Below are 65,008 nucleotides of genomic sequence, written 5' to 3'. Positions count from 1 at the left end.
GCCTCATACCTATGTGACAGCTTTTACTCTCAATAGGATTTGTTTACTTATTGGTTCTTTTGATATAGTCTTTCAGTGCTCTAATTGGCTGTTTAGTCTGTTTAGTCGAATCTCTCTTCGAACTATATAATGTGTTTTTTGATCTGTTTTGTCATTTGTCCCAGAAAATTGCAAAAAAGAAAATTAAATGAAAGGAAAACTCATTAATCACAAGTCCAGTGCAAAATTACTTGCTGCTGGGATTTTTTCAACAAGCATACGGGTCATTCTCCAGAAAATGTAACTTTTGAACGCAAATATTTTTCAATTTCAAAACCTTTTTTTTTTTTTTTATTTTTTTAAATTCTTACATGAAAGTTTTACCTACTAGAAGTAACCATAGATAATTGTATGTGCGTATGTCCGGGGTAAGCTTCAAAATTACTGGGCGGATTTTAGCCATTTTTTCACCATAGATATCTACATTATCATGAAACAACTTAGGCTTTAATTTATTTCTAAAGAACTGAATTTAAAAAAGTTACGATGGAAAACAGTAAGTGTCATGTAATTTCCCCATTAGAGGATTAAATATATAACCCATTGCTGCAAAATTTCGTTGCCTTACAACAGCAATATTTATGCAATCATTATGAAATTTTTGAATTATGGCTTCTCTGGAGGAAGCATGAAATTTATTGCTTTCTTAGGATTTTTATCTTCATCTATGCCAATAATCGATATCGGGACTAAGTAAAAAGACAATTAATTTGGCAACATTTAGAAAATAGGAAGTGTTTGTTGTCTAAAATTACAGGCCTGCAAAATTCGGGTCATAGAAAAAAGATTGTAAGGTAATGAGTGACTTTTATTCTATTGGGTGCGCTGATTTCAAATATGACTTCCATTTTTCCCAATAATATAAGAGATTTTCACCAATTGGGCTTTAACATATAGGTAGAAAAGCCTATTTTTTCCTATTCTCGGAGAAAGAGTCTTTTCAAAATTTCTGTAAGTTTATTACTTACAAACGAGTTTATGCATCAAACATACAATTGGAAATCAGTTACTAAATATGTCTATTAATTTTATAGAAATAAAAACATAGCAATAATTAATTATCACGATTCAATTATAAAGTTAGGCAATTTTTTGATTTGGCGCTGTTTTTTGCAACCAAAACTACGAAATAATGTTTCTCGGTTTTCACCATGTTACCAAAATTTCGCCATTAAAAGAATCTTTAAAACTTCTGTTAAAATGTAAAATAATCCGCTAACTGAATTAGGCAAATCTATTAAGAGCATACTAGTCGACCCGTGCGGAACTCCGCACTGTACTTCGAATCGTTTCACAAGGTATTTCGCTCTTTAAAAATTTCAAAGAAAGAATATTATGAAAAAAAACCGAAAAAATTAAACGGAAAAAGTAAGCGCAAAAGAGAAGGCATGTAATTTGAAGACATCAGTAACAAAACCTCGTTAAATACAACGTTGTGATAATTTGATCATCGCTCCCCTTTTGGTTGTACGTATTTTCAATGCAAATATAAATATCATTAAAAGTGTGACTGAGTGACACGTGAAAAATCATTAATTTTGCTTGTGAAAAAACAGGTTGTGGCAAATATTGTCCTGCCCATGTGAGCATCTGACGGAAAAAAAAGAAACATTAAAGAGATATTTAGTGGCACGGATTCGAACTGGCGCCATTCTGATGGCCATTACGACGCTCCAACAAACCTAGCAACTGTGCCTTCCTTTTTGAATGCTATTCATTGAAGGAATGCGTAATAAAATATAAAAGAAGAAATATAACAAGATCAAGCGTCTATGTTTTGTCATTAGCCAGCATGATTCGATTTAAAATTATTCGTAAAACATGGAATTTGATTAAAGAATGAGGAAGATCTCACGTAGCAATTGAAACAAACATTCTAGAGAAGTAATAAATTCGGTTGAAAAAATAAGTGTTTTTATTTTTGAATATTCAACAATTTCCCATAGCAGGCTTCTTTAACCTGTACGGCTTAAAAGCCCGCACATGTTTTTCTTTTAATCGAACACTTTAAATTCAAAACCAAAACCAGTTGAAGTGAGTCCGTTTTTTAAGTGAAATTTTTCGAACGTAGACAAAATGTTTTTTTTTTTTCAGCAGAAAGCGGAGGAGTAGAGAATGATTTCTTGCTAATGAAGTTGATAATAATTTTAATGCTTTATATCGTATTCGCGCGAATAAAAAATTAAAGGTTTACTGGGTGAAACTCGTAGTTTTAATTTGGCGTAGTATTTTTTCATTTGTACAAAAGGTCGAACACTGCTATTAGAAACATCTACATTTCAGCATACAATGAAAATGTTTTTCTGCACAAAAAGGATTTCCTTTAGGTAAATTTAATACTTTTTTATGCTTACATTATGCTGAGTGGTCTGGATGTAGTCAAAGCTTAAAAAAAAGGAAGAACACTCTTCGATTAACAGTCAACTTTTCCGAATGATAACTGTAGCCTGCATAGAGTCGGAACACCAAGTAGCATTCCCACTGCATTTATTTTATTACGTTTGTATGCTTTGAGTACATGTAATGCGTAATACTAATATAAATTTAATATTCTTTCGGACAGCCCAAACTTGCCCGAAGTTCAGATAGTTTATAGCCGAACGCTTTACCGAAAAAAACTTATCAATTTAACCGAACATCTAAGTCCAGTGCTTTTAAGCTTTATTAAAATATAAACACACACACAGGCTATTTTTTTTTTTTTTTTTTTTTTTTTGCCGAAAGCGACGTAAAAAATGGAAAACTGCATTAGAACTTAGCTTTTAAAAAATGCATAAGAACTACAGGCAGCATCAAGGTTTTGAAACAGCAATGGGCGCTTTCAAAAACTTGATTTTTTGACCGTTAGTCTATTTTTCTTCATTAACCTGCCTGATAAGTTTTAAAATGAGAAGGAAATAATATATAAGATAAGATATTGAAGAAACATTTTTTTTATTCTTGAAAATTTTTACAATTTGTTACCGCAGGCTGCTTGAACCGTTATGACTTAGATGGCAGCACGTGTTCATCATTTAACAGCACGGTTAAAATACAAAATAAATTGAACTATGCTCTTTTTTAACCGTAGCTTTCCGAATGTAGTAAAAATGTGATAAGCTATTTGTTTTTTTGCAAAAAGAAGAAAAATATATATTTTACCCTTTAAATTGAGGTAGTAATTTTTTTATTTGTACAAAGAGTCAAAAACTCATTAGAAGAATATATATTTCAATATACGATTTATTATTTTTTTCTGAACAAAAAACAATTCTATTGTAGTCTGAAATCTTAAACCTTTTACTTATATTTTCGCTTACATTATGCTTTAATTTTCTTACCAGAGCCAAAGCTTAAAAAGAAAAAAAAAAGAAAAAAACGCACATTTCCAAAGTAATTTAGCACAAAGTCACTTCAAGTTTTCATATCAGCAAGGAGCGTTTCCTTCTCATTTATTCTATTCCTTCATAGTCGTTATTCACTTAATCAAGTGTTCATGTAATGCGCGATATTTCTCTAATTATTTGTTGCAGATTGTCCGGACGTGGGTCCGAACACGCATTCTCCTGGTTACGAAGAGAACGCTCTGCCGATCAAGCTATTCAGCTCTGTCGGTCATAGCGCAAATTAAAGTTATAAGTTTAACCTAAAACCTCATTCTGGTTCTTTAAAACAGGTTTTTCGGCTGAAAAAAACAATTTTTAGACCGTGGGTCTATTTTTCGTCAGTAGCCAGCACCATAAGCTTTAAAATAAGGCGTAAATCAAAGAAATCGATCAAGAATTGAGGAAAATCTGGCGTAGAAACCAAAAACAGGCTACAGAAAGATTATATAAGGATAAACTACCATTAATTTGTCTTTGTGCACAATTTCGGGAAACTTATCGGATGAAAATGTTTAGCATCATTTTATGGTCAACGAAAATATCTCAGTATTTGGCGACAATATCTCATTGACAAAAATAAAATAACAGACAGCTTTACAAAGCAGGGAGGGGGAGCATTAACCAAGAAAACCCAAAACGATTACCGCAAATTTGATAGCATTTTAAATCGCACAAAGAACCCACAATAATGAAAATTTTCCAAAATAACTGAAGCAAGTTTAGTGGGATTCTGGGCGGCTAATTTTTCAAAACCGTTTGTATTTCAGTAGCCATATAGAGAAGGAGATATAGAAACCCCGAAACACGTGTATTTTGTAATCTGTTTATTTGTGCTAAACAACGTTGAATATTTCCTGTTATTCCTCGGCACAGAGCTATTTATTTATTGCTTAGTGATGGTTTCTCTAAGTTATTATTGATCCAGGCAACGCCGGGTATTTTGCTAGTTTTACTCATAAATAAAAAAAAATATAAAATGCCTTGTTCACGGAAATTAAAAAAAAAAAAAAAAAAAAAAAACTAAGTGTTTAATGATCGAGGCCAATTTAATATCAAAATAGTAATTTTGTTAATTGTGCAAACAATCAGCTATTTTAATGATTAGTGGGAATCTAATATTCAGCTCTCTTAAAAAAAGTACGGCTTAATTAGTAGTTATCCTTTTAGTTCAAATGTGTGTTAAAAAGTAGTATTTAGGAAAAAAAAAAAAACTTAACATTTGCACCTACGGGGAAATTCAAGGCAATTCCGAACTGTGAGGCGAATTTGCTTCAAACTTTGTTGGAAAAAGATTTTTGATGAAAAACTTGTATTTAAAATACCTTTTTGATTTGAGCAATTTTCCGTTCAGCTTTGAACAGTTCAAATCCCTTAACATTAGCGCCTACGGGGAAACTAAAAGTCAATGCAGATTCCGTACTTGAAGGCGGATTTACTTCAAACAAATTTTGTTGGAAATAGCTCTTGACGACAAACTCCAGACTCCGACTCCAAGAATTTAGGGGCTCCTGACTCCGACTCCTGTGCCCGACAATTAGTCGGACTCCGAGTCCCCGATTTCGACTCTGACTTCGTAGCTTTGGTAAAAATTTATACACGGAGGACAAATGACTGACTCTGATTCTTGGATATTTGACTCCGACTCCTTTATCCCAAAATGAGATTGACTCCGAATCCTCAGAAATGGTTTTAACTGTGAAATAATTATTGTTAATATGACTTGTTTTTATTTTCACGCTTAAGTTTTAATTTAGGTATTCAGTTTTTGGCAGATAAACTCGAAATCATTTATGTTTGTTTCTACGTAAAGATATGCGCAGACGATTTTTTTTTCTGACAGTGAAAATTATTTCTTAAAGTTGACATTTTATTGTTTTTATTTATTATGGTAAGTGCACAAGTTCATTTAAAAAATATTTTTGGCAACAGGGGAAAAATAAACGATTTTTTTTTTTTGATATGATGTATGTATTTTTGCAAGCTCATTAATTTTAATTATTATTTTTTCGTTTTGAAAGCTGTTAACGAATTTTTTTTAATAGAAAAAAGTGTATTAGCTGCTTTGTTTAAAAGGTGCTGCTATTTATTTGTTCTTTTTATTTTTTAAGATGAGTGAGGAATATTTTATTCCTAGAAATCAGCTTAAAATATTAAAAAAATATGTTTGAAACAATTAGCGATTTTAGCTATTTTTGAGAATATTGATCAGGTACTAGAAAGTAGTATGGATATACGGGAAAGTAGGTTCGTTTACTTTTAGACGGAACTTCTTGTTGATCAATCAAGGAACCCAGTAAAATTTGAATGGCTCCGACAGTTGATCCTTTTATTCTGCTTTTGAATTTATGATTTGTCATACGTGTGTATCGATTATAAAACTATTTCAATGGTGTAGCTATTCAGTAGCACTTAATAACATTCTAAACTGCTGGGCTTCTATTTTTTCTTTTTAGTTTTTGTTTTTACGCAGTCGGGTTCTTTGTTTTTATTTAATAACTTGCTGCATTGCCCAGCTTCGCACGGTCTACTTCGAAAAAAAAGGTCATGTCAAGTGACGCATGTTCAACAATCAGACTTTAGTTAGAGAAAAAAATACTGTAAATTTCCCGTCAAAATAATCATGCTTTAAGAAAGAAAACTGCAAATCAAAAATTCCCGAATAAATTCAACGCAACCCTCAATAAATACAACTAAAATCCTAAAAGAAAGAAGGTAATTCGCTAAATTATAATCAAAAGGATAAATGTTTAATTCAAAACATAAACAAAACTTTCTTTAGTCTCAGCGAAAGAAAAAAATTTGGCAACCTTCTGAACGCTAATTTAAAATGAGATCGCGCAAGCGAGTTTTCCCATATGGAAATAGAGTTCCATTAGGCTTGAAAGTACTTTTTAATTTTTTCCCGGTGATTTTTTTGAAATTCGGAGGAAGTGAATGAACTCTATAGGTGTTTTTTGCGGGCTTTCGACTGGCGTTTAAATTGAAATTATCGGATAATTATTTCATATAGAAAGAGCCATTTAAATTAAAATTCGAACGGTTCGGTTCTTTTTTGCGTTCGAAAACCTCCCTATGGACCTTCTCGGGTGCGCAAGTCAAATTTGGTCGAGATCCGACATAAACTGTGGATTTGTGTAGGGAACATACACACATACACGCACACATATATAAATAAAACAGAGAATATATGTATGTGTGTATGTTTCCTATACAAATCCACAGTTTACGTCGGATCTCGACCAAATTTGGCAGGGAGGTACTTGGGCACCCGAGAAGGAACGTAGGCTCTTTCTACCCGAAATAATTATCCGATCGGTTCGATTTTGGCGCCATTCTAAAGCCAACGAAAAACATTAAAAGAGTTCTTTTATTTTCTTTGAGTTTCAAAAAAAAAAACTCTGAAATTAGCAGGAAAAAATTAAAAAGCACTGCTTTGCCTATTGGAACAGAAATTTTAAATCGGAAAATTATCGTTTGCGCGATCTCATTTTAAATTAGCGTTCAGAAGGTTGCCACTTTTTTCTTCTCGGCTGTGACTAAATCAAATTTTGTTTTCGTTTTCAGGTAAAATTTTCCCTTTTCATTATTTGGCGATATAACTTCGTTATTTTTTTTAAAAGGATTTTAGTTGCGTTTATGGAGGATTGCGTCTAATTTTTCGGGAACTTTTGATTTGCCGTTTTCTTTCTTTGAGAATGATTATTTTGACGGGAAATTTTATAGTATTTTTTTTTCTCTAATTGAAGCCTGATTGTTAAACACGTGTCACTTGACATAACTTTTATTTTCAAGGTAAACCATGCAAAGCCGGGCAATGCAGCTAGTATATAAATATGTATATTCTTTGTTTTATTAATATAGATTATTTTTAATTTACACTTTTAGTTAGTTTTCCATAGCTTGGTAATTATAAGACTGTACATTTCGCAATCTTGTCATTTTATTGAGAGAATTTATATCGTGAGGATTATTAAGTAACTTGCGGTGGTCTAAACTACTGATTATTAGTCACTCTAGGGACCTAACTTGGCTTCAAGCTACATATGCTTGACCTTTAGCAAAAGTGCACGAACTTAAAATTCAACCACAGCTGCATAAACAGCCTGTATAACTCATGATGACGCGAACTCATAAACGTCGTCAGTCAGATCTTTCTCGCAAAGCTAAAAAAGTTCTTCAAGAAAGTACACGTCGGGAAACCCAGTCCCCTGATCATGTGTTTAGTGACACTCCCAAGGTTAAGACATCGATTGACGTAAAAATCATCAAAACTGCCCCAGGCGTTTAGCCTTTACAATGCCACATAGGAACATACATACACAGACTCATAAACAGATTAACCTCTTTGCGTCGCGCACGCGCAGTCGGGTAAAGAGATGTTCCTCTATCACTAACAGTGTAGGCCAATTTTACTGTATAGATCAGTTCTTTGGATTCATTCTGCAAAACCCCCATAATTTAAACAAGGAATAATTAAAACAAAATGCTTAGACATATTGCTGACGCATATTGTTTCAAAAAGAAACGCATGTTGTTTCAAAAAGAAAAGAATATCTGTGTTGACGCATTGTTATTGACGCATATTGTTTCAAAGAGAGAAGAATATCCGTGCAGAACTAAAAACTGACTCTTAGTCCAGGTACATTATCAAAGAGGCAAGAAATTCTACAGGAACCATAACAAACTACTTTTAACAACAAAATTTAAAGGTAATCGTTCTCAGTTGCCGTACAATTTAGTGGTTACAACGCACTGAGTATAAAAAAGAATCCGTGGCAAATCCTCTGTATATGTAATGTGCGTACATTGAAAGTTGTCGTATATGTGTATGTTTTTTTTTTCGTTTTCTTTTTGCCCCCTCCCTATCAAAAAAAAAATGCTTTAGAAAAGGTCGAGGACGCATTGATTTTCAATGTTTTCCTATGACTTTTATTTAATGTTTATTGATACTGAGACTTACAGGGAAAATGCTTCTGGGGCCTGTTCAGAAATTTACGACACCTCATCACTTTATGCAGATGTATTTTCTTCTATAGGGTAACGGCACCAGTAACAGACAAGGGTCCAGTAACAGACAGTCAAAAGTTTGGATTCAAATAATAGGGATTTTAGGCGGGTAAAACTGGTGTCACTGCGATCCATGAATGCGGTACAACCATCTAGTGTTACCAGAGTGAATTTTATGAGCTAGTTGGTATTTACAAGGCAGTGGTGTGAGTTTATGAACAACCTCCACGAGGTCTACCGGTGTTTCATGTTCATTTGGCTTTAATAAGGCTTATAATTTAATAAGGCTTTAGGTCTCTAAATAAAGAACTTTTGCACATTTAGAAGAGAAAAAGAGGAATTCTGTCCATTTTTCTTTTCATTTCCTCATTTTATATGCTACTAGGTATCATAGAATTGTCGGTGTCTGTTACTGAGGCTCGGATCTTCCTTTTGAAATTAAGAAAATATAAAAAAAAAAAAAAAAATAATAATTTGAATTTTTGGCATCTTGAATTCAAATTATGTTTTTCGCAATCACGAGCGTGTGTGTGTGTATGTATGCGCGTGTGTGTTTGTGTAGGCGCATGTGTGTGGGTGCGTGTGTGTGTGTGTGTGTGTGAGTGTATGTATGCATGTGTGTACGTGTTGTGAATGCAGTGCTTGCTGTGCGTGTTGGCGTTCGTGTGTGTGTATGTAGGCATGTGTGTTTGTGTCTGTGTGCAGAGATGAGTGTGTGTAGGTGTGTGTGTGTTGGTGTGTGAGTTTTTAGTGTGTGTATGTGTGTGTGTGTAGGTGTGTGAGTTTTTAGTGTGTGTATGTATGCGTGTGTGTGTGTAGGATATGGACGCAACCTGGAGACGGTTTTCGCAAGAGGAGCAGCATCGTGAGGAGGTCTGTCGCCCTCGCAGCAGCGACCGGCAGTCGGTCGCTGCTGCGAGGGCAGCAGCGACTCCGATGCTGCCCTCGGTGATGCTCCGAGGGCAGCAGCCCTCGGTGATGCTGCAGAGGGTGCTGGTGGGAAAATAAAATCAGCGTAGCATCAAAACAGTCAAATGAGAAAAATTAAGCAATCGTGATTGCTCAAAAAAATAACTCACTAATTCAGAGGATTCAGAAACAGCCAAACATTAGATGAGATGTAGTTCACGAGAGAAAAATAGTTTTAGAAGTCTGAATGTACCAAACGCTCAGAAAATTGAGTTAACCTAACATCGATGCCTTAAGCATGTCTGTTATTGGTGCCGTTACCCTATGCTAATTTTTTATAATTTTATTTATATACTGATTCATTTATTTTTTTTTACAATGATGAATGAGTCTCAGTAACCCTGCAAGAATTGACGAAAGTTATAGTTGTTCCTTGTGCAATTTAACAATGCTTCTTTGCTTTTGATTTATTGAAAAAAGGAAAACATTTAGTTTTAAATAGCAACAAAACTGTGTTTTCAATTACTACAAACATACAGCATGCTTCACGCATTTGCTCCAGTAAATATTTCTATAGAAAACATAAAATGTGAGATGATTCTTAAAGAGATAAAGATGCACTTAAAAAAAATGCATCCTATGTCTCACAGAAAACTGATGGCTCTTCCAGAATCCTGTTTTGATCTTTTTGGAGATTTTGTTGTTTGATGGATTGATTGCTTCGGTAAAGAAAAAAAGTGGGTGATTGATAACTTCCTTTCGTGATCCTCATAGGTAACTGACAGATTTTTTGATGATATCCAGGTTCAGACTTTGGTGACCTGTATTATTTCGAACTGTATTTTTTCAGGACTTTATAGCTTTTGTGAAAGTATTAAATTTGAAGATCTTAGCAGTGAAACTTTTTTTTTTTTGAAGCCCATTAAAATTTTAATCCATTTGAAGATTACCACTTTTGAAAAATATCTAGAGAATTAATGTTTCATTCTCATTATTTACTTCACTTTTATTTCTTCTACTTCAAAAATCTTAATATTTTTCATGGCAGTTTTCATTTTCAGTATAAACTTTGCATTGTTCTCGAAAATAATTTAACCTAAGAAATATCTGCCTTCATTATTTTTTTTATTAATTCAAGCTTTCTTATTCCTACTAGTTTGTGTAAATATTTAAATAGTTTTAAAGCTAAATATTGTAACACTCAAAGTAGCTTGTCTCCTATTCGTCACCTAAACAGTTCTGCATGTTTATAAATAAAGCAACCTTTTAGACCTGAGTGTTTAACTACATTATTTAACTACCTTGCATATAAACTACAGCTATATTAAAGCTAGAACAGGAAAATATATAATTCAGAACACTTAATATTTTATAATATCATTACCAGTTTGGTAAAGGTACGACTATAAGGGTAGTGAACACGGTCTGCATATTTATTTTTAAGCACCTTTCTAGAACTGAATATTTAGCTGCCTCATTTATAAAGCCTGCACGAAAACAACATTAACATATAAGCTAGTATATGAAAAATGAAAAAATCTAATTGAGAGCACATAATTAGAGGTATGACATCGGTGAAAAATCATCAATGATTTAAAATATTAGTCTTAAAAATTTTTTCAAATAAATTTATTTAATAAAACTAACGTACGTTGTCGGATTTTTTTAAAGAGAAATAACATGATTCTTTGAAAATACAATGGGGGTGTTTCCTTCAGTCTAAAGTGAATCGATTGTTTTAGAAATGGCATAAGTCCGACCAATGCAACTTTTCAGGAATCAATAAAAATTGATTATTTTATTCAGAGAGGAACTAAATTCTACCAAATTTTTTATGACTAATCTAGCCACAAGTAGGTTCATTACCTCAACTTAAATTACGTTTCATTTTGTCACTGAAATTATTTTTTTTTAATTTGGATTTTTCTGCAATTAATATCCTGAAAGACTAGTTTACAGTGATGAAAATGTAAATCAGGTGAAACAGATTCGTTTCAATTTGATTTATTATAATAAAAAATAATAATACAAAGTGACAATATTTAGTGAAGTCCGCATTCATAAATTCATTATCATAAGATTATCATCGTGTATTTTCCTCTTTCTCTCGTCTTGTTTTAGTGAAATAACAAAGTCTGGCCTAAAAATATACAAAAACTAACAAAGAGATAAAAAGCAAAAGTTTAACATGCGTATAAAACTATATTCATATTCATCAAATACATCTTCCATGGAAATCTCTTTTTATATCCTTCTCTTGACTAGTTTTGTGTACCAAGTTCGATGTACATATTAGTATGACTATGTTCAAAATTGCACTGAATAATCATCTTGATATTTGTTATTTCTTTCAACAATATGAAAATTTTCCCTTTATACTCAATATTGGCAAAGGTAGTTCAGCCGACAAGCGTTACTTTGCAATATTCTCTTTAAAACCGTCTACAAAATAGCTAGCCTGAAACCATTCCTTTGATGTTCTATCGAATATTTAAGCATCATGAATGTTGATAATTGAAAACATTTGTCGCCCAGTTGAACATTTTTCCAAAATCTCAATTTGGGAAATAAGTCCTCTTAAAAAATGAAGGGCTCCTGTTTAAGCAGTTAGATTTCATTGTTTTCATTAGATTTGATGGTGAATCTTGGTATAATTTCAGGATTTCACTTGTAAGAGATTGGATTTTGCATGGTTATAATCTGTCACATCTGCTGAACATTCGCTTTACTGTCCCAAGAAACGGTCGCAAAGAACAATCGAATTTCCTCTCATAGGAAAGATATCAGCAATCGTGTTAAATTTCTTCAGTGTTATTTATAGAAAAAGTCTCCGGCAGTGTTGTTTTTATTTTGACCAGCGAACATCTCACTGAAAGCATACAGTTTTTTTCGCAGTTCCTAAAGTAATGTTAATAAAACCCCAGCGAAATTAGCGAATTTCATTCGGATTCCGTGATTTCGAATCCTCCCCCCCCCCCCAACCCCCGAACTGACGAACCTACCATTACCGAAATTATGTAAGATCAAAGGAGTAATTTGTTTTTACTTCATTACGCCAAAAAATCTAGTTTTGCTATGATCTTGCCATTGCGTCTTCCTATTTCTTCGCTCGCGTTTAGTGCAGAAAGGGCATAAGTCCGGGACTTACGCTCTTTCTGCCCTAAACGAAAAATGTGATCCCTAAATAAAGTGCTTTGTCGTACAAGTATGCACTTCCCTGCTACACTAGTCGAAGTCTCTACATACAAGCATTCGAAAACCACAGCTCACTCAATTTTGAAAAAAAAAAAAAAGTGACTTATGCACTTTCTGCAATAATCGATTTAAGTACTACTTTTAGTCACTGAAATTGGTAAAACCAGCAAAACTATTTTAAAAAAAATACATAGAGCTAGGAAATATTTTGCTCTTCCAAATTTTAGTTTTGAAGTGATAATTTCTTATGGGAGGGTAAACCGATTTATGACATAATGCGCTTAGCGGCAGAAATCACGTCTGGCATTTCTTTCGTTCGCGCATATGCTCATGGTCGGGGAAATTTTGCCCTGCGAGCTATTATTGGTGGAGTGAAATTTGTCTGTTAAATAAAGTATTCATTTGGCGAATTTTGGCAATAACTTGAAACTTTATTCTAGTAACCCTAGCGACTTGTTAACTTGTAACGTCAGTAGTGAAAAGGAACTCAACGACTGAGCGTCTTTTAAGATTTTTTTTAAGTGTGGAAATAAGTCAATATTTAAAAAAAAAGAGCAACTCACCCCATGTTTTCGGCCATGGTCAATTAGGAAAAAGTGTTTTTGAAAAAAGGAAACAACCCAATTGTGTAAATAAAATACAAATATACAAATTCAATCACGGAAATGCATTATGAATATTTCCCTGAGAATATTTTTAAACACCCTTTTTCTCACAATATTCTCATCAGAAATTCCTCATTCTTATTAATGTTCAAATGTCTTTCTTAAACATGCCCCACATTTCAAAATTCAATTTCAGTCTTTGCTCGCAATGATGATTATTCGTATGAAATAATATATATTTACATATACAAGAAAGAGCATATCTCATTTTTATGCTATTTCACGCTCCCGCGATTTTACATGGACTCGTCATCAAGTTACATGTCTAAACCATTTCCCCGTGTTCTTAAATTCATTCAGAAGAATGACGTATCAGAATTATTTGTTTTGCTCTATTAAGCACGACGTAGCAGAAGACCCCGTTCTAGTGGAAGATTCACAAGCGTTGTTTCTCCAGTAAAGTGATTTCTTTGTTCTTTTAAAATTTTTGTTATTGATTTGAAATGTTTTGATTTGTTTTCAGACAATTTAACAAAAACAGCAGAATAATGACGCAATTTGTTTCACTTTGTTGGTTTTTATGTTTGAAAGCATTAAAAACATTGAGAATCAATATTTTTTTTCTTTTAATATTATCTACATCTCTTTCTTTCTTTACAACTTGTGTCTACGTTTATGTTAGGCTTTTTTTCTGCTACGTTTTTTCTTATATTTTGGTCACTTTCTTTCTCTCTACTTTTGTGAACCTTTGGATCCTCTTAAATCTTTCTACAGTAAAACCTCGTTAAGTAGTCACTCAAGGGACCAAAAATTTTTGACCACTAATGCGGAGTGACTACTTATGTGGAGTGGGAAATTAAGGAAGAAAAAAAAAAGCCGTAGAAATATTCATGAATAGCAGTAGAATGCTGTGACAAAAACAATAGCTTATGTAATCAATGTCTACAAATTAGTGGAAATATTAAAAAGAGGGAAAAATACTAATGATAGTTACTTTGTTTTATTTTCTCTTACTTATACATTACTAAATAACAACAACTTATTTAGTTACAGTACATTAATACAATCCTTCAATGTTGACTCATAAAGTTGTTGCTTACGGAAAAGAAAGATCTTTTCAAAAATACATCAAGCTTTAATTTCTGTGTTTGTAGTTCCTTGAACGGATGTTAAATACTGATTAACTTTCTCCAGGTATTAGATTTTGTATGTCTTGCTGAAAGGAGTTTGATTCATACTCTTGGTACTCGGCAGAGTCACAGCAAGATGCTTTGAACGACCAGAACCAAGGATCGAGATTTCAAGGAAAAATGACTATCAAACCGCTTTTCAACTAAGTCCGACACTATTTTCTAAAATCCGATAAGGAAAAGGAATTTTAGAAAACAATTTTTAAGTGACTAGTTAACCGGGTAAAATTAAATTTGGTGACCAGTAAAGGAGAATCATTTTACATTACTGTGAATGAGACCTTTTCGGGACCAAAGAAAAACGACCACTTTAACGGAGTGACCACTTAACCGGTCGACTACTTATTGAGGTTTCACTGTATTTGGATTGACTCGCCTAGTCCTCTCTACAAAGGTATAGTTTTGTATCTTCTATTATATCCTTTTGTATCTGTTTATATATATTTTTACGAGGAAACAACACAAACAATGAAATAATGAAGAAAAAAAAAACTTAAATAGGTAGTAATCAAAAGATTCAATTGAGATCTTTTTGCTGCAATAATTATTTTCCCCCGTCCCCCCGGTATTGAAATATAAGGTCTTAAAAAGTGCCGGAATTTTATGAAAATTGCCGAGTTTGAAGAAGCATCAAGAAATCGAAAGTAGCGAGCAGTTTTCACCTCCTGCATGTGAGCCGACTTCAGTACATTATAGAAAAGCATTCAGGCTAAGGTGGTAACTCGACCTCGACTCTATACTCTAATACCAAATATAAGATGGGAGAACTATATACACTTACAACAAGGCTTTCTTCAAGTCTGGTGAAGTTTCAACATTAAGCAGGTATAAACATTGTGGAGTCCCCTCGTATACCTTAAAATGTCTCTATTCCCAAACAGAAACAATTCATACCTTCTCTAATATCATATGCAGTCGACTCTCGATAACTCTAGGCCTTATAACTCGAATATTTTTCATCTGGAAGTTTTCATTCAGTCCCAAAACTCTTTAGTGTTTTCAACACAAAGTTGTCTTTATATTTCGAATGTACTTCTTTTAAGTCGAAGGTTTTACGGCAGTTTCGTTTTCATTTATGCATAAAAATGCTGTTAAAAAAAATGTTCTTTCCCTTTAACATATTGCTTTGTCGACAAGCCTACACGAGATGGATAGTTTATATACAAAAGTGCTCCTTAATGCGCATTATTGCGAGATTAGGTGAACTAAGTCGATTGGGCTATCTTTTGCCGTGGGAACGGCTGGAGACAAAAACTTTGATTGTTAGCTAAAATAACTTCGACTTTCGAAGTATCTTAATAACATTTATTCTAGAAAGATATTTTTATGTTGTGTTAATTATTAAAGTTATATAAAATGTAAGCGTTATAGCCTTTCTGTTATGCACAAATGCAGAAAATGAAAATAAACATTATTCTTGCGAAGGCTGGAAAAATAACTTCTGATGATTCGAACTACCACTTACTGGAAGGTTTTTGCTGGTGCTTTGTGAATTCAAGTTATCTGGAATTGATAGTATATGGTTAGGTTGCGTTATATTCCTTACAAAGACCGATTCAGACGCCAGGCACAGTAACAACTCAAGCCAAATATGGGGTGGGACCACGTTACAGGCATCAATAACCAATATAGGGCCTATTTAAGCTTAATGACAAATCATCTATTAAAGAAGGCAAGACGTTAAATACCTTAATAAGTGTAACTTTAGTTTCCTTCTATATTTTGTATTAGAATAAACGTATATTTACACGTATTACGTTTATTAGAATATCTATATTTTGTATTAGATTCACTTACTGTGTTTGGTTTGCGCAGTACGTGAATAATTCCCATACATGAGGGTTCGCAAGTATACAAGGTGTATCAGTACAGCGTTTACAGACTTTCAGGGCAAATAGAGTACTCCTAGATAATGGAAAATCTCATAGCAATGCATGGTCGGAAATGCTTTAATGACGCAATAGTGACGACACAAAGCACAAGAAAGACAGGACAAATAAGAGGAGAAAACAACATGTTTACAATCATAAATGCAGCGAAAATGCTGGTTTTGTCTGGTGTACACGATAAATATCAATACGTAAAGCGAAGTATCAAATGACGGTTCATGCGCACAAACTGTTTTTGTTGCCATGCTCGCTTTGACGTTCGATTTTCAATGCGCCGGAGATGTGAGGCATGCATCACGGCCCAGGGGCGTAATTTCGAACACCTGTTTTGATGATGATCGTTGGCTCCTTAGTGTTGTTTTTTCTTAGTTTTTTGCTGTGTTAAGGATAATAAACATGTTTTCTTCTCTTATTTGTGTCTTGGTTTTTTTTTTTTTTTGGTGATTTGTGTCGTCACTAATACCCCAGGAAAGCGTTTCCGACCATGTATTGCTATGTGATTTTCCATCGTCTATGTGTACTCGATCTGCTCTGAAAGTCTGTAAACGCTGTACTGATACACCATGTATATTTAATATTGCAAAGATTTAGAGCTCATGTTTCAAGAAAATAAACAGGAAACATACGTAGGGAAAATAAATAGTTGACTTTTATTCAACAGAATACATAGTTTTTAAAAGTTTTTCCACGTACAGAGTAACGATTACTGCTTGCTTTTTATTATTGTTTGTTTCCCTTTAGAATCCATCAGGATTTCTTGTTTTACACGTGTATTTGATATATTTTGCAAAAAATGTTCTTTAAATGTTTAGTTTGAGATTTTATTCTTTACTCTGCTAGGAAAAACGGGTGTCCTAAATATATGGTCTGAAATGATTTCAATAGAGCACTAGCGATTACATGTACCGCTGATAAATATCTATCGATGTATTCGCTTCATTTTAATGAAATTTTGATTTAAATCATTTCCTTTCTTACCGGGAAACTGGCGAAACAATTAAAAAATAAATAAATATGTGGCAATCGAAAGATCAAAAAGAAACATAACTTTTAGCCAATCTAAACACTTTATTTATATTTGATAATTATTCCTTCAAAAAGTTGGATAACTATATAAAAAGTTTAGGAGTGTTTCTTCTGTTTTATCCCAACAAATACATTAAAACTACTACGATAAAAGGGGGCAGTATGAAGTAGAAAAAAGTTTTGACCAACGTTGCCCTGAATATCTATACAAATGGGAATAGTAGTTTTGAGCTTCCTAAAAAAATGCATGAAAATATTTTAGATATAAATGTTGAATTCATTTTGAGATTTCTTGTAAATCAAAGCATTTTTTTTTCTTTTTGCGTATTTAAAACTCTGTGAAATGGAAAAACTTTAAAAAATATTTTACTTACAAAATACGTACAGAACAGTTTGAAACTTGATAAACATACACATTTAAAGAAAAGACAGTTTAATAATTTTCAATTTCAATATTTTAAGAAATACATTTAAACATGGTAACATTATCGATATCACTCCAAATTACTTCGCCGTCAGTTTTTTACTAAAAAGCCAAAATTATCAATTGGTATGAACATAACAAATATTTGAAGAAAATGAAGATAAAATTCTAAAACATTTAGTTAATTTTTCTCATCCATTTTAACTCGATATAAACCTACACGTCTTTCTCTACTAGGAATATGCTGCCGTTGGAAGGTAAAGGGCTGTATCTGCAGAAAGGAGTTTTTGAGCTATTTGAAGAAACGTTCTTTGAATTCCATACTAAACATTAAGGAAATGTTTGAATTTGATTTTTTTTGTGCTATATTTTCAGTAAACATCAAATAAGCGAGAGTTACAATAAAGCTTAAGTTCAATAGATGACAAATATGGAAAATGAGAAATTTGCTGACATTGGTCTTAACCTTCCCACTTCAGTATGGATAAGAACAAAAAAAAAAAAAAAAAGAGAAAAGTTGCATACTTTCAATTTTATGAAGCAAGTCCTTGAAGTTCAGAATCACGTGTATGCTCTTTGAATTTCAATTTTAATAATTTATCGCACCAGTTATCGTAGGATAACTCTAGAGCAGCGGTCCGCAACCTAAATTAACTGGCGATCTACTTTTCATTTCGAGCGGACACCAAAATCGACTTTGGGAGGGGGGGTGGGGGGGATGATGCATACACGATAGACTTCACTAAATACAACTTTGAAAAGTTGATACTTCTAATTTAAATTTCTTCTTTAATCTTTAAGCACTTTAAATTCGTAATTCGGAACAAAATATATAATTTATATATTTTTTTAAACTTTATTTTTTTTATTCCAGAACTAAGAATTCCATAACCTTAATTTACAGTTAGGGTTAACTCTTTATCTGGGTCTTTTGCAATCTTTTAAGTTAAACAATACGTAAAATCCTATTCAAACCATTTTCTTACTTTATAAAAATTGTAAAACATTCATAACAAGTTTAACTACTAAATTCATAATGTAGTATTTTTTAAAGATCAAAAGTCAAAAAGATTTTTTATATCTTAATATTAAAACTGTGGTACTTCCAGCATTTCAAAAAAGTTGTGAAAATTTCAACGAACTTATGATTTAAAAGTTGTTTCCTTTTCTTTTTTAGAAAATAGTATTTATTGAAGGTACTATCTAACGAATCACACACACAAACACAAGGTCCTAAATGTTGTCTTGATCAACTGAAATTTGGCTCGAGATCGACTGGTAGATCGGGATGGACCGCTGCTCTAGAGATCAAAGGTACAATAGTAAATATTAAAACCAAAGCTGTATATTAAGAAGTATTATCAGAAACATCTTAATTATATTTTAACTCGCAACCCTATTACAATCACACTAAAATCTCTGGTCGCTATCGAGTTTTTTTTTGTGGAAGCGACTAGTGATTGCAATACCGGTATACCGAATACCGGTATTTAGAGCTACTTTGCAATTTCGTAATACCGGTATTAGCTAGGGTAGAATACCGGTAGTTTCGGTATTAACTAAAAATGATAGTTTTTAATTAAAGAGTTTTCAATTTAACTAATTGGATATCTACTGTTATTTTAAACATAAATTTCTTTTTCGATGATACACAGTACCGTATTCAATCTTTTGAAGTTAAAATTTGGCTTTAAATACATAAATTTATGGAACATCAATGAATAAAAGTAGCAGAAAGATTATAAAATGATATTTTCATCAATAGTTGGTGTCGATGAATCGTACTTTTTTGAGTTCATGCGAACCACGTTTTTAAAATCTCCATTTTTTAGACTTGCCCTCTTGTGAAAATTAATTTTAAATGTAATGAAGTGATGGAATTTAAATGTTATGAACTATTTATTCCAACCAGGGCCGTATAGAAAGGAGGGGTTTCTTAGGGTTCAATCCCATCCCCCCGAAAAGTTCGGTGTGACATTTAAATGTTCGTTTATATTTTAAAATTTCCAAAAAAAATTGTTCCAAAACTCTAATGTCTATGCATATTAATTGCATAAAACGCTTTCATAACAGATAACCCGACGACTTGAACATTAGCACAAATAGCGCATTGCTCCGCATGAAAGTTTTTAAACCCTCCACGAAATTATTTTCTGGTTTCGGCCCTGATTCCAACCATCAAATGCAGCAATTGTTTATGATATTTTTTGCAAAACATTTGTCTCCGACTGTTCTGAATTGTGAGAAAACTTTTTCTTGTTAGTATAACAAACAATCATTTGTTGTCATCGGCATTAGCGTGCTGTCCTTTCTCGCTTTTCAGTTTTAAACTAAGGAAGATAATATTAATAACGCCTTAAACATTTACAAAGAAAAAAAAGGCATACTCAATTGGAACATGTTTTCAGATATTTACATAATTGTAAAGAATTTCGAAAAGAAAACGAAAAAAAAAATAATAAAATAACAAGGTTCAATTTATGGTAAATTTCAAACCAAAGGATTAATAAAAAGCAATTCTGTTCTAACCAAGAGGAAATCGCTGAAGATGATGTTAATACTGGAAAAGAATTGTCGTTCGAAGAACAGTTACAATTAGCTAAAAGTTACAATTAGCGAAGAACAGTTACAATGATGACAAAAAAAAAACTTTCACGTAATACAAAATAAACACCGACAATCTCAGAAAATATTTTTTTTAAAACCAACAAGTTAAAGATCAAATTATTTGAAGATTAAGGACTTTCAGGTAACTACAGAAAGCGTGACGCGCATTTTTAACAGTACCACCGGCCTTCTTGAATTCAGAAAGAATATTTTCAACAGCAAGGAATTTGTTCTCTGAAATGAGTTTCAGACTTAGTGAAAATTAAATAGATGCATTGTGTCTGCGTGTTTTTTTTTCTATTATAAATTTTTTATTATGATATTTGTAACCTTATTTTATATTTGTTTACAATAAGTAAATAAAGCACTTTTGAACAAAATAATACAATTTGGCAACGAAACATTATGTTTTTGAATGTTTCTTGAGAAAGTTCTAATACCGGTATCCCAGTATAACGTTAAAAAAATACCGAATACCTGTATTGCAATCCCTAGAAGCGACGTGTTAATGGTATCGCATATTATTTTGTCTTTTTAAGTCGCTTTTAATGTAACAAACTATTTTCGAGCTGGTTCTGGAGTTCAAGGGTTTCGGTTCCTGATATCTTTTGTCACTGTACCATTCCTTCTCGTATAAGAAGAAAAACTTTGATAGTAAAAGAATTTGAAACAGTATATATCAAAGAGGAACAACAGGAATAAAATGTTTGGAATAACGATGTAACAGCATATCACATCTACTCGCGATTTTAGTATATGTTTTGCAACGAAATGTTTCAAATTCTATCACGATAATAAGATTTAATTGGTAGCTTCTGATAAATATCACAATACTTCTGAATTTCCAAGGCAATTTCTTTAAACGAGAACGAAATTTTAGCTTCTAACGTAAACCGTACCGTATAAGACCGTACAACCCAAGGCATTTAATTCGCCCTTAAAGATCCCTCTAAGACTCCCTAGCTACTTGCTTGAAGAATTAGGATTACATATAGCACGGCAGAAGTGACAGTATTTTACCATGACCTATATTAGGGACCTAGCTTGGGTCACCGAGAGAAAGATAAGTGACCCCAAATATGCCCATACCGTTTTAAACTCATACGCTTTCGCCAGAGGAAGCCATATCGCCAAATCCCTACATAAAAACAAGCATTTGCAATGAACATTCTAGAAATATCTTTAGGAGAATTGGGTTGGCAAACTTCAGTTTTTGTCATCGATTAATTTTTCTGTCACCTTTCATGTTTTCAGAAATTCCTCTATATTAATATTATTCCTCCAGAATCGTTAATAAATTTTAGCGTCCATTTATTGGAAACATTTTAGTGATTTGATATAATTACAATACCCTATCAATGGACATATTCGAATGTTTTGCTACAATTACGAAACGTTATCAGTGGAGGACTGTTTGCGCTAGAATTACGATGTCGGTTGATTACGCGTTTGTCCCTATCAGAAAGGAGTACCTAGAGCAAAGGCTTAAACGTGAATTGAAACCTGCATAACCATGTAATTCCAACATCAAAGTTAACAATTTCAATATTTTCTGTGGATAACTTGCCTTTGTGCAACTCACATTTCAGTTCTTATTCATCTTTTGCTTGAAAACGCTCAATGTAACTTCATTTTAGTGTAACGGCACCAGTGACAGACATGCCTAAGACGTCGTTCTCAGGTTAACTCAATTTTCCGAGCGCTTTTAATGTATTTAAACTTTTAAAACCATTTTTCTCTCATGCAACTATATCTCGTCTAACGTTTGGCTCCTTCTGGATCCTCTGAATTAGTTAATTTTATTTTTATTAGCTCAAATTCGAAAAAAGCTCCGACCACCAGCAACATATTCCGAAAAATCAGATGGATATCAGACATCGATCTAGTGATTCCCAGGAACAGACAGCCTGAAGACATTAAGAGTAATACACCAAATTTCCCTTTTCTCTTCAAAATGTGCAAAAGTTCTCTATTTTTAGAACTTAAGCCTTATTAAATTCTTATGAACATGAAACATCAGCTGACCTCGTGGTAACTTTACATAATCTTCCAGCACATCCTCACAAATACCAGTTGGCTCACAAAATTCACTCTAGTAATTAAATCTAACACTAGATGGTTTCCCCGTGTTCATGGGCCATAGCAACATCAGTTTAACCCGCCTTAAAGGCTTATTATTAACAATCCAAAACTGACTGTCTGTTACTGAACCCTTGTCTGTTACTGGTGACTTTAACCTACCTTTTCGAGATTGCGCATTACGTGTATGGGACGAACATCGTTTTTTTATTACTGAGAAACTATGAATTACTCCTTCAATATGATGTGTTTTTCTGATTGTGGTAGCTGTAGTGATGCCTTTTGAACGAAGTGTAAATGTTACCAAAATGCATGCATCAAATAATATATCCTTTTTTTCCTACCTAATTGTCCTTGTGAAAGATAAGGCTATTAAGGTAAGGGAATAAGGCTATTTAGCCTTTTGCAGATCTAGTTTGATCCCCCGATATGTCAACCAGTCTTTCATGTGCCACCATTAAGTCGCCGATGTCAATGGCACAGATAATTTGAGTTCCCCACCAGATGGAGGCATCTGGGCTCTCTTCGATGCAAAAGAGCACTAGGAATTTAATTTTTCCTATTGCATTCAAGGTTAAAAAAACAAAGACCTTTAACACGCCGCATTATGATTCGACAGGGACGCTGACGATTTTCTGCGTCTCGAAAAGCCACAGACTGACAACTGATGATCAGAACTCGTGAAACCCGATGCAGGAGGTCAGCGCCTTACCAAGCCTTCCAACCGATGTCAATTAAAATATAATAACGACGATAAGCTGTCAACGAGTTTAATGCCTGAAGTGACTGTCATCGTAAGAATATTTATCTAATTCACACTAATAATCCCAATCTTTGTATGAATTATAAACATAATTTAAAAACTTCATCCTTTAATTTAGTTTTCTCAAAAAAATCAACAAGTGTCTGGAGTGACATCGATTTTCTTGTGCAAAGTATCTATTCATAGTCCTTCCGTCCTTTGCGCCTCTCTTTTGAGCTATATTGCAGGTCTCGGGAATAATAGAAAGGATGGATTTGGGGAACAGGCAAATCAAGGCACATAAGCATACAACATTCAAATGCGCTTCGCTGTTCCCTGGACATTGAAGATGCCTCTGTCAGTCAACAGTCAGTCGTATAAATATGTCAGTCGTAGAGAAACTGCTTTACAAATGTATTTTTCTTGTGTTTTCATACAATTTGGCTTATTTCAAAGGATTCTCTTCGGGGATGATTTCACAACGGATGTTTTGTCTGTGACGCCTGGAAGTATAAAACCATTATCGCTGCCGCCCATAAGAGCCATATGTAAGATTCTGCTTGTTTTACTCCTGAAATAGAAAACCATAAAGAGTAAATTCACTTATGAATTGTTGAACAGAAGATATTAAAATATTTTGTGGCTCAAATAAAATCGTTATCTTTGTGGGAAAAAAATGAAAGCAATATAACTAGGCTTTCCAGATTTCTTAGATGTTCAACCGGGACAACGTAATGCCCCCCCCCCACAGCTCGTGACTATTGAAAATGGTACACACCCCTGGCTGTTTTTTTAGCGTTGTAGAGGGTAGTTCATTCTAAATGCTATTAATAAATGGTTTTACTAGTTATGAACCTAAACCAGGTGTAATAATAAACGACGTAAGCAGATAAATTTAAGGATTTAATTTTTTGCATGTTAGTATTTTAAAATTATTTAGTAAGTTGAATGATGAATAAAAATTTGAACAACATGTACGTGTACGTTTAATTGCTAGTGCTTCGAAACACTTTTGTTGGTTTGATCTCATAAAAATCCTTGCAAGCTAATCTGATATTAATTTTGCAAGTAATATTCCTGATTAATCCTTCACAGTGATTGTTTTTAGACTTTTTTGGTCATTTCTAGTCAAAATTTTTTTTTACCGGGACATGAAGTAAACCGACCGGGATGCCGGGATTTTGTCTGAAAACCGGGACTGTCCCGGGCAAACCGGGACGTCTGGAAAGCCTAATTATAACAGTGGTTAAGTTGCAACAAGTAGAGGAAAGGAGTTCACACGTCAACATGGTATGTTTCCCTAAAATTACTTCAAGCAAAAAGTATTGAAAAGTTCTCAAGTAATGGCAGTATCTATCCATCCTCTTGCTGTAACTTTTAGAGCACTGAGTCATTTTATGTTCCAGTGGTGATATCTTCTTTGTATTATTGGGTGTTTTATGTAGTTTTATTACTAGTCTTCTTCACGTGATAACATATTTTTAACTAACTACTAAGCTAAACTTAATTATTGTAAATCATTATATAAACATTTAAGTAAATATATGACAATATTTAAAATTTTAAATAAATTAAGAATCCTTAACTTTTGCGAACTAGTTATAAGGAAGGTGATAAAGCACTTTTGAACGGAACATCCTGGGGCAAATGTGAATGTGCAATTTTCCCATACCCCCATCCGTAATATTAATACTAGTGTAACATACTAAGTGCTAAAAAATGTGCAAGTTACAAAAAATGTGCTAAAAAATGTGTAAATGTGTATAATTATTATTTTTCTATAATCAGTTTGTAAATTTTTAGTTACATATTATTCTTAGGATTTAATATTAGCTCATTTGTTCATTCATTTAATTTTAATAGTTTTTTCCCTAATATTTGATCAAAAATTAAGTGTTACATAATAGTAACAGACAGTAAAAATGACACAAACTATTTTGATTTCCTTAAAAACTGAAGTTGAAATCATATTAAAACATATTATCGTACTCTATCATTACGCAATAAAATATTCTTTTTACTCGGAGCCTTACAAGTATTTTTCGTGTGTATCCAGTGAGGAGAACCGACTACGATGCTGAAATTTGTCAGTAAGCAGTTATATATTTGCCGAAAAATATTCTATTAATGACACATTAACTGCATGTTTTAAACTGACACACTATAGGAAATAAACCTTTCATTATAATTGGTATATACGAATATTATGTTTCATATGAACAAGTTTTTCTTTGAACTATTACACTTGTCCAGCATTTTTAATTGTCTTCTATGTGTTCAAAGCTTGATCACATGAACCCTTCTATAGGGGAATATGTTAATAACTAAAGACGTTATTTTTTATAAATACCATAAAAAGAAATGTATTTTTTAAATCTCAAAAAAAAAAAAATGTCCCAAAGAAAAGACTATTCAATCATAGTAAATTTTTTCGCTGAGAATTTATTTATTATTATTATTATCTTTTTTTTTTTTTTTTTTTTTTGAAAAATAACGAAATGAATTCCTGTATTGAACACTTTATTACCAATTGTCCACATTATTTAACATTTCAACTATTCAACTACTTAAAATACAACGCCAGCTCAGTTATTCCATCCGAGGACAGCAGTTTCGTGCTCGGATGGAATAACTGAGCTGGTGATGTATTTTAAGTATTTCTGCCTTAGTCCTGGCTTTAGGGCGGTAACTTACTACAAAATATTCAACTACTGTTATTCATTTTTGTCTAGATTATCGACTGAAAAGCTAGTTTAACGAACAAACCCTCCTAAAACTTAATCATAAGGTTATTTTTTCACTTCACTTCTGATACCCTTAAGTATTTATCATAAATACCAAAAATTTTGCGACACGTCCAGAAATTCTCGTTTTTATGGATTTCTTGAGAAATAACTGACCAACTGTTCAGTTAATTTTGTTACAAAAACGGCATACTATAGATGTCATTTTCCGATAAAAATTAAATCATTTAAATAAGATAAAAATAGTTTTCACCCCCCTATACAGCATTTGACTTTGACCTACGTCCATTGAAATTTAGGATGCCGATGTCGATCAAAAAATAGCCAAAATCCGCTCTATCTTTATTTTTACGCATGAAATAGAATCTTCTTTAGGATCAAATTAGTTATGTACTTTATTAGTTAAATGTACATTATCGCTTTACGCAATGAGACACATTTTACTAGTAAATAAGTTTGTCTGTTAAAGACTGATGTACAACTGATGTGTACAACTGATTTAATTTGTAATTCGACATCTTGAAAGTGCTTTAAAAATTTATTTTATATCTAATAAGTATAAAAGATTCAACTTAAAATGTTTTACACCCTGTACACTAGAATGGTTCAAAAATACATGCAAAAAAAGTTTCTCCTCAACATTTTCAGACTTGTGGATAGTAGTATACTGGAAGAAGTTTAACTTCCTATTTCAACTGAATTAGGGTGCTCAACCCCATCTCCCAAACTTAATAAGTATATGGAGCGGGAGGTTAGAAAATACATTGAACTGAAAAAACAACACTACATAAAGCAATATACTCTAGTAATACGCATATACATTGCAATAAAATAATTTAAAAAAAAACAGCTGGGGAAATTCAATGTTTTTAAACTTGTAACATTATCTATGCTACGGCAAATGTCAAATTAATTGGTCATTGAGCACCGTCTTAAAATTTGAGTAAGAAGCTAAAACTTTTACAGCATAATACTATTAGTAAGTCTAAGACAAATAAGGCGATTCCTTGACTCTAGCTGAAAAAAAATTTTTTTTGAACTCCCCCATTGTACACATTTTGTTGTACACAATGAGATATAACTAAATTATGAAAGTCTGCAGTAATCTTGCATCAAGAAAGTTAAAGTTAAAATATTTTATATTTCAGGAATTTGTCACCTACCGTGTGCACGTATCTCTTTGATGGTGACGGCACGTATGTGATTAATGGAGGCTACACATTTGAGCACCACTTTCCCATCGTGAATAACATCCGGCCGCAGTCGGAACCGGAGGGCGAGACTGGAACTCTCCAGTTGATCTGGGTAAACCACTGTCTCCCGATCAGATAACGAAGATGGAGCCTGTAAATTACACGAAGGCAGTATTAATCGAAGTTAGTGAAATCATTTCTCTTTGAAAACAGATGTTGCCTTATTTACTTACATAAATAAATGAAACTAAGCAGATTCAATCTATGAAGTAAGAAACTTTACACTTGGGTCAAACCTAACCCAGCAGCGTTTTCAAGGTTACGCAGATCGTGATCACTCCACACAAATGCTGAAAGGATAGGTTGCCCCAATTATAGTGTGGACCACACACTATTGTTTTTACGTCAATTACATAATGTATGATATGAAATAAATCCAAAAAAATGGGTGCGTGTACTCATGTATGGGCGTTAAAAGCAATGCTTCTTAATCATATATTGCAACTTAACTTAACTGCAACTTAAACATATATTGCTTTTAAAACATATTAAACAAATCTTATTAAACTTAATGCAGGCATTCCTACAGATATATACAACTATGGTAAACATTGAGACAGGTCTCTGTTTCCGTAATTGGTAAATTACTTAATCTAGGCTATTAGTCTTCATCTTATTCATTGCCGCCAGGTTTGGTGAAAGTTACATGGAAACTACTTGTTTGAGGATATTATATGCTATTTCCTTTTTTAAGGGACTTTCAAACAAAATTAGCCTTTGAAAACTTATCAAAAGGTTCATTAAAAGGAGACAAAATCCAGCTAACAGTAGAGAAAATAGGTAAAATATGATATAAGCCGCTAAAAATCAAACATGCCATTTAGTGACGTGCAACATTCGATTCAAATAATCCGCCAAATAAGTAAAAAAATGAAAGCAAAATGTTAAGTTGATCGCTAAATATACGAGTGGATTTATTAATTAGCGTTCAGAGTTTCATTAAAATGTTAAAATAGAAAAAAAAAACAGCAAGTTTGGCGACAACGTAAATGCAATTTTTATACTTTTGCTAAGATAAAGTAAAAAAGTTGGAAAGTCAAGTGATGTAATTGCAACGGAAAAGTACCAAAAAATTTACTTTCAAATGTTAAGAAAGGTTATGCATCTATTAGCGTCTGTGATCTAAAATGTAATGAAAAATGTACGGAATGTGTAGAAAGGGACAAAAATATAAAATAGTGCCTTAGAGTGAGCAAGAAATTGCTTTAAATAAGTTGGGGAATGCGGGGCAAAGTGAAATGGTTAAGATGACTGAGGTTTTTTCAAAATGAACAAATCGGAAATATGTTTTGAAAATTACAGTATATAAAGAAAGAACATTGTATTTTATAGTAAAACTAGCGTTGAAACAGTATTTTTTTGGGGGGGGGGGGGGTAGTAAATTTGAGTCTTCAAAAAATTGGAAAAATTTCTTTTTTTTTTCTTTTTTGAGGCAAAATGAAAAATAAAATATTTTTCTATCGAAATATTTTCTATTCGATTGTAAAATATATTTTTGATCAAAAGAATCAGTAAATAAAAGGTTGAATGAATAAATGAAAAGATAATGAATCAATAAACAAATAATTAAATAAATAAATTAAAATATGCAGAAAAATAAATGAGCAAGTAAAAGAATGAATCAACAAGAAAATTAGTGAATGAATGAATTAATAAGTGAATTACTAAATGAAGGAATGTAAATGAATTAATTAATAAATGGAAACGTAAGTGATTCACATTAAATGATTGAACGAGTAAATGAAACAAACTATTTCACTTTGCCCATCCAATTTGTCTCGTATACACTTGACTAATTGTACAATTAATTTAAAATACAAATAAGCTTAATATTAACTAAATTAATGCTGGGGCATTCCACGGTATTTTTGACATTTATGCAGAGTCCGTAACGTGACCTTTTTTGCTATAACTTTTTAATTTACTGTTTGATTAGCATATTATTTTATTTTGATCTTTTCCTACCAACACACCAGTTCAAAATAAAATAATTTGAAAATCAAACGGTAAATTAAAAAGTTATGGCAAAAAAAGGTCACGTTACGGACTCTACATAATGTCAAAAATACCGTGGAATGCCCCTGCTGCATTATGTAGGGGTCTCAATTAATATTTAAAATGTTAATAGCAATAACCTCGATTTTATATTTTCAAAAATAATTTTTGACATACAACAAAATATTACAGTATGAGTATTATTTTTTAAAAAATAGCTTGTATTACCAAGCGCTTTAATTTTCGGCGGTATTTTTTCCTGACTGGAATAGGCTGCATGTGTCCAATTGAGAAAGCTTTTAGATTTAGTGCTCTCACTGCTTCTTAAAAAGATTCTATTAGGCATATCATTGACAATACTAAGAATTTTAATTCCAAATTGACTTCAAATACTTTTAGCAAGCATGATAATTCTTCCATCAAACGTTTGTGTTCTGATCCTGATCTAGTTGTTACTAAGGCTGACAAAGGCGCCAAAATTGTTATTCTTGACAAAAGTTCATACTTAGATAAATGTAATGAGTTAATTGAGGTAGGTCCTAATGTGACGCTTCACAAAGACCTTAGTACTAGAGAGGTTAACCGTATTAAAAATATGAAATCTTCTCCTATCAGCAGTGAGTCTTCAAAAAGTTAAACTAAAAGTCTTTAACTCCTTCTGTTTCACATTTTTCCAAGTTTTATGCTCTACCAAAGGTCCATAAACCCGACATTCCTCTTAGGCATATTGTTTCAAGCATTGGTACTGCTTCATATAAACTAGCTAAGGATTTAGTTTCCATTTTTCTTCTCTTTTGATTAGCAATTCCCGTATTGTCAAAAAATCCGTTGATTTTGTTTAGAAGTTACTTAATTTTAAGCCTCTTCGCTTAACGGTAACTTCTTTTGACTTGAAGTCACTGTTCACTATGTACCGGTTATTGGGGCATTGGATTGTCTTAAATTGAGACTCCAAAAGCATCATTTTTCTAGTTTTGAGATTAATGAACTTGTTTCCCTTACTCGTGTTTGTCTTAAGTAGAATACTTTTGTGTTTAATGTTATTTACTTTCTCATATCTGAAGGTTTAGCAATGGGTTATCCTTTGAGTCCTATTTTAAGTGATATTTATATGCCTTATTTTGTAGCTTAACGTTTTGAAACCATAACGTTTCCGTTCTATGTTCGTTATGTTAATGGTTACTTTGTTTTAATTGGCCAAAACCATGTTGATAGTGATCTTTTACTTTCTACTCTAAATTCTATTGATCCTTACATCCAATTTACTATTGAAATGGAAACTGAATGTTCTCTTTTTTTTTTTTGAACGTCTTTATTACGAAAAGTAATGATGGATTTATAACTTCGGTATTTCGTAAGCCTTTTGCTGTTACACTACCCCCTCACGAAGCTCTTCTCATCCTCCAAACCAAAAGTTGGCATCGTTCAAGGCTTTTGTGTTTTGAACATCTGTTCTTCCTCCAATTCTTCAAATGCTGAACTTTCTTACGTTAAAGAAGTGGCTTTCGATCGTGGGTCTGCTAGCATTATTGATTAAATTTATAATAAACTTATTAAGCCCCCTCATTCTGGCAAGGTTTCTGCTTCCAATGCTCCCTATACTATAGTTTTGCCTTATTATTCAAAGGTTAGTCATCAAGTTGCAAAGATTTAAGAAGTTTGGTTTCGCTATAGCTTTTTCTCATGTAAATAAGATACAGTTTACAAACTTCAAGCAGCTTATTGATTGCCATAGCAACTGGGGTATTTATAGCATCTCCTGCAAGTGTGGACTTGGCTACGTTGGACAGACTAAACGTGCTCTCAAGCACCGTCTGAAAGAGCAAGAAAACTACTTTTAACCATAAAGAACTTACTCGTTCTTCAATCACTCAGCATTGTTGTACTTCCGGCCACTGTTTTGATTTTTCATCTGCAAATATTATTTGTAAATGTTCTTCGGTCTATGACCTCGATTTCTGGGAAGCTTACTATATTTGAAAAAGTTCTCATTCTCCAGTCAATGGGTTTTCCAGCACTACATTTTTTCATGATTTTTAGAAGCAATTTTTATAATTGTTTTTTCGGTTTCTTCGTTGTCTCTCACTCTTTTTGTCTCCTTTCCCCTGATTGGATGTCTCTCCCCCTTGCTCTGAGTCCGGGGTTGACCCTGTCGCTTGCTGATTGGTTGTTTGATGTTTTGGGTCCTGAATTCCTATTGGTTGCCTCATTTTGGTATAAATACCGGTGCCCACGTGGTTATTGTTAGTTCTCTCGCGACTTTTGGTTGTATTGGCGAGCTTTTCCACTGATGAAGAGGTTCAATTGTAGCCTTGAAATAGATATATGCTGTATTTTTTTCAGAATTTGTGCTTTATTTATGTTCGTTTTTCACATCAATATTATTGTAGCACAAAGCTTATGTAATAATGTTTTATGATATTATGTTGGTTTTGATACTAAAATAACAACATCTACTCTTCTTTCATACTACAATGGATCTTACCAATTGGTCGTTGATGTACCACTTGAGGTCTGGAGCAGGTTTGGACTTCCCTGAATTGCAGAGGATGGAGACGTTGTCTCCCAGTTCGTAATCTGACTTCTCCTCCATTAAAACGGGGCCATCTGAAGGTGGTACTGCAAAGAGATATTAGTTCGAATGTAATAAACGGTATATAAGCTACAAAACTTTAAAAAAAAAAAATGTATTTCATAACGTATGCAAGATTTTATTTGAATGAAAGAACAAAAGTAATTTAAGATGCGCAAAACATTAATTGGAAAATTTCGTAAGCTTATGAACTGCTAAATAAGAAATTGTAATTTGACCATTAAAAACAAATGATTTGCGAACATGATTCTTTTTCCTCAGAAATTGAATTACTGCAATGTTTCGAGTTTCCAGTTAAATAATGGTTCTTAGCAGTATTTTTTTAAATATTTTTTTTTTATAGATTAAACCATTTATATTTTTTAGAGTTTATACATAAATATGTTTATAACTAGCTGTCTTCGGGAGCTAGACATCTCGCATTTTGGTGCAATTTGCTTTTTATGGCATCCCTTTTTCATGCCATGACTGCCGTCTTCAGCGTCTTCTCAAAAAAACTTTGTTGGCGGTCTAAATATTATTTTACTAAATATCTTTGTACCTCTATCGACTTAAATTTATCTAATATATATGCATTCCTCTGTATTTATCTACAACTATCAATGTAATTTTACTTTTCTGTATATTTCGAAATTTTTTTTCTAAATGTTTCAATTTATTATTTTATTTATTAATTAATAAATAAGTTATATCTCTATATTTATCTCTCCTAATTACGTCTCTATATTTATCATTATATAGCCGTTGACGAATGTATCTATCTATTTCTATCTCAAACTCTATTTATATTTATAAATACATTCTACTCACGTATATGGATATAATTTCCAAGAAAACATTTTCTATGTGTATTTCCAGTAAAAGTCCGCAAGTTTCCAACGTTATTGCACCGCTAGATACATTGCCTTACTTGCAACGACGGATATTTAATTTTTACTCGTACATAGTTCTTATGAGACATTTCATTGCTACAAACTATTAACAATTAAAAAGCAGTTAAATTTGGTTCAACAGTTTGTTCGGGCTCTTTTGATTAAAAAATGCTGAAAAAAAAACCATCACACATTAAATAACTTTTATAATTGATTTATTAAAATCTGGTTAATAGGTACTCATTGTGTACATTGTATCTGTATAATACCATTCATGTTTCTTGGTTTTAAAATTTTCCCCGCAACAATGCTATATTTCCCGGGAAGCCGCAGTCATCGGCGGCTAGACGACTCACCTTTTTCGGTACTTAACTTTTAGTGCCGTTTATCTTTTTAAGCGAAGACTGTCGTATTCGACGGATATTTTCATATTAATTAATAATACTTGTGAGACTTTCAAGACTGTATCAAAATTGTTGTACCATAACATTGCACAACAATGTGAATTTATTTCAAATTTAAACACTTCTTGTAGGAAATTTTTACAGACCCATAAAAATTTGCAGGCAGTGAAATTAAGTTTCGCTATTTGTGACATTGCAGGAGCATAACAATTAGTTATGGCTGTATGCAATATTTTCTTATATACAATAATATCAGCCCGCGATGTAATGAAATCAGAACACCGTTTTCCTCCTTATATAAAGCGTTACTTTTGGAAATTAAGGGATTAAAAAAAAAAGTTTTTTTTTTTTAAATTTAGAAAACCAAATTGCGCTAGCTTTTTGCACTTCGGATAATTTGAACGGCGGAATGAATTTGAGTTTCGGAGGACCAGGGCTTCGAACCCCGGTCCACTTAGTCGCAATCCAAATGCGCTAACCACTGAGCAATCCGGCTCCGGGTTTGGGAGCTTAAACGAAAAAAAAAAAAAAAAAAAAGAAAGAAAATGCGTCTTAATTATAATATTTATTTAAATACGATAAAATCTGCTCGTGGCATAATTAAATCAAAACACTGTTTTCTTCCTTATACGAATCGTTAATTTTGGAAAAAAAGGGATTAAAAAAATAATATCAGTTTTATATTTTGAAAAAAAAAAAATCTGAGAAAAACTTTGGCAGACCAGGGCTTCGTACCTCGGTCCACTTGGTCGGTAACCCGAACGCTGGGTTTCGGAGCTTAAACGAAAAAATGAAAGAAAAAATCATCTTAATTATAATAGTTATTTAAATACAATAAAATATGCTGGCGACGTAATTTAATCCGAATCACTATTTCCTTTTTTATATTAATCATTTTTGGGGGGGAATAACGGATTTAAGAAAAATGAGTTTAGAATTTAGAAAAAAAAAAAAAAAAAGAACTGATAAGAGCTTCGGCGGATCAGAGCTTCGATTTCCGGCCCACTTGATCCCAAGCCGAAAGCGCTAACCACTGCGCTATCCGGGCTCCGGCTTTCGAAACTTAAACGAAAAAATTAAAGAAAAATGCATCTTAAATGTAATATTTATTTAAATGAAATAATATCTACTTGCGGCATAATTAAATCAGAACGCTGTTTTCCTCCTTACATAAATCGTTAATTTTTTGAAAATAAAAGATTAAAAAAACAAAAAATTCAATTTATATTTTAGAAAAAATTCTGAAAAGAATATTGGTGGACCAGGGCTTCGAACCATGGTCCACTTTGAGATAAATAAATACCTTTGTGCTGAACAGTGAAGTAAGAAAAACAACGTTAAAAAAAGCATAAATTTGCCAATTACAGCAGACACGTGTTTCGGCGTTGCAGGGAACGCCTTTTTCAATGCAAACGTAATGAGTTTATGGATAGCCCTTTTGTCGGATGTCTTTTCATCCATAAGCTCATTTCTTTTGCATTGAAAAAGGCGTTCCCTGCAACGCCGAATCATGTGTCTGCTGTAATTGGCAAATTTGTGCTTTTTTTTAACGTTGTTTTTCTTACTTCATGGTCCACTTTGTTGGCACTTGAACGCGCTAATCACTGAGCTATCCGTCTGCAGCTTTGACGATTTCTTTCTATCAAAAATAATCACCTGTTTAAAAGTTTAATCCGCATTGTTTAAGTTCAGCTTCAAAATTTGTTTTTTAACTTTTATTTACAAAATTAACTTTATAATTACTATGATTTTACATTGTTGTTTGCCACAGTTGAAAGCACATTCAGAGCATTGTTTAGTTTTATCATTGTACATATAATCTATTTTCTTTATTGAAATATACGAAATTGCTGTAAATATGCTAAGTCAGGAGCAGAAAGAACAAGTGCGGAAGATTAGAACTTAAGGAAAAAATCTATAAATGTTTCACTTCTATCTTGTGTGCTTTTACTGCATACATTTATTATCATTATTTATGTCTAGACTGCCTTTTTGCTGAGTAAAAATTTTTAGTATGATGGATTTTTATACATTGTTGTGCTTTGTTTTGGTGCAAATGATATCAATACAGCTCAAAATGATTATAATTATAAATAATCTAGAAACATTTGGTTTAGCAAATGTTTCTAAAATAGCACCTTCTTTTAGACACTCAATTACAGTTGCGTTTATGCATTATCTTGAATTGTAAAAGCGAAAAAAAAAGTCATTACATGCAACAAATTTTAATATTCTGTCGAACGAAATTACGGATAATTCTGAAAGTAAACAGTCACCTGATGAAACAAAAACCCCATTGTTCTAGTTACTGGCAAAAAAGATCTTGTTTTAAAATGTGTGATAGTTTTGCGTAGGCGACAGTTTTTGCAAAGTTCACTGTATTCTTTGTTCTGGAGTTGATGTAAAAATATATGTTTCCAAAGAATTATTTTCCCGACGGAATTTTCGTATTATTCGGCTAGAATTCCGACCATAAATTACACACATTTCATTCCAGCAAAGCTTTTAGCACGGAGAATTTCGATGAACTAATTCGACAATGCGACATAAATTAATATTATTTCCATAGCGGATATTCAGTAAAGAAATTTAGTCGACTAAATCTATTTTTTGTTTTGTCAGCGGGTATTTGATGCGCGATGAAACTAAGTTCTTCGTTTGAAGAGAAAAAAGAACTAAAATTAATTGAGGAAAGTTTAACAACTAAGTCAAAACTAGCAAAATTAGTGATCGGCAACTTTCCTTCGAATTTTCAGCAAAACGACAGTAACAGTTTGGGTAGCGAAATAAGGTTTTACCGTGTTTAAGATAAACACAGGCCAACTTTTTCAATGCATGTAAAAGTTTCAGTTTAGTGAGTGTGTTATCAGGCACTGTTTAAAATTAATACTGTTCAAAAATTAAGTTCATTAACACCTTGACATAGTATGACGTCCTGGACACGTCAAAGAGTCTGTAATGACGCATAAAATAAGACTTCTCAGTCAGTTTACAGTGGAACACTAAATAAATAACGTCTTCGAGACGTCTTTGTAAGTCAAGGAGCAACTAGGAGTTGTAAAATTGCTAGTTTAAGGTATCGAACTACCACAAACATTCTTCAGCAAAGTTCAATGTCTCACATCTTTTTAACTTCTCAGATGCTTCAGAAACAACTCCAAAGTGAAATGTATAAATTAGTAAACTAAACTCATACTCAAAATGTTCAGGATAACAAATTTAAAAACAAATACTCACCTACTACTTCAAGTGGCCTTGTGGTTTGGACGCATCGGAAAAATGGTTTATCCGTGGATACTTGACACGTGTAGTTGCCAAAGCTTTCCAGACTCAAGTTCCTTAAATATACTGTGCTATTGTCTGACCTGGATATCTGTGTAATAAAAACATTGCATTATGCTATAAATTCAAATCAATTACTGTTTGGATGTTATGTGCCTTTGCGAAAAATTTCCTTATACATGATGGAACAAAAGTACCCCTAAATAGCATTCTATGAAAAATTATCATATAAGCTTTGTGCTAAAATATGATTAAAGTGAAAAACAACGTAAATAAAACACAAATATTGGAGAAGATACAGCATATAGCTATTTCAAGGCTACAATGGAGCCTCTTCATCAGTGCAGAAAGCTCACTAACACAACCAAAAGTTGCGAGAGAATTGAGAAGAACCAAATGAGCACCGGTATTTATACCAAAGAGGGCCAACCAATAAGAATACAGGAACAAGACAACAAACAACCAATCAACGAACAGCAAGTACACTCCGGACTCAAAGCAGGGGGAGAGACAACCAATCAGAAGCCAGGAGACAAAAAGAGTGCGAGACACCGAAGAAACAGGAAAGGCAATTATAGAAATTGCTTCCAAATATCATAAAAAAATTGAGTGCTGGAAAAATCATTGACAAGAGAATGATAATTTTTCCAAATATAGTAAGCTTCCCAGATATCGAGGTCGTAAACCGAAGAGCATTTACAAATAATCTTTACAGATGAAAAATCAAAACAGTGACCAGAAGTCCAACAATGCTGAGCGATGTAAGAACGAGCAAGTAGTCCAACAATGCTGAGCGATGTAAGAACGAGCAAGTTCTTTATATTTAACATAGTATTCGTGCTCTTTCAGACGGTGCTTGAGAGCACGTTTAGTTTGTCCAACGTAACCAAGTCCACACTTGCAGCAGATGCCATAAATACCCCAGTTGCTATGGCAATCAATGGGGTCATATGGCAATATTTGTGCTTTATTTACGTTGTTTTTCACTTTAATCATAAATAGCATTCTGCCCTTGCAAGGTAATATGCAGTTACTGCAAATTTTTCCTTTTTACCATCTTTTTTACTTTATCTTTACTATGCAAGCTTTCTTTTTTGGTTTCTTCTGAAAATAAAGCAAAAAATGCACGCCTAATTCAAATATTTTCTGTTGTTGGTATGTAATAAATATTTGTTTCTTCAAATATCTCGATAACTCAATTCTGCAGATTATACCTTTTACCTCCCGACGGCAGTATTTAACTGTTCACTAATTTTTCCTAATATTATCAAATTTAATTTAAAATATCTGATACAATGTGACTCTGGTAGCTTGATGTTTTACCTTGAAGAAGCTCGTTATTAATTGGGTTGAAATAGAAGAGATTGTTTCATTGGTGTAACGCCAATATTTGTTTTTGCGCTGCAAACCAGCTTTTCTCACTCGTATTTCAGCAAATAAAGTCGTTTATGCCTCAGAAAATAGGAAGTTAACTTTTCAGATCCAGCTTTTAATTTGCTGGAAAGATGACTTACGAGTGTCTGATCTTATGTTTCCAAGCACATATAAGCTGTGAAATAAGATTTCAATGGTAAGCTTGCTTCTCCAACAATGGTAATGTTTCCAAAATGTTTTTCTATATAGTGTGTGGATATATATATATATATATATATATATATATATATATATATATATATATATATATATATATATATATATATATATATATATATATATAATAGGGTCTGTATAATAAGTAATGAGACTAATTTTTTCCTGATGCGACAGTACCTCCCAAAAACGCACAAAATGGGTAAGGTTGTAAGGTTGGTGGTAGGGGTTACTGGTGGGACTCACTATGGTCCGCAGTCGCGTGGGAGTCTTTGTTCGGGCAGCATCGGTCGTTATAGTGTGGCTCTGTTGGAAACGTCGGTTCCGGCTCCGAAATGCAAAGAACATTTGAGCTGCGTTACGCGATTAAGTTTTGGGTGAAACTTGGTAAATCGACCTCAGAGTTTTTAGATATGTGTCAGAGTTTTTAGATGTCTGTCAGCAAGCATTCGGAGAAAATTGTTTGTTAAAGGCGTAAGTGTTTCAAAGATGGCCTTGAGAGCGTTGAGGATGCATCTCAAACAGGATGTCCGTAAACCAGCAGAATGGACGGAAATGCGACTCATGTGCGTGTTGTGATAAATTCGGGCAGCCAGTTAAGTGTGAGAATGATTGCAGATGAAGTTTTTCTGAATAAAATGACCGTTCACAGCATTAACGCTGAAATCTTGAGAAATGCTGGAAACACTTACTTCATCCTCCAAGACTTCCTGGTCAATAATGGTACTCTACGCTTCCCCAGCCCGCCTACAGCCACTACTTAGCTCCGGTCGATTTCTTTTTATTCCCGAAGATGAAAACATCATTGAAAGGGCATCACGATGGAACTCTGGAGGCCGTGAGCGCTCTGGTACAAGACTTTTAAAAAAACATTCTGGAAGCAGACTTCAGAGCTTAGAAGACTCGCTGGGATAAGTGTATGATAGGCCAAGGGTCTTAGTTTGAAGAATTTTAGGTGTGAGTATTATTATCTGCAATACATTCTTAGAACTCAGCTCAGTATCATTACTTTTTATGCAGTCCCTGTATATATACAGTGTGTTCCGTTTTAACCTTCAAGACCTTTTTTTCGCAACCGTTATTTCTCGATGTGTAGTTCCAACAGCAAAAATGTTCAAAATCGCAAGCAGAATTAAGACATTGAAAAATTGAAGCAAAAATAAAAATGGGTCAAAAATACAAAATTTAACTTTTTATACGGGTCCTAGGTCCCCTAACTAGTATTTAAAGAAATAATCTCCATTGCAAACTATTACTGACCCCAAAAAACTTGACATTTGTGCGACCAAAACTCAACAAGATATTCCGGTTCAAAGTTTGAGGGACCATACAGAAGATGCGATTGGAACTTAGCGCCCTTTGAGCAAGAATGACAGGTCGTCAAAGTAAGAAAAACAAAGTATTTATATTTATCATTGCTATTCAAAAATAAATGTAAATGCTATGCCGTGATACGCAAAAGGACACTACAAAACCTCGAACTATTTGAAAAACCACACTTTATGCACACATATAATTTTAAACACTTGTTAACCGCAATATTCTCCCCCAAAAGGTGTTATTGACGGGAGTGATAAATGGTGTAAGTCACAAAACGCCGCGTTTCATATCTTGGCGAATATTGGTCATACTAATTTCAAATTTTTCGTATTGAAAATGTTTTTCAAAGGAGATTATTTCCCTTAATATATGTTAGTAGACCTGGGGCACGTAAAAAAAGTTACATTTTGTATTTTTTGATTTATTTTTATTTCAAACTTTCAATATCTTAACTCTGCATCTGATTTTGAACATTTTTGCAATTTTAAGTATACTTCTAGGACTAACGGTGGCAAAAATGAAGGTCTTGCAGGCTAAAACGGAACACCCTGTACATTAGGTACATTAGGGGTGGGTAGAAAAAATCGAATTTCTTCAGTGCATTTAGCTTTAGTGCGGAAAATTTGCGATTCCATAACACTAATTACCATACAAGATTCCGTCACTCTGGAGCTAATGTCTTCTGCTCTGGCAAGGGACTTGAACTTTTGAAATTTTTAGAAAAACATCAAATAAACAGAAAATTTACAAAATATTTGAAATTCCGCTGAACTTTAAGCCTTAGTGCGGTATTTTTTTTCAACTTCCTAACACAAACTATTGCGTAATGTTTCAAGCCTGTGAGTTATTTTTTTCTGTTGTGGCAAAAGGTCTGAATTTTGAGAATTTTACAAAAAATATTCCTTAAATACGAGTCACGCATTACAAAGTAGCTATATACCTAATACGCTGCAATACTTCGAATTTTTATCACATCAACGACATCAGTCCACCCCTTGAACTAGGTCCGTCTTTTAAAATTTTAAAGGGAAGGCGATCAATTCCCTCCCTACTTTAAAATTAAAAAAAACTAACGCTTTTACACATAAGTAGGCGTGGTTTTGTGATTTTACGATAAAATTCCATTGAATTCACGCTCTTTATCCCCCATTCGGAAAAATTCGAAATAACGCTCTTGTCTTTAATTTTGCAAACTCTTAACACAAGTTATTATACAAAGTTTCCTATCTCTAGGTTCATTTCTTCTGCTCTGGCAAGAGGTCCAAATTTCAATGGAAAAACATTTTTTTTTTTTTTAAATTGTGTGTGTGTGGCTGTTGAAGTGGGTAGAGATTCAAAATTTACAAGGTCTTTAATTATATAATCTAATTGCATGTAAGAACAAGTTCGATTAAAAATCAATGTTTTTATACTCTTTGAAAAATATGCAAAACATTGCAACTGCATTTAGGGTATAGATTTCTATTCATTGAGGGAAAATTTTAAAATTACCCATAAAGCTTGTAAACTATGCGTTATTAAAACTATAAAATATACCTTTTCAAGCAATTGACGGAATCAACTTTTACATTGATACCTTTTTGGCAAGTAATCATGATGCAAAAGGAATTCCCACGCATTCTTAGCTCCGTCTCTAATATAATGGTTGGTTTTTATTCTAAACCAGGATGGAGTATCTACATTAATAAACTTGAACAAGATTTGATACTCAGTTTGTGGTTTTATAGTTGAAGTGTACAATCTCAATATCCTGTTAGCTGTTTCCAGACAGCGAGACATATTTAACGCACCCAGATCGTGGTTAGTAAGATAAGGAGAATAGACGCCTTATTTTACGGCATATGATTTCAGTAATAAATATTGTTGGTCTTTTCTCAATATCATCGGGTCCACTGGCAATCTAATGGTTTAAAACCAACAATGTTACACTTTTCAGAGTCGCACAACCTTTTTCTAATTTTACTGGAGTCAGGTTTGGAGTCTGACGTTGAACCATCAACAAACTGAAAGAGATACTGCAATGAGAGTTCGTTAAGATGTAAAAGGAAAGTAGCCCACTGGAGCGGGCTGTGAAGCTTTTGCTCCAATTGCCGAATAATTCCAGATTTTAATCTAGTGAATTGAAAATATTTTGAATATGCATCAGAGATACAACTGACAACTTCTGACACATTTTATTAATTTTTCATTTTTTCCGTATAAACAACGAAATAAAACTTATTTCAGCTCAAGACAAGCCCGTTGTATATTCTTTTACCATCTAAGTCTTATTACTATGTTTGAATAGTTAATTTCAATTATTCACTATGTTAGTTTTTTGTAAATGGTTAAAACATATTGAAATTTAGAATTTTTTTTCATGCTCATCTGTAATTATAACTTTTTAATATGATTTGGCCAATTTTTCAAAGGCCTAATTGTCCACTATGTTACCCAAACGGGTCAACATATATTTAACTCCTTCATAGAGTATATATGCACAAATCATTAATGTTTAGTTATGCACAAAAAAAAAAACACAGAACGGATAAAGACATGAATTATTTGGCAGAAATTATTATGAAAATTGAAAAACGAAATCCAAATAGAGCATGATATGTAGGGAATTGTGAAGCAAAATAAAATGGTTAAAATATCTGAGTTTTTCAAAATTAACAAATCGGAAATTTGTTTTGAAAATTACGGTATATAAAGAAAGAACATTGTATTTTATTAAAAAACTTCCTTTGAAGAAATATTTTTCATTTTGACAGAAAGTTTGAGTCTTTAAAAAAAAGTGGAAAAGTTTTCTCTTTTGTTTTTTATGGGGCAAAGCGAAAAATAAAATATTTTTTTAATGAAATATTTTCTATTCAATTATAAAACATATTTTTGATTAAAAAAATCAGTAAATAAAAGGTTGAATTAATAAATGTAAAGGTTTTGAAGCAATCAACTAATAATTTAATGAATAAATCAATATATGAAGAAAAATAAATGAGCGAGTAAAATAATGCATTGATAAGAAAATTAGTGAATGAATGAATAAATAAGTGAATTACTAAGGGAAGGAATGTAAATGAATTAATAAATTAAAACGTAAGTGATTCACATTAAATGGTTGAATGAGTAAATGAAACGAATTATTTCACTTTGCCCCGTATACACTTGACTAATTGTGCAATTTATTTAAAATACAAATAAGCTTAATATTAACTAAATTAAAGCTGCATTGAATTTTAAGAGATCTCAATTAATATTTAAAATGTTAATAACAATAACTTTATCATTTATAAGTAAAATATAATTTGACTTACAACAAAATATTACAATATAAATATCATTTTTTAAAAATTGCCTGTATTACTAAACACTTTAATTTTCGACGGTATTTTTTTTTCCTGACTGGAATAGACTACATATGGTACTATACATAGTTAAAATAATACCAGAGAGGCTGAGCTAAAAGCATAAAAATATTCCACCGTTTCACTTTACCCCATGTTCCCCTACCATTTTCGTGAGAATAACCATAGTAAATTACAGAAATATGCAATTAAAGCACTCACGTCGACGTCGATTCCAACTTGAGGGAAGGCTTTGAGCGGGGGATCAGAGGCAGGAACGTACCGAAAGAACTCCCCCATGTTCTTGTACCACTTGACAGCGTACAGTGTTTCATTCCCTAACTCGTAGCCACACCGCAATCGCACACTATCGCCTGTGACCACCGGGGTAGGAATGTGGAGCATGTTGATGCGGAGTGGAATGTGAGAGCGGGAGCCTAAAGAATGAGATAAAACATGTCAAGTTACGAGAAATGTTCAGAAAAAGCGTAATATATTTGCTACTGTAAAAAAGGCAGTCGAAAATGCTATGGAATGAGTAAAACGACACAACGTGTATAAAATACAAATAAAGTATTAAAATAGAGTTAAAAACTCAGCAAACAGCTGTTTCGGGGCTGTCAAATGCAAGCCCCTACACATCAGTGCATAAAAGAAGTCTACTTCTTTCGTAGAAGTTCAAAACTAAAAAGGAAATGGTTAGTTTGACGGGGAATTAACGAACTCAAATTCGATGGCACCTCAAAAGCTATTGATATAGAGGGATTACTCATTGCATTGCCTACTGCTTTTGCAATTTTTAATCTTCTACTATAATTGTACTTTCAGTGTTGATGCAAATAAAACGTGTAGATTATCAAAAAATCATATTTTTATATAATTTTAAACAATGACGGTTAGCACGTAAATATAAGTACGCAAAAAATTTGCTTTTTATTTTGATCTATCGATGATAAAGTGTTTGCATGACTGTGCTTCATTGAAATGTCATACTTGCTTACTACATTAGACCTATTATTTATTTAAAAAAGTGAATTTGTTTTATATTTTACAGGGAGTCCAAAATTAAGCTATCCTATTAAAATGTTTAGCGACGATACTATTGCTCGGAAATTTCCAAAATTTTGTGTACAACATAATGAAATGATTAGAATTTGCTTAAGCGAATAAAAAAAATCGTTCAAAATTTCGAAGTGAGAGGGGTTTTTAATTAAATATGTTACTTCCCGATCATCAAACCTCAACTTATGTGGGTTTTAGTTCTAGAGCCATTTGAAACATCTTGAAAATCGCAATAATCGTGAAATTTTCCTGATCTTAAATACAGCTTATCGTTCATGTTCGTAGCAGTTTCCAAAGCATACGTACTGTCTGACCACGGATTGTATGGAAAGACAAACATCCGTTTTACAGCCGGAAATGGACGAATCTATTATTTTTTAGCGATGCCAGCTTTTGCAGGAGTAGAGTCTCGTTCAAATAAACGGAATACCAGCATCAAATTTTTACTCTTCCCCCTCATTCAGATAGATTCCTCTTATCTAAACGTTTGAAAATTCCATACAATCCGTGGTTGGACAGTAGACGGTAATGATTGCCGTCCTGTTGAATATGTTTCGATGCAAAATTTGTTTCAAAACCATCATAAATGTGTAACAAATGTGTAACTCATAAAAATGCTCCCTCTGGTGGTGAAATTTTGAAGCATTTTTTTATTCTTTCAAAGAAATACCCATTCCTTAATTATGTTGCAAAAATTCGTTAAAATCTAGGAAAGTTTCTCCGCTAAACAACTTAAAAGTAGGGGAGTTTAATTATAGACAACTTGGTATTTAATATGCATATAACCAACACTATTAAGGAGTTTTGTTACAAAACATTGTTTCTCATCGTAATAAGCAATAAATCTATTTAGTTAATGATTTTTTTTTCTTTTTTCTCATATTACCCATATTATCTGAATTTTCAACTCTCCGAATTACTTTTAACCCTAGGTAATCCGGAAAATCGAGGTTGTAATCTATTTATAGTGCTCTGAAGTTTTGAAGTTATAATGAATACAGCTGTTATGCTGGATGGGAAAAAAAAGAAGTAACTTACTTATTATGGGTACAGACGTGACGAAGAGGAACAGGAGGTGTTCAACAATGTACGCTGTAAAAGGAGGGTCTCTGATCATCTCTCATTCAGGTTGCGACGGATTGGATCACCACCCAAAGTTTATTGTTTCAACCACTTGTGTTTAGGCTTCGAGTTGAGCAAATAGCAATAAAACTATGAAATCAATCTGAAAGGGAAAAAGGTGGATTACTTTTATGTGGAAAGAACATACATTAGCTCAGTAAGAAACGCGAGACTATTTCGGAAGATATTATAAAGATACCAAGAATACTCTATATAAATTGTCTCAAGTAAATCCACGAAGTTGTTGAATAAAAAGTGCTTTTTTGTCAGGTTATTTCGAATTTCATGCCATGAAAAGATTTTATTTTCTTTTGCTTTTTAATTTTCATCAAGATGCTTTCAATTGTTTTTTTCCTGGGATCATTTAAACGTTTTCCCTTATAACCCTCTAAAAGTACGAACACCATGCACAAGCTGTTTATACAGTAGCCTCTCATTAATCCGTAATAATAATCGTAAATATCCTTTAAAATTAAAAAAAAAAAACAGGTTAAAACGACGTGATTATTTCGCAGAAATGACGTGCACTTTGTACTTCCTGAGGCTACATGTATCAACAAACCTTACGTCGTTTATGATACAGCCATCCGCCTCTTTAGTAAGAATTTAGTGCATTGTATACACATGCGTTTGTAGTTTAGTGCGGAGAAATCAAATTCCTGTTAGGTTTGCATTTTGTGGCTATCCGGGAGCCATCTTTCCTCTTTTACATGCGTGCCAGTGAAAAATAAAGGGATTAAGTTGAAATTCTCAAATTTTAAGTAAAACGCGTTTAACGACTTTAGAGGAGATCGAAAAAAACGGTCGCTTGTTGCGTACAAATGATTGGACTCGGGCTCTTTTAACACTGTTTAATCATATGGCTTGATGTGGAATAGGATTCAACATACCGTATTTCGGAAAATTTGAATTTTCCGGCATGCCGGATAATTCGAGGTTTATTTTGCAATAAAACAAAACTAAATTTCCCCATTCAGTTCCAATCAGAAAACAAACCACTGTAAGGAAAAAAAAAAAAAATCCCGAAAGTAACCTTTTTCCAAAAAATATGTGTATTGCATATAGTACGTGCTTGTTATTTATGGTAGGTCATTATCAATGGATTTAATCATATGCCAATAAAATAAACAGTTCAGAAGTTATCATTGTTACTGCGATTTGTTCATAAATTTTTAAAATAAATTATTTTAGGTTCCTTTTAGAGGGGTAAGTTTAATTTTTATTTATTGAATAGCTACGGTGAATTCTTAAGCACTGGTTAAGGTGCGGTAACTTACTGCTTAAATGTTTGCTTACTTAAGTTTCAATTTAAATTTTATAAAATTATTCGTTATTAAACAATATTTTTCTTGTTAAAATAACAAATGACATTGTGAGTAAATATTTTTACAAAATTAAACTGTTTATTACTACTAATAAGATATATAGAAGTAATGTTCATTTTTAAGCTGAACATTTATTTTTTTATACTATTAACTTTTTTCCTAACCTTGATTTTCCGGCATGCCGGAAAGTGTTATTGAAAATCTGGTGACCCCCGAATTTGTCGTCATGCCGGATAATGCGGTACAAAGCACTATAAAACGGAAAATCGAAATTTTTGGACTTACTGTTAGTCCGACTCTAAGCTGCGGATTTTAGGGCGTCTTTTATACCTAAAATGATTGAAATAGCTGTGTTTTTTGCTTTCGTCATTACTTGCTTGCTTTCAACTTATCATGTCTTAAACTTATTGCTCAGGGAAAATAATAAATATTCGTTTTCTTCGACATATTTAAGGATAAAAATGGATGGCGTGCTGAAACAAGCAATATATTAAAATTTCCTACACGTAATAGTCCCCAGACAGGGTTCGTTATACTTCCGTTGGAAGGTAAAGCTCAATAACTGCAATTTTTTATTTTTCATTTTCTTGCATTTTTGTCATCTATTGTACTTTTGTATTAGTGTACAAGATTGCTTATTTTGTTTCAGCTGAAATTTAAGCACGAAAAAAGCGTCAAATTCCAACATTTTTCTATTGTTAGTATGGAATCCAGAACGCAGTACTTCAAATATTTCAATATCTCAAATATATCATTTCTGCAGATACTGCGTTTTATCTTCCTACGAGAAAAAGAGTTTTCTTGACTTGAGGAAGACAAATTTATTTGCGAAACCGTTGTGATTTTTTATTAATAAACTACAAAAAGATCTGTCAGACATAAGGCGGCCATCGTCGTCAACAGAATTCTGAAAGACGTTTCAGGAGATGATTCGGCAACCCCAGAGCATGATGTGCAGGAAGGATGCCAATTTCCATGTTGCGCTCTTCTATTCAAATCCTCAAGAGATTGATATCAATGTTTAAAATTCAGATGTACTGGAAGGAATGGTGGTTCCTGTTCTGGAGGTCAAGGTAAACCCTTTGGTTTCTAATACCGTTACAGAAAGTTATTTTCCAACCGTCGTGATAACTCAGATGAAAATAGCATTGATATCATGTGGGACTCCTCCCTTCAAATCTCCAGACACCGAAGAAGATTTTCTAAAAATACTTTTTCATACTTTATTCCTCAACGGATGGTATTTACCACGAAGAAGGTTTCGGGATAGTCCCTTAGATTAGCTGGCACATGTCTGAAGATGTTCAAAAGATTTTCTTCACCAATTAAAAGACTAGCACATACGGGATGGCGTCAAGTTTATGTGAGACTGCTATATTACTCTCAAGAGGTGAAAGGGACGCATGGAAATATTTTTTCTTTGGGTATCCCTTAAGCAAAGATGACTACTGTGAAGAAGATTGGGGTAAGTAAATTAAAATCTCAGAATCTAAAGTAGGGATGTTCATCTAACTTTCACGTTGCTCTTTCTGAACGCGTCACCATCGTAATACTGAAACTTGTAGGGGACTATGGCTGGGCGATATCATAATTTTTATTTCCGCGATATATAGCTCTCCAGATAATAGGGCTGGGAGATATCAAAATTTTAATACCCGCAACTAGCTGGCTTCGCCCCGGCTTTGCACGGTCCACCTCCAAAATAAAAGTTACGTCAAGTGACACAAGTTCAACACTCAGGCTTGAACTTAAAAAAAAAAAAAAAAAAAAAAAAAAAAAAATCAGTGAAATTTTGCAGCAGATTGCGGAAAAAAACCCCAAAAACAACATTTTAAATCCCCTGATTACAGGAAAAGCCTCAAAACAAAAAATAAGAATTTTACCTGCTCATATTCGAGAAAAAAATGTCAACAGATCTTTCATTTAAATGTTTTTCTTCACCACTACACATTTTAATAAAAGCATTGTTGCGGAAAGTTGAGATGAAGCACTGAATAATAATTTGCATGGAGGAAAGCCTTCGAAAAATAGGGAATTTATGTCGAAATCTAAGCGTCATAAATACTAGTTTTTAAATGATATCTCCGCTAATTATTATCGGAGGATTATGTTAAATAGCCAAACATGAAGACGAGAAGATTACGAATCCATCGATACCTGGTTCGATGGTCAGTTCATTGTCTACTGGAGTGTAGAGTAAACCCACTGGAGTTAGCGTTAAAATTTCAATTATCAAAATATCACCAAACAGACAATGATTTCGTACAAATATAGAAGTACTTTTCACCAGTCATATCTTGACTGACATCTTTCTAGTTCATTAAATAGACCTCTTCTTAAATGATTGTAAAGCTCAAATTTAGAGAATTAGTACATTTTTAGACCATGGATCTCTTTTTTGTCATTATCCAGCACGATAAGCTTTAAAATGAGGAATGTATTACGGAATTAGAAAAAGAATAAAGCAAGAGCTCACCGGCTGAGAGAAAAACAGGCTAGAGAAATAATAATATGGCAACAATACAAATATCAATAATAAGGTTCCAAACTTTAAAATATCCTATTACAAAGAAAAAGGAAGAAACTCAAAAGAAGAAAGAAGGTTCTAAAAGAAGAAACTCAAACTGTTGAATGAGAATATATTTCAAAATTTTAGAATAAATACAGAACTTTGTTGGCAGTTGGATTTTGCGAGAAAAGGAAAATGGATCCACGCTCGGTTCTGTTCGAGTCCGCTAAGATCATTTCCATAAAGACTAAGACCTTTCTCCAACAAGGGATATGAAAGAGATAGTCCTCCCAGAAGGTACAGTATCCGCTCAGTTTGTATAAAAGCAAATTCCTTAGGTTGTTTACTTGAAGTGTGTATTATCTCTTTTCTAAACTACTGAGTTGCATGTTGGTTGAAATCTAAAAATTGTTGTCAATGCCTAGGCAGAAAATTCCATGTGTTCAAAATTTGGGAATATTTTTATATTTCTTCAGAATGCCATTATTAGTGTTGTCGGTAAAAGTTAAAGTATGAAAGAAATTTTAATGCGTTGTAAAAACATCGCTATAAATTATTTAATTATTATTACAAACTTAAAAAAAAATCGAAGTAGGGTTATGAGGTGCGGATTTGTGCATTTGTTGTTCTGTCTGGTCTGTTCCAAGCTTTTGAATTAATAGTTTAAAAAAATGCTAATAACTTACCAAACATTTTTTTTTTGCTTCAATAATTAACTTATGAATACTAATATTAATTCGTAATGGAGTACGGTTAAAGTGCATAAAATGATTTAAATCCTACTGATGCGTCTCCGTATCATCTTACCTAAGTCCGCTCGCCAAATACATCAATTGATCATGTGACTGACTCTCTCTGTGTCTTGATATTTAACCCTTACAAAGCAAAAAAAAAAAAAAAAAAAAATGATAATGTCAAGCCACGACAAAGGAAATCCGTTAGCAATCTTGATTTAAGATAATAATAATAAAATAACATGTCTAAATTATTCAGCCACTTGCACTTTAGGTTAAATAAATACGACTGCAATGTTACAAATAGATTAAATTTTAATTTTGAATTCGCATTTGTGTTACAAAGAGGGTAAGGAGGACCACGTGAATTTTTTTTTTCTATTCTTTCATTTTATATGTAAAAAAATAATAATAAAATAAATAAATATTTAAAAAAAAAAAAAATCTTTCTCAGGGAAAGAAATGTCCGCTTACTTGATTAGTCTTTTCTTTGTCTTTTAGAATTTTTGAAGTTTTTTATTAGCTTTCTTAAAAATAAAAAAAAAAGTTTTAAAATCAGTTATGACCTTATAGGTGAGCATATTTCAACATGCTAGGGACATAATGACTGTTTAATATTTTATGATCTTGTTATCCTTTTTGGAAAATAAAACTCATTAGTGTAGAACACATGAATGGATGGCAATATGTTAAAGGGTTAGCATATACTAAGTGATTTTAAATTGTATACAGTATTGTGTGTGTCAATAAGAAAACTTTTTACCCGAATAAATTCTCTCGCTCAAAGCAATTCTCACAGTCAAATTTAAAAAACTAGGTTAGCATATTCTGAACTGTAGTTTACTGATTTTTTTTTCCCTGTCAATACTGATTTTTTTCCCCCTGTCAAAAACTATATTCTTACGCACGTCACATGCTTCTTTCGTCAGACAATTGAAAAAAATACTCCACAGTACAAAGAATATTTTTTTATATAAAGAGTGTAATGGGCATCCTTTTTTCAGTGTGATAGTGTATATTAAAAATTATTTCAACTTAAATTTTAAATTGAATTAAACTATTTTGTGTATTTTTATTTCCTGCAATTATTATATAACACAAAAGTATTGACCAAATATCTATTTTTAAACTCTTTCAAATTTAATCTTTAGTATATTTAAATTGATTGAGAAATAATAATTTCAAATGTTTACATAATTTAACTTATAATACCATACAGCAATCTTAATGTTATGGTAGAAACATGTCTAAATTGTCCAGGCTGTGTTCAACTACCTTAGGACTAGTGTGCGAAAATAAATCGATTTGTAAACATATTAACATTGTCCAAAAAGTTACTTGAATGTTCATTGTAATTGGTTGTAATAATTAGGTTTAGCTTATTAGTTAATTAAGGCAATGCATTCACTTAAACAATTCCGTGATGAAATGATGTGTGACACATGCTGAAAACCTAGCAGTTGTCATCACACAAATACAAAAGATTTCTTTTGCTATGAAAGTTTTCAAAGAAGAATTACTGGTATTACTGACAAAAACCACGAAATAATTTTAAGCATTGTTTTATTTGAAAAAAAAAAATCCTCAAATAACTGACAAATATAAAGTTCACGACATTTTACAAAATATCTTTTAAAATATGCTTGAAATTGCGTATACTCAAAATTTCTTAACAATCGTAAAAAAAGTACGTAAGGAGAAATGACATCTATGGCAGATGAAGATAACTAAGGAATGTAATAGCAATTGCGTCTTTTTGTCTTTAAGAATTCAAAATCAAAATCCGAAATAGTACATACTTTAATGCTTTTTAAGCAATTCTTCTTTAAAGTATGAGAGGGCATTCTTCTAACATTTCTGATACCCTCTCTTAAAATGGCGATGGCTTTCAAAATATTATAACTTTAAAAATAACGATTGCAGAACTAAGTGAGCTATTTTCACAAGTGCTGCAACAGAAGTTTATTATAACTATGACATAAAGCAAAGCTTTATCGTCGAAATAGGTACCACGAAAACTTTGTCTTGAGTTTTTTATGAGGTAATAAGCAATTGAAGTTACTTGTATTTTTTTTTTCAAAATTTGCACAAGAACTTCTAAGAAAGATTAGATTGCCCATCAAGTCCCAGAAAAAAATATTGGAATAAATATAATGGAGATCTTTTTCTCAGTATAAGTGTTGCAGTTACTTTGCTAAACGATTGGGGATTGAAATTTAATGAGGGTTTGAGACAAAATTCTTTTTACAGCTATAATATGTAACAAATTCCTTTTGCAGTTTTATTTGAGCTTTTAGATTACGTGTAACTAAGTTTCATCATTTTGTGTCACTTTTTTCTGTACATTATGCCTGGGAAGAGTTTTGTATTCCATCATACATATCACTATTATTTACTCAAAGCTAGTTTTTTTTATATCTTTTATATTAAATTAAACTTAAGCTTGAGTTAAAAACAAATAATTTCTACTAACATTTTAAAAGTAACAGCTTTTATTTACCTTTACTTAAAAGAGAAGCCTGATTCTAAGGTACTTCAATATGTAATTTAGCTAGAGATATATGGCATTTAAACTCGAGAAGAAACCGGGATTTCGGGAGGGAAAAGTTTGAAAATTTTCTAAACTAGAAAACTGCCCGTCAAAATACGGGAAAAAATTACTTCTACATTTAAACAAAGCAATTGCCTGTTTGGTGATATTTTGATACTGCAAAATTTAATTCCTAACTCCAGCGGATTAACCCTAAATTCCAGGAGATAGCGTTCATGCCCTTTTTTACGTTTCTCCATTCCCCTGAAATGAAAGTGTCATCAGTAATGCAGTTAAGTTACCGGATCCAGTTCAGCCTTGTCTCATTTAAGCCTTTCCTACATGTTGAAAATAACCAAAAGATATTTTCCAATTATCATGCCGTGGAGCGAGTTTTTATTGTTGATGACGTCAGTAGCGTTATTCGATCATTTGCTATTATATATATGAGGACATAAGATTGTTAAAATGTTGCGTTTACGTTTTTCTTCCATGTGTGCAAAAATATTTTTTGATTCTCGAAATTAATATACATGTAAAATTAAAATGAATAAATTAAAGTTTCCGTGAGAAACAGCGTAGACAAACAGGGAATAAATGGACAAGTTTTTTTTGGTTTCGAAAGTTTTTTCTTGGATAAAGTGGCATTAGTAACCTCTTTAAATACACTTCAAAGAAAAAAAAAACCGACAATAACTTATTGCAAGATTATAAATCACACGCATTTTTACATTTAAAGCAGAAAATGAAACTTTTATATTGAGGTAAATCGTAGTATCGTATATAATATTTCTCATGGATGTTTATTATGCGTATGTAACAATTTTCTTAATACATGATCTAACTTTATAAGTAAAGCATTATTTTAAATATTCTTTCACCACTATAAGAGAAAAATAAACAAACAAGCCACAATTTGGCAGTTATTCACAAAGTTTTAGTTCAAAAAAAAAAAAAAAAAAAAAGAGCTTTGGATCCCTGCTGTTATCGGGTAAAAATATTTCGTTCGGATAATTTACATTCATTGAATATCAATATTTTACTTAAAATATATGATGCCCAATTAAAGCGTAAAATTACAATTAGTTGATTTATTGTTCATAATTCATAAAGTCGGGTTTCAAATTATTTACGCTTCGGTAAGACTTGGGAACATATCCCGTGTAATAATTATAAATCTTAGTAATGTTAATATCCTAACATTTCACCAATTCAAAAGAAAATTTTAGTAAAACAGCCTCTTATAATTAATGAATTCATTTCACTTTTTTTTCATATCCTTACTTGGGATTAATTCCACAGACTGATTTTAGAAAATACCCTTATATATAAAAACAAGAAGTTTCAGAAGAATGAAAAAAGACAAGTTTTTCAGTCAGACATTTTTTCCCTATGTAATGGAAGGAGCAAAGAAATCAACCGGCTTTCTTTCATAAAAGTGTAACACCGACATCATACGTTTTGTATATTGCATAGCAAGAATAAAATGAAAAAAGGACAAGTTCTCTCTTTCTTCAGAGGGCAAACACACCCAGCACGTCAATTTCCTGTTTCGTGACTGTTTTCCCTCAAGATATCTTGAGGAAGTATAGCCACATACACACATTCGATGATTATCTCGGCTACTAATGCTTCAGATTTTTAGGCAAGGTTAAGAAAATAGAAACCATTAAGTAGATTATTTTCGAACCTCTGGAATTTTACATGCGAAACGCATATCATAACCGAGAAAAAAAGGAAGAATTACAGCTAGTATTTACTTTGATGAATTGTTTTATATTTTGTATTTTGTACTTCATGCAAAGCCTTAGAAAAAACGATCTCTGCATTTACATGAATCCTTTGTTTTTTACTTTCTCTTTTAATTTTCTTTACGCACTCGTCTCATGGAATATAATAAAAACAAAATCACCTTAAATGCTAAGTCCCGAACTTATAAGTATAAAGACAAAATAAAACATTACGATAAGCAGAAATCTTTCCAAACATATTTTGTATAAGATTGACTTACATCATTATTAACTCTAAAATGAATAACAATAAGCATCCGGTATTATTGAAAAGGGTATCGACGATCTTAGTTTTAAATAACACAATAGATGACTATTTTAGTAGTGAGATCTACCAAGTAGCACACATAACGTTTAAACGTTTCGTAAAAGTTTAAAAATGGTTGTGATAACGTAACAATATTTTAAAATGTTTATGGAACGAAGGGTGCTACCTGAGCTATAGATAAAACTAATATATCTTTAAAATATTTCCTTATAAGCAACGGTAATTTTTAACACCACCTTTCGCAAAGACTACTTCATATCGAAACCCTGCAAAAAAAGTGACCCAACTCAAAAAAAAAAAAAAAAAAAAAAAAATAGAAGCAGCAGCAATTGAGAAAAATCTATTATTTACGCGATTGTTTTAAGCGATTTAGTCTCAAATATTACAATACGCGCAGAAAAATTATTTTTTCATTAATTATTATGTCTAAATATTATGTCTATATAATGTATACTTATAATTTGTAACTTTTTCTTCTAAATCATAAAAAATTAAAGAATGTGTCATTATTAACTATATCGTTTGTACGCCACCAGGCTCCAGTTATGTAAGCTAGCTTTGCGCACGTTTTCGTGCAAAAAGGAGCATTAAATTGTAATTTTAAATCGATAGCTAGTACGTTTTTTCCAAACTTTGAAATGTGTCACTTTCCTCACCGAGGTGCAATGTGTAACTTATTTTACATCCCCCTCTCCCAAATAGAGGTAATGTAATTCGTTTTCCCCAGTTTTCAACAAAACTGATTGCTTTTTTTTACATGTTATCCCTTGGTCCACTATAATGTATATTAATATATATAAGTATATCCCGAGATAGTATACTTATGTGATTAAGTTAGTCTCTGTGCCATTTCAACTACCCCGCAAATTTAATTTTATTCTTAATGTTAGACTAACCACCTGATTCCATCAACCCTGACCCGTCGGTTGACAAACCGTTTTCAACCAATGAGAAGACTTCGGTACACGATTCAGGTGTCTGACCGAGTCTCAATATGCTTAATTTGGCCCCAAACCGAACTAAATTAACATAATTTACTTATTAGTGTCCAGTTGATGCTCTTTTCCGCGTTTCAGAAACAAACTTGCCCAGCACATATAAAAGTCCTCTGCTTACGGAATTGCTACCAACCTGAAACAAAACAAGATATTAATCTCAGACTTCGACTTTACTGTGAATATATATATTTCACATATATACAGTGGCTCCCAAAAGTATTCGTACACCTACGACTTTCAATGAAGTAGGACCATATCCATTAGTTAGAATTAATATTTCGGAATAAGTATTTTATTATGAGATCTATGATCAATTTTCAACAGAGCTACATGAAATTTAAAAAAAATATTGAAACTATTTTTTTTTAAAATCAAAAAGCAATAAGTGCCTTAAATTTTATCTCACAAAGGTCTTCGTACACTTTAAAAAAATGTCTATATATTATTAAATAATCTAACTTTTAATTAAGTTATTATATAGCAGAATATCATGCAGTATCAACAGCAGCTTTTAAATGTCTGGGAATAGATTTCGTTCTTCTTTCTTTCTTTTTTTGCGTAATTTCTGAGTAAGTGTTTAACCACTCTTCGAGTCTTACTGTTTCTAGCTTTATTTTCGTTTCAAAGCCGTATTTTCGTAATCTAGCCTCCAGATATCTCTAAATATGTTACATTAAGTTCAAATCTGGAGATTGAAGGGGTATTTTATAAACTTTAGGACATTTTTTGAGGCACTAGACTCAAACGTCAAACGCTGAAACCGTGTGCTTCTTATCGTTATCTCGATTTAAAATTAAAAAAAAAAGAAACCGAAGTTGTTTCCGATAACCAAATTTTTGGCTAAGAGTTTAAAATTGGTTTTTAAAATATTTAAATGAACAGTATGATTCATTGTTTCATCAAAAATTCAAACTACCAAGTCCTGATGCTGAGATACATCCTCACACAAGAACACATTCACCGTCCTCATTAACTGGTCCAACTAAGTTCTTAAGATTAAGTTCTTCATTTTTTCTTCTATTTGCAATTATGCAACAAATTAACCAAAAATGTTGAATTCATTTTTATCTGTAAGTAATGCGTAGTTCCAAAACGTTTTGAGCTTATTTATCGTTGATTTTGTGAAGAAAAGTGCAAGCTTTCTGTTTTTCACACGGCCAAGAAAATTTATGCGGGAAGAGTTCCCATTTAATTCAGATAATCAGAGAACTTCGCGAACAATTTTAGGTGAAAATTAAGTGTAAAAATTTTCATTTAACTCTGCAGAAACTTTTACAACACTCAAATGTGTATTTTTCATATTTTTTAACTGTAAATCTCCGATCACGCTTTATAAACTTTGCCGGTCGACCTTTTCTTACCTTATCTTCGGACCGATTCTTTTCTTTAAAGCATTTTATCAAGCTCTTTACTATAGAATGGAATTAACTAATTTAGAGACATTTCAAGCCAATTTACTGCTACTGAAGGAAAAAAATTCAAATTTCGAATGGTGTTTGTAGTATTTTACGAATACCAGCCATTTGAAAGTAATAATCACAATATTAAGAAATAAATAAACAAAAAAAAAAAAGTCAACTGACTTTTAAAGGTCAACACAATGAACCTTCAATTTCTACAAACTGGCATTGGAGAATCTCTGACGTAACGCCTACCAAAAGATGGCCTACAATCGCGTTTATAAGCCTTCAATTAAAAAGAAGGAAAAAAAAATCCATCCGAGGAATGTTCCCAAACTCTCCCTTTCAACATCATTATAGTTCTTATAAAATTTTTTAGGAGTTCAATTTTGAAACATTACTGATACACTTCACCTGGATACCGTTTAAAATTGTGTTTTGAAGCTTCCATTTTGAAAGATTGTAATGGACCGTGGTAGCCCGATCGGTAGAGTATCAGATTCGGGGCCGGAGGGTCCTGAGTTCGAACCTCGATGGTCGAAGATCCACCGTCATCATTAAAGGGGACTGGGCGACGTTAAATATGCTCGTGGTCTCAATGTCCTCCAAGTGAAACGATACCTCTGGGGGTGCTAGCACCAGGTAGCTATTAGCTCCTGGTCTAGATCTAAAGTCCCATTAACTGTTCGATCCGGTGATGGTGCTGCCATCTATCGGTATTAAAAATAATGGAGGCAAGGCACTTAGTATGCAGTCCTCGACATAAATACAGCTGTAGTCGGTTGTGACTTGGAATCGAAATCGAAAGATTGTAATGAGAGTGGTTGAATCCAAACCTTTCATTTAACGTTATCAAAAAAGCTTGCAATTACGTTTTTAGAACTTAGATTTTGAAAAACTTTCTTTGGAAAGCGAATCCTACAAAAGACATCGAAGATCTTTGAAAACCGTTTTTATCACTTCCACTCCCGAAAATTACTCCGCTCGAGTCCCTCTGCTTTCGCTACCAAAACCTGGACCTACAATTTCATTTTTAAGACTTCAATTTCGAAGGCTTTGTGGGGAAGGGGCATCCCCTGAGCCTCTTTCTTTCGCCACTAACAGCACGGTAGTGGTCTTATTAAACTTCATTTTAAGACTTCAATTTTTTAAATTTCTGTTGACGGTTCCCTTAACTCCTCTCTCCCCCCTAACATCATCAATTAGGGGAAGGTGGTTTAAAGCAGGTAGGTTAACGAATAACGCTCGAAAGTTGTAGTTTTTGGGTTTTTATCGTAACAATTTCTGTTTTATTTCCTAGCAGGGTTCTGGAACTCTAAAATACAAAGTAATTTTTGCATTGTTTCAAACCCAATATTTATTTATTATCAAACATTAAAACTCTTGAAAAACCCGCTTTGCTCTACCAGGGAGCTTAAATCGGGTAAGCTTAACTAATTGTGATTTGGTACATTTTCCAATGAAATATGAAGTTTAAATTGATTGAAATATTTGCCATTATAAAAATTACATTAAAAAATTTATCCAATTTTAATTGAAAATCTAAGTCAGCACATTTGTTTTTAAAACAAAAATAAATGATTAAACTAATAGACTAACTACAGCCGGACCCGCTTAATGAAATAACCATTTTGCCACGAAAACGTATTCTAATAAGCGGGATATTACATTAAGCGGGATCAAAATAACACATTACATTGGTCTGGTACATTGAAAATATATTATATTAAGCGGGATATTCTATTAACCGATATTCTAATAAGCAGGCTCGAATGTAATTGCCATCATAAAAAAATAACTTTTTAAAGTTATACTTATCTTATTGAAATAAAAAATCTTAAGTCAGCATATATGCCTATTAATTAAATAAATACATGATTAAATCTTTTACCTGTTTTGCCCGAAGGCATGTTTCTTATTTCAATAATTACAACCTTAAAATTAAAAAAAAGAAACAAACGAAGTGATCATCGTAGTTTGTAGGTGGATGGCGTCAGAATAACGTAATATTATTGATATATATAAAAACTGATCTTCGACTAGTCACACGTTGCATAACTTCAATTTCTCTTTTTAGATATGAATTATTTTTCTTATTAATAGCCTGGTTACGCCATGCGACTTTACAGCTGCTTTGTTGTGACTGATTAAAACTTGGGGGGGGGGGGGGGACAGTGTTCGGGTAAACACGACACACCCATACATCTCGTTCCCGTAAGGGTTTAGGGGGCCCCGGCCGAAAGGTCAGTACTCTGGAAGCCCACGATAGCATAGCAGAGCGGGGTTCCCTTTTGTGTACCCATACATCGCAGTTTGCACACCATGCGGCGGCATACGAATGCCTTCCCGCTTTGGGTCACCCTCCCCTATCGCCTGAAATTGTGCATTTGAAATGTTATTATCGAAAAATTGGCGCAGAAGAGTGCCGAAATCCTATCCTTCCCTAACGCTTCTTTTAAAACGATTTAAAAGTAACTTTTAAATCGCGTTTGTTGACATGGGAAAGCGCAAAAAGGAATGAAAATTACTAACCGAAGAATTACTAGCATTGCATATACTGACACCCTAGCTGCGAAATTTTTATTTTCTTCTTCTTTTTACCCTTTTCATTTTTTTTCGATGTCATAAAAAATCTTGAACCTGTGAAGTATTATGGTGCAAACCGCAAATTTATACGACAATTCGTTGGTTTTCTATGAATTGTTTAAATGTGTCAAGGACTTTTCCTATACACTGTATATCAGTGAAAAAAGTAGCCTTTTTTAGGTCTAAAAAGCGAGAAAGAAAAATAATGACTTTTTTAAGGATTTTAATCACCATGCACACAGTGAATTCGACGTTTCCTGCACTATTCTTATCATAGAGCTTTTACTGCAGTTAAGTCTTCAATTAAGGGTCCAAATTTTACGTTAGAATATGCGAGTGTTTATTTGCTTAGTGTTAGGTTATAAAGGGTATTCTAAAATCTGGAAACTATAGAGGTTCTCGATTTTTGTTCGAGAAGAAAAAATTCTGAGATTTTTGTCCCATGACATTGGTTAATCCCCCAAATTTAAACCTCGTTTTTGAACTAAATTTCTCGATTAACATGCAAAAACCAGACATAAATCATTTTAATATTAGAGCATAAAAATTTCAAAACTCTCATAAAAGTGAGTGTTTGATTAGTGTCTGTCACGTTGTGTAGACACGTTGTAAAAAATATCGGTAGTGATCCGAAACTCAGCATATTTCAGAAGTCCAAAACTGTTGTTGGTCAAGTTGTTGCCCGACTTCGGTCCCCATGCTGTTCTTACTTTTAATCATGCAGTAGAAAATAGATAAATAAGAGTTAGATTTTTCTCTTTTTTTTTTCGGCATTTAGATGCTTTTCAGGGCCGATGGGCCGATTTCTTCTCCAAGTTAACATCGGCGGCCGATGCCGATGGCAAAATTATCGAAACATCGGCGTCGATGCATCGGCCTGGCCGACGCATCGGTCAAGCCCTACTGTTGAACGAACCTATAACTACGTTACAGCAAAGAAGCAACTGTAAACTAAATGTTCTAAAAACTTTCTACACGTTGATAGTATCAGTTTTAGGAGGAAATTTTTAACAATACTGCTTAAATGAAGAGATTTTTAGAATCAAACAGTGTCGTCGAGAACCAAGGCGGACCCTTTGATACTTTATTTGCCGCCCTCCCTCCCCCTCTCCCCATAAAGATGATTAAACTGATTCTACTCCGATTCAGAGCCGGGTTCGCCGAAGCGTCAGACCTGTAGTTTCCAACAAGGCTTACATGACCTCTTGCCGGCCCTGGAATCAAACAGTAATGTTTTTTCATCAATCTTGAAACGAAATCCGAATGAAATAAATTCCTGTTTTTGATGCATTAATTTAACTTTTATTTATTTTATTGGAACACGTTTTCTTCCCAGTTACGATCACGTGACGTCGAAAGAAATGTCAAAATAGGATTCGTGTGGAGAGGCGTGTCTTACGCATATTTCGACACGGAAAAATGACGGAGCAGAAAAAGAAATGGTGTGATTCATTGCAGGAGCTGAAGAAATTGTATTGATTTTCGTCAAACTGATGAACCTTTCTGTGGAATAATTTAGAAACAGTGGTTCATGTAAGTGATACGTGATTTTTAGAGCACTATATATATATATATATATATATATATATATATATATATATATATATATATATATATATATATATATATATATATATATATATATATATATCCTTCAGATCTTGCGGCCGGTATACAGGGGCGTGCACAGGGGGGGGAGAAGGGACACCTGTTGACCGGGGCCCGAGACTGAAAGCTGCTGATTCGTTTTTAAAATAGAGGTTGAAATCTCTGTAAAAGGTATGGAAGGGAGCCCGTAAAAGACATTTGTGACTGACCCTAAAAGTTCTGTGCACGCCCCTGCCGGTATACCGGACATGAGCTTTAAACAGCTGATAATCATTTAATAATTGGTTAAATTTCTTGATTTTATTTGTAGTTGACTCGTTGCATTATGCTTATTATTATCTGTGAAAGAATTTTTCGTTTTGGTATTAACAACACTAACATATTAGGATTAGGAGAAAAAGAGTGGCTCATTTTTTCAATTATGGATTCTCATCGCAAAGGCAAGGGTTTTTTTTTTGATTTTTTGAAAAATATATGATCTTTTATTTATCTTTTCAAATGCTTGTATTATGTTTTAATATTGTTTGGAGAACAATTTTCGATGAAGTTTGTTTGATATTTCATCGTAAAATTAATTTCAAAAAATATTAGTCCAGAATATTGGACGCCTTACAACTATTTTAATTTTTTGCCTACAAACTTAAAATTTTGTCGATGGGATACTTTCAATCACATCGCACTGTGTTCCAAATATAAACATATTTGGTTAAGTACACTGGTGTGCAAAAACCTTGTGTCATTGACCTTGTTCGAAAAGTGGGAAGAACGAAAATAGAGCAGCGCTCCGCCGTTTGAGGGATTGGGGTATCTGTATCCGCCCGACGATCAAGGGCGATTGGATTCTCCCCTGACAACGTGCCCGCTCACAAATCACAATCGCCGACGACGAAATTTTTGTAAAGTTCAACGTGACAACTCTGCTGGAGTCACACTACAGCCCCAACTTGGCTGCATGTGACTTTTTCCTCTACCTTGAATTAAGACAGGCCTAAAAAGGAAGCAATTCGACTCCATCGACGGTCCAAAAACAGTCCAGCCGGCTTCGACGAGAGCCCTTGACAGTTTGTAACCCGAGAACAGTATATAGAAGGGCTACGAACAATGAAGACGCGCTGGATCGCCGTGCGGATGCTGAAGGTTTATATTTTGAAGAATATCTTAGTCCGCTGTACTTAAATGTCCAATAAATTTCAAGTTCCGAGTTTAGTCTTGAAACTTTTGAATTCCCATAATATATATATATATATATATATATAGGCATAGCGGCTGTTTTTAATGTAATTTGAAATGTTCAAAACCAAGTGTTAGACGAAACGTCGCGATAATTTCATCAGCGTTTATAGCAGACCATGGTATTTCGATTTCTACAATTAAAAATAAAACCAAAAACTACTACCAGGGGGAAGTTAGGCATTGTAGAAGTGTAATACTATAAATGCCGAAGAATTAAATGCCGAACAAAACAGCACACATCAGTTTTATTAACAATAAGTGATTGTTGCTTACAAAGGAGATTTAATTAAACCACTATTGAATTTTAACTTTTAAAAAAGAAAAATAACGATAAAAGTTGATATAAAGAAACCTCAGCGTGGCAGCGAAGATGTTTATTTTTCAATGATTCACATTGGATATAAAGTACGGAGACATTTCTTAGTAGCATCGTTTAATCAAGCATTTAACGATGGCCACTATGGTTTCACAATCTTACTCCCTTTGGCTCTTGACAGGATCGGGGGAGGGGGGGGGAGGAGGGTTGAAGGGAGAGATATCTCAGAGGTGTTATGTATCAAGGACATGATCCGAACCTTTGATAATTCGAATAACGTCAAAGGTAGGACCAATTAACTTGGATATGCCGAAAATATTGTGTGACGTATGCAGTTCTTGGAACGTCACGATCATTTATTGCAAATAACTTTAATGCATGTTTTTTCGGTTGGTATTTAATCTTCAACATTCAAAGCTATACATATAATGTCAACGCCAAAATTGCCTCTAGTTGTTTATTTTTGATGTTTTTTTTAAAATTTATTTACAGAAATTGAAATTGTATGGTCTACTAAGCATGCAAATTAAACTTGGCAATGTTTTTTTTTTCCAGTACAGTCAGGTGCCCATACTTGGGGCAGTTTTGAACTTTTACCTTTTGTAGCATATTAATTATATGTTTTCCATTTGAAAGAAAATTCTATTTTTAGGATGTACCTTCGTACTTCACCTCAAGATAATTTATAGATGTGTAGATATGTCTGTTTAAAAATAAGACGAAAAATGTTCATTGTCCCATGTTAGGGACCCCCCTCCCTAACATGAGACACTTATTATTTTGATTTTTTTTTCATGTATTCAGCAAAAGATAATAGTTTGGGACACCAACAATCATTTTAAAGAAGTTTATTTTTCAACACAATAAAGAAAAAAAAATGATTAGATAGAAATAATATAATCTTGTTAACTTTCAATGATTTCAGAATGTGCACTTGCCCCTGTAAACATTGAATGTCTCCCCAGCCTTTTTAATTATTTTGAACGTAATATTTCTGCTTTCCCCTCTATATTTGGAAGCGTAAAACATATTGAGTGCCTAAATAATTATTAACACAACTTATTTTTAGCTTTCCGTGTTCCTTATTTCACTACTTTTCATATTAATTTTCATTCCTTCAAAATACTTTAAATTCACTACAAATAAATTAGGATCATCTATCATTTGAGACTCATTTTCATTAGTAGAACTAATGTATGTAATATTTTGGTAAAAAATTCTTCTGCTCATCAATAGATTCAAATTTTTTGACAATGACAACTGTTGTGTCCTGCTATGGCATGATACATTTATTGTCATCAGAATAACCCTCTTTTTTGAAAAAAAAATTTGTATCCATACGGTTTTGCTAATACAATTATACACTATTTCCTCAATATTTTTATAGACACTTTTTATGCCTTAGTTTCCTCACTTAGAACGGTGTCCCAAGTTTGCAGGGTATTTGTAATTTCTCAACTGAAATTCAGTTGAACTCAAGTTTAACTGAATCAACCGAATAAGGCACAGGCACGTAGCCGAGATGAATTGTGAAACAAATTCAAACTAATGCTGCTCAGTTAGCGTAGATAAACCAAGGTATTTCCATGTTTATAAATTGCATATTTTTCCGAAATTTTCAAAATCATAAAAATAACCCATGTAGCTGATGCATTCAAGTTCTACTCACTTCGCTTCATTAGATAACTATTCATTTATTCTGTAACACCATTTATTTCTTACTGGTGAAATACCAACAGGTGTACCAGCCCTCAAAACTAAATTCGGTAAAATGTCCCAAGTTAGAATACTGTCCCAAGTACGGGCCCTTGACTATATATTTTGGATTTTTTTAAAGAAAGACAACTTTACACGAAGTTCATTAAAAAGGCTTCAACATTTTTAGGTGAATCATGGATAGCTAAGTTAGCGAAACTTTTTATGCATATGCTAAGGAAGAGTTACCTATGAAACAGATTTACAAAAATTGATTTTGCGGAAGAATTCGGTTTTTCGTTCAATTCGGACATTAGCGTAGCCACAGTTTATCTTTTCGAGATAGGTGGTTAAAAGTCCTTAAATGTGTATAAACTGCCGCTTTGATACTCACAATGATGTTCAAACGATTGGCATTGGTGGGGCCTCCTCCTCTTGTGGTAATATTCGCCGTCGTGTTAGCCTGATAGGTAAGACGTTGGATTCACAGCTGGAAGTCAAGGAGATCTGAGACACAAAAAGTCGAATTTTGCAATTTGTTTTATTATTTAATTTTTCTTCTTTTCCGTTTTTTTCTGCTTAAAAGGACGTTTGAATTTTGTTCCTATCTTGATTAGAACGAAGGATATTTTTTTTTTGTTTCATGCATTTAACTAAAATTATATTTAACTTTAAACGCGTTTTCTCTATGATGCAATTTTCCCCTACTTTTTGCATTCAATTTCTTATAAGTCAAGAATGAAAAAGATAAAGTAATGAAATTTGAAGCATATCTTTTTTAAACAGTTTTCTTTATTTTTTATTCGGCAATTGTAGGAAAAAAAAATAGTTTACCGAAAAAAATTTATAATTTGTTTAAAAAAAAGCATCTTCGAATTTTTCGAAAGTTTTCTTCAAATATTTTTTATTTTTTTATTGAATTAATATTTTTTAAATCTCCGAAAAAAAAAATTAAAGCTTAGATATTTCTGCATATTTTTTTCAAAAAAAAAAAAAAATATTGATGAAAATATTTCGAGTTTTAGCGATTTAAAGCAACCTATTTTTTTAAATAATTAAATTTAAACAAAAATTTAAAAAAATATATATTTATGCAATGATTTTCTTTTAAAATAGTTTGTGAATCAGTAGAAAAAATTCAAAACTCTAAACAGTTTAATAATTTTGTTTTCAAAATGTGTCCCGTATTCAATGCCAGTCGATCAAATATTCTACGTGTTCAATAATGGTGGTGATGAACGTCAAACATGTCGTGGTCACAAAGTGCTCCAAGTTACCATTCTTAATCAATGCCTCTAGAAGTGCTTGATCAGGGGTTGCTTAACTCCGCATCTGGATAAAATAGAAATATGTTTTCATGGTCCCATTCAGCTGGC

The 65,008-nt window shown here is 32.7% G+C and overlaps 1 protein-coding gene across 1 annotated transcript; it reads right to left on the bottom strand.

Moving 5' to 3' along the window:
• Nucleotides 1-23,553: 23,553 nt before the first annotated feature.
• LOC129224935 (cell adhesion molecule 2-like) lies at nucleotides 23,554-44,662 on the bottom strand. Its single transcript, XM_054859484.1, has 6 exons — nucleotides 44,557-44,662; nucleotides 42,679-42,893; nucleotides 36,176-36,311; nucleotides 31,555-31,688; nucleotides 26,985-27,165; nucleotides 23,554-23,648 (listed from the first exon to the last, which is right to left on the bottom strand). Exons 1-6 carry the CDS (start codon nucleotides 44,633-44,635, stop codon nucleotides 23,554-23,556), a joined length of 840 nt encoding a protein of 279 aa, XP_054715459.1. The 5' UTR covers nucleotides 44,636-44,662.
• Between the last annotated feature and the right edge of the window lie 20,346 nt (nucleotides 44,663-65,008).

The sequence above is a fragment of the Uloborus diversus genome, chromosome 6 (assembly GCF_026930045.1).
Source record: "Uloborus diversus isolate 005 chromosome 6, Udiv.v.3.1, whole genome shotgun sequence".
NCBI lineage: Eukaryota > Metazoa > Arthropoda > Arachnida > Araneae > Uloboridae > Uloborus > Uloborus diversus.
The sequence above is the reverse complement of the archived record's forward strand: the minus strand, read 5'-3'. Positions and strand labels throughout refer to the sequence as shown.

Excerpts from the sequence above, each read along its gene's own strand:
- LOC129224935 (XM_054859484.1), bottom strand. The coding sequence starts at position 44,635 with ATGATCAGAGACCCTCCTTTTACAGCGTACATTGTTGAACACCTCCTG. Across the intron at positions 42,894-44,556 it reads CACGTCTGTACCCATAATAA|GCTCCCGCTCTCACATTCCA; the intron begins GTAAGTTACTTC and ends CTCATTCTTTAG. Across the intron at positions 27,166-31,554 it reads GGTACATCAACGACCAATTG|GCTCCATCTTCGTTATCTGA; the intron begins GTAAGATCCATT and ends TGTAATTTACAG.